The sequence below is a fragment of the Lontra canadensis genome, unplaced genomic scaffold (genome assembly GCF_010015895.1).
Source record: "Lontra canadensis isolate GAN:19392208 unplaced genomic scaffold, GSC_riverotter_1.0 scaffold51, whole genome shotgun sequence".
Taxonomy (NCBI): Eukaryota; Metazoa; Chordata; class Mammalia; order Carnivora; family Mustelidae; genus Lontra; species Lontra canadensis.
Window position 1 is genome coordinate 11,098,378 of NW_022631045.1, and position 72,089 is coordinate 11,170,466.

A 72,089-nucleotide genomic window follows, 5' to 3' on the forward strand; every position below is an offset into this window, starting at 1 on the left:
ACCTTTTTATCCCCTTTATCCCCCCTCATGATTTGGGATCTCTTCTGATTTGGCTAAAGCATATTTTCCTGGGGTTGTTGCCACCCTTTTAGTATTTTACTTGCTCCTTCATATACTCTTATCTGGACAAAATGACAAGGCGGAAAAATTCACCACAAAAAAAGAACAAGAGGCAGTACCAAAGGCTAGGGACCTAATCAATACAGACATTGGTAATATGTCAGATCTAGAGTTCAGAATGATGATTCTCAAGGTTCTAGCCAGGCTCGAAAAAGGCATGGAAGATATTAGAGAAACCCTCTTGGGAGATATAAAAGCCCTTTCTGGAGAAATAAAAGAACTAAAATCTAACCAAGTTGAAATAAAAAAAGCTATTAATGAGGTGCAATCAAAAATGGAGGCTCTCACTGCTAGGATAAATGAGTCAGAAGAAAGAATTAGCGATATAGAAGACCAAATGACAGAGAATAAAGAAGCTGAGCAAAAGAGGGACAAACAGCTACTGGACCACGAGGGGAGAACTCGAGAGATAAGTGACACCATAAGACGAAACAACATTAGAATAATTGGGATCCCAGAAGAAGAAGAAAGAGAGAGGGGAACAGAAGGTGTATTGGAGAGAATTATTGGAGAGAATTTCCCCAATATGGCAAAGGGAACAAGCATCAAAATCCAGGAGGTTCAGAGAACCCCCCTCAAAATCAATAAGAATAGGTCCACACCCCGTCACCTAATAGTAAAATTTACAAGTCTTAGTGACAAAGAGAAAATCCTGAAAGCAGCCCGGGAAAAGAAGTCAGTAACATACAATGGTAAAAATATTAGATTGGCAGCAGACTTATCCACAGAGACCTGGCAGGCCAGAAAGAGTTGGCATGATATATTCAGAGCACTAAACGAGAAAAACATGCAGCCAAGAATACTATATCCAGCTAGGCTGTCATTGAAAATAGAAGGAGAGATAAAAAGCTTCCAAGGACAAACAAAAACTGAAAGAATTTGCAAACACCAAACCAGTTCTACAGGAAATATTGAAAGGGGTCCTCTAAGCAAAGAGAGACCCTAAAAGTAGTAGATCAGAAAGGAACAGAGACAATATACAATAACAGTCACCTTACAGGCAATACAATGGCACTAAATTCATATCTCTCAATAGTTACCCTGAATGTTAATGGGCTAAATGCCCCAATCAAAAGACACAGGGTATCAGAATGGATAAAAAAAAAAAAAAAATCTATATGTTGCCTACAAGAAACTCATTTTAAACCTGAAGACACCTCCAGATTTAAAGTGAGGGGGTGGAAAAGAATTTACCATGCTAATGGACAACAGAAGAAAGCAGGAGTGGCAATCCTTACATCAGATCAATTAGATTTTAAGCCAAAGACTAATAAGAGATGAGGAAGGACACTATATCATACTCAAAGGATCTGTCCAACAAGAAGATCTAACAATTTTAAATATCGATGCCCCTAACGTGGGAGCAGCCAACTATATAAACCAATTAACAAAATCAAAGAAACACATCAACAATAATACAATAATAGTAGGGGACTTTAACACTCCCCTCACTGAAATGGACAGATCATTCAAGCAAAAGATCAACAAGGAAATAAAGGCCTTAAATGACACACTGGACCAGATGGACATCACAGACATATTCAGAACATTTTATCCCAAAGCAACAGAATACACATTCTTCTCTAGTGCACATGGAACATTCTCCAGAATAGATCACATCCTCGGTCCTAAATCAGGTCTCAACAGGTATCAAAAGATTGGGATCATTCCCTGCATATTTTCATACCACAATGCTCTGAAGCTAGAACTCAATCACAAGAGGAAATTTGGAAAGAACCCAAATGCATGGAGACTAAACAGCATCCTTCTAAAGCATGAATGGGTCAACCAGGAAATTAAAGAAGAATTGAAAAAATTGATGGAAACAAATGATAATGAAAACACAATGGTTCAAAATCTGTGGGACACAACAAAGGCAGTCCTGAGAGGAAAATATATAGCGGTACAAGCCTTTCTCAAGAAACAAGAAAGGTCCCAGGTACACAACCTAACCCTACACCTAAAGGAGCTGGAGAAAGAACAAGAAAGAAACCCTAAATCCAGCAGGAGAAGAGAAATCATAAAGATCAGAGCAGAAATCAATGAAATAGAAACCAAAAAAAAACAATAGAAAAAATCAACGAAACTAGAGCTGGTTCTTTGAAAGAATTAATAAGATTGATAAACCCCTGGCCAGACTTATCAAAAAGAAAAGAGAAAGGACCCAAATAAATAAAATCATGAATGAAAGAGGAGAGATCACAACTAACACCAAAGAAATACAGACAATTATAAGAACATACTATGAGCAACTCTACGCCAACAAATTTGACAAAATGGAAGAAACGGATGCATTCCTAGAAACATATAAACTACCACACTGGACCAGGAAGAAATAGAAAGCCTGAACATACCCATAACCAGTAAGGAGATTGAAACAGTCATCAAAAATCTCCAAACAAACAAAAGCCCAGGGCCAGACGGCTTCCCTGGGGAATTCTACCAAACATTTAAAGAAGAACTAATTCCTATTCTCCTGAAACTGTTCCAAAAAATAGAAATGGAAGGAAAACTTCCAAACTCATTTTATGAGGCCAGCATCACCTTGATCCCCAAACCAGACAAGGATCCCATCAAAAAAGAGAACTACAGACCAATATCCTTGATGAACACAGATGCAAAAATTCTCACCAAAATACTAGCCAATAGGATTCAACAGTACATTAAAAGGATTATTCACCACAACCAAGTGGGATTTATTCCAGGGCTGCAAGCTTGGTTCAACATCCACAAATGAATCAATGTGATACAACACATTAATAAAAGAAAGAACAAGAACCATATGATACTCTCCATAGATGCTGAAAAAGCATTGACAAAGTACAGTATCCCTTCCTGATCAAAACTCTTCAAAGTGTAGGGATAGAGGGCACATACCTCAATATTATCAAAGCCATCTATGAAAAACCCATCGCAAATATCATTCTCAATGGAGAAAAACTGAAAGCTTTTCCGCTAAGGTCAGGAACATGGCAGGGATGTCCGTTATCACCACTGCTATTCAACATAGTACTAGAAGTCCTAGCCTCAGCAATCAGACAACAAAAAGAAATTAAAGGCATCCAAATCGGCAAAGAAGAAGTCAAACTATCACTCTTCGCAGATGATATGATACTATATGTGGAAACCCAAAAGACTCCACTCCAAAACTGCTAGAACTTGTACAGGAATTCAGTAAAGTGTCAGGATATAAAATCAATGCACAGAAATCAGTTGCATTTCTCTACACCAACAACAAGACAGAAGAAAGAGAAATTAAGGAGTCAATCCCATTTGCGATTGCACCCAAAACTATAAGATACCTAGGAATAAACCTAACCAAAGAGACGAAGAATCTATACACAGAAAACTATAAAGTACTCATGAAAGAAATTGAGGAAGACACAAAGAAATGGAAAAGTGTTCCATGCTCCTGGATTGGAAGAATAAATATTGTGAAAATGTCTATGCTACCTAAAGCAATCTACACATTTAATGCAATTCCTATCAAAGTACCATCCATTTTTTTCAAAGAAATGGAACAAATAATCCTAAAATTTATATGGAACCAGAAAAGACCTCGAATAGCCAAAGGAATATTGAAAAAGAAAGCCAAAGTTGGTGCCATCACAATTCCGGACTTCAAGCTCTATTACAAAGCTGTCATCATCAAGACAGCATGGTACTGGCACAAAAACAGACACATAGATCAATGGAACAGAATAGCGAGCCCAGAAATAGACCCTCAACTCTATGGTCAACTAATCTTCGACAAAGCAGGAAAGAATGTCCAGTGGAAAAAAGACAGCCTCTTCAATAAATGGTGTTGGGAAAATTGGACAGCCACATGCAGAAAAATGAAATTGAGTTCTTTCCTTACACCACACACGAAAATAGACTCAAAATGGATGAAGGACCTCAATGTGAGAAAGGAATCCATCAGAATCCTTGAGGAGAACACAGGCAGCAACCTCTTCGACCTCAGCTGCAGCAACATCTTCCTAGGAACATCGCCAAAGGCAAGGGAAGCAAGGGCAAAGATGAACTATTGGGATTTTATCAAGATCAAAAGCTTTTGCACAGCAAAGGAAACAGTTAACAAAACCAAAAGACAACTGACAGAATGGGAGAAGATATTTGCAAACGACATATCAGATAAAGGGCTAGTGTCCAAAATCTATAAAGAACTTAGCAAACTCAACACCCAAAGAACAAAAAATCCAATCAAGAAATGGGCAGAAGACATGAACAGACATTTCTGCAAAGAAGACATCCAGATGGCCAACAGACACATGAAAAAGTGCTCCATATCACTCGGCATCAGGGAAATACAACTCAAAACCACAATGAGATACCACCTCACACCAGTCAGAATGGCTAAAATTAACAAGTCACGAAATGACAGATGCTGGCGAGGATGCGGAGAAAGGGGAACCCTCCTACCCTGTTGGTGGGAATGCAAGCTGGTGCAACCACTCTGGAAGACAGCATGGAGGTTCCTCAAAATGTTGAAAATAGAACTACCCTATGACCCAGCAATTGCACTGCTGGGTATTTACCCTAAAGATACAAATGTAGTGATCTGAAGGGGCACGTGCACCCGAATGTTTATAGCAGCAATGTCTACAATAGCCAAACTATGGAAGGAATCTAGATGTCCATCAACAGATGAATGGATAAAGAAGATGTAGTATATATACACAATGGAATACTATGCAGCCATCAAAAGAAATGAAATCTTGCCATTTGCGACGACGTGGATGGAACTAGAGGGTATCATGCTTAGCGAAATAAGCCAATCGGAGAAAGACAACTATCATATGATCTCTCCCTGATATGAGGGAGAGGAGATGCAACATGGGGGGTTAAGGGGGTAGGAGAAGAGTAAATGAAACAAGATGGGATTGGGAGGGAGACAAACCATAAGTGACTCTTAATCTCACAAAACAAACTGAGGGTTGATGGGGGGAGGGGGTTTGGGAGAGGGGGGCTGGGGTTATGGACATTGGGGAGGGTATGTGCTATGGTGAGTGCTGAGAAATGTGTAAACCTGGCAATTCACAGACCTGTACCCCTGGGGATAAAAATATATGTTTATAAAAAATAAAATTTATAAAAAAAAGAATATGAGAGTATTTTTTTTTTCATTTTGATGGTGCAAAACACAAATGCTGACTTGATATCCATTCACATATCACTTTTTCTGTCACATTTATGACCCAGCACATTGGTGGATCCAAAGGAAATGGTATAATCACCTTTTGGAGCATACCACATCAGTATTTCAATAGTTTATTCCAACCATTTCTTCTCTGATAAACTAAAACATCTTCATCATGTTGTTTAATGAGAGACACCCACAAGAAGATGGAGGTGGCCAAGATCAGTTCAACTCTCAGCCATTCAGGTCTATCATGTGGTGGCTTTTGAATGTAGAATTTTGATCAGGCTGGAGAGCCTCTTGGGAGCCCAGCCAGAGCCAGCAGCTTGCAGAACAGGAGCAATAATGCAGTTGGTGCCATCTTGCTGAGCCAGGCTCTCAAATTTGACTACTTTAGATACCTCATCTAAGTACAATCGTACAGTTTTTGTCTTTTTGTGATTTGTTTCTCTTAGCATAATGTCTTCAAGGTTCATCTGTGTTCCACCTTTTGGTTATTGTGAATAATGCTACTATGAACATGAGTGTACAAATAGCTCTTCAAATGTTCCTGGGTATGCGGTAGATACCTTCAATTCTTTGAGGGTATATACTCAGAAGTAGAATTGCCTGACCATATGGGGTGTACTTCTATTTTAAAATTTTTTTGAGAAACCACACACATCCTACCAGCAATGCACAAGAGTCCAATTTCTTCACATCCTTGTCACATTCTTTTTCTTTTTTGGTAATGGTCATCTTAATGGGTAGGAGGTGGTAACTTACTGTGGTTTTGACTTGCATTTCTGTAATGATTAGTGATCTGTATCTTTTCATGTGCTTTTTGGCCATTTGTATATTTTCTTTGGAGAACTATTCAAGTCCTTTGCCCATTTTTAAATTGGGTTGTTAGTTTTTGTTGTTGTTGAGTTTTGGGAGTTCTGTTTTTACTCTGGATATTAATCCCTTATCAGATATGTGTTTTGCAAATATTCTCTACCATTTTGTGGATTGCCTTTTTACTCTGTTTATGTGTCCTTTGACACCAAAAGTTTATAGTTTTGATAAAGTCAAATTTGCCTATTTTTTTCTTTTAAAGGCTTTGTCATATTCAAGAAATCGTCACAAAATCCATGAAGCTTTCCCCTATATTTTCTTTTTTTAATAGTTTTAGCTCTTATGTTCAAATCCATTTTGTAATTTTTTTTGTATGGTAATAGGTAAGGGTCCAGCTTCAATCATTTGCATGTGGATATCCAGTTTTCCCAGAACTATTTGTTCAAAACGTTCCTTTTCCCATAAATGGTCTTGGCACCCTCATCAAAAGTTATTAGAACATATATGTGAGAGTTCATTTCTGGGTTCTCTATTCTACTTTATTAGGCTATCTATCTAACTCTATGCCAAGATTATATTGTTTTGATTACTGTGTGTTGTAGTAAGTTTTGAAATTAGGAAGTAACGTTCCTCTAACTTTGTTCTTTTTCAAGACTGCTTTGGCTATTTGGGAGTACCTTTAGATTCCATATGAATTTTAAGATTAGACTTTTCTATGTCTGAGAAAAACATCATTAGGATTTTGAAAGAGATTGTATTGCATTTGTAGATTGATTTGGGTAGTATTGATGTCTTAATAATATTAAGTCTTCCAAACCGTGAACATGGGATGTCTTTCCATTTTTTTATGTCTTCTTTAATTACTTTCAGCAATGTTTTGTTGTTTTCAGTGTATAAGTCTTTCATCTCCTTAGCTAATTCCTAAGTGTTGTTTTTACTTGTTCTTCTTGATGTTATTGTAATTAGAATTTTTTAAAAATTTCCTTTCGAATTGTCCATTGTTAGTATATAGAGATGCAACTGATTTTTGTGTGTTAATTTTGTATCCTGCAACTGATGAATTTGTTTATTAGTTCCAATAGTTTTTTTGTATGTGGAATCTTTAGGGTTTTCTACATAAAAGATTACATCATCTGTAAACAGACATAGTTTTCCTTCTTTCTTTCCAATTTGGATGTCTTTTAGTTCTTGCTTAATGTTACTGCAACATTCTATCCAAGACATGATGAAGAAGATTTTAATGGGGATAGGGGAAGTAAGAAATGGTTGGATTTAGGACACATTTTGCAGGTAGAACAAATAGAATTGGTTGGTTTGGATATTGGTTGTGGGAGAAAGAGAGGAGTTAAGAATGACTTCTAGGCTTACAGATAGAATGACTGGCTGAATCACTGTGGTGCCATTTGATTAGATGGGGTAGATGGGGGAGTGTATGCTTGGGAGGGGCCATGTTAAATGTATCCATGGAAGCGGACAATATAAATAAAAGCAAGAGAATATGGTAGGAAGAGGTCAGAAGACAGACTTCCGGGGCAAACTCACCTTTAGAAAAGGAGTAGAAGAAAAACATCAGGAAGGTAAGAAGAAGCAGCTCAAGGGGTACAAAAAGAACGAGAAGAGTCAGAGAAACAAAACGGAGAAAGTTTCAAGAAAGTGGCCGTAATTGCACAATGAGTTTGGGAAGGAAGAGGAGGACTGAGCAAGGACCTTTTATGTGAGCAGTGAGGAGGTTATGGGTGACCTCCAACAGAGCATTTGCAGCAGAATGGGGGAAGGCCGCTGCCCAGGAGCAAGTAAGCTGGAAAAGCAAGAGGGGGTGGGAAGTGCTCTAAACAGCTCTGTAGAGCTGTATCTATAAGGTGCATAAGGCAGCATTGCTGTTACTATTGTCATGGAAACAAAAAACATTTAGGAGATCAAATAGCTATTTAACGGCCCTGAGTCTATCCCATCACATTCCCTTGATCTGTTGTGAACGATGCTAATAAAAACAGGCGTTAGAGTGACAGGGTTAATCCAGGCTTCTTCCTTTTAGATGTGTAGTCTCTAATTGGAAGAATTCCCCTTCTTAAGAAGGAAGCCAGACCAACCCCCACACCAAGTTCTATAAAACTCTGAGAGACCAGCTGACCAAAGTTCCTTATTCTCTAGCTGTTAGCTGAAATTTTCATAAAATAAATTTGCTGTTTTCACTTTTAAGTCAGCAAGCTGAATTACTTGGAGGAGGAAAGCAGGAGGAGTAGAGGAGACAGAGAGAAGACAGCTGGAACACAGGAACCTTCGGGTGAGCATTTTTAATCTTTGTTTTGTTAATTCGTTACTGAGTATTGGAAGTTGCTGATAGCATGCTTCCTGAAAAGTAAGTTAATTTTGTTCCATTATAAATTTATTTTCCTACCATATACATAGCCGATTAAAAGATACTGGGAAAGTACAAAAAAGGAGAAGAAAGTAAAACCACCACTGAGCTAGTCTTTATTGACATTTGGGCGGTATTTCTTTCCATTCTTTTTTGCATGTCTGCATATAATTTTAGTTTGATTTCCACAGTTGTGTCCATACCGCATGGATTACTTGATGCTCATTTTTCCCCCCTTATAGCATGAACTGTTTCTGCATTGCTGTAAATTCTTCATAATCATAATTTTAAATTGCCGGGTACTGTTGCATTGAGATTTGCCACACCTCACTCCAGCATTCCCCTGATTTGGACCAGATAGCATCTTTCCTGTCTTTCATAGACTGGGTTATTTTATTATCTAAAAATGTATTTTTTCCCATTCGGGGGATAGGAGCTTTTTTTTGGCCGGTGGGGAGAGGAGGTTAAATTTGAGAATGTGTCAGTGGTTTTGCTCGGGGGTTAAATGAGAGGTAAAGCATGTGTGAGAGTGTATGTGTTTATCTGTTTATCACCCCTTTGGGCCCTGAATCTGGTTTAGCTACACATTCAGCCAGAATCACCTGATTCTGAGGAAATTAAAAAGTATCCCTAGAATAATTGAAACTTGGCTTTTGGAGATAAGCCAATCATCTGTAGTAGTTTTTGTTCTGTTCTGGTTTTGTTTGTTTTTTTTGTTTTTTAAAAATTTCCGAGGTCATTCTAATGGGTGGCCGGCATAATGACACCTGTCATTTATACCTAGGTCATTTGAAATATTTTCCTGTCTCTGACACATACCTGAGATCAATACCTATTAAGGGAAGGAGAGGTACAATTTCAGGCACACCACCCAAGTCTCTCTTGGAATACTGTATTAATAATGCAGAAGTAATTCGTGGGAAACCTAAAATGAACGAAACCTCTAGAAATATTTTTAAAGATCTTGTTTATTTATTTGAGAGAGAGAAAGTGAGAGAGTGAGAGCACATGTGCGCACAGGAGGCAGGGGAGGGGCATAGGGAGAGGCAGGGGAGGGGCATAGGGAGAGGCAGGGGAGGGGCATAGGGAGAGGCAGGGGAGGAGCAGAGGGAGAGGCAGACTCCTGGCTGGGCAGGGAGTACAACACAGGGCTCTATCCCAGGACCCCAAGGCTCCATCCCGGGACGCCAGGGTCATGACCTGAGCTGAAGGGAGACAGATGCTTAATTGATTGAGCCACCCAAGCACCCCCAAATCTCTAGAAATTTCTATCATCCACCTTAACCACATAAACCCTTGCGATGAGAATCTACTTATGAATTCCAATTTACTAATGCTTTAAAGAGATGGATTTGTTTCCAGTCCATTGGTTAAAGTTAGAGAGGCTGGGGCTCCAGAATGCTCCAAATGAATCAAAATTATGCCCAGCATCTGTTAGTATTCCACCTTCCTACCGGCCTGGGATCGTAAGGGGTACAACACAACATAAACAACACCTGTTCTAGAAGAAAAATAACATCTTTTTGCAACGTGCTCATTGCAATGTGTCAGGATCACCTTGGGCATTTTTAGTATCTCATGTGTATTCCAGACTCAGGGACTCCCATTTTCCAAGTTTGTCTTACACACCAGACATCTGAGGCACACTAATCCTCCCAGGATTAAGCCTGGAAGATAAAAGCCAAGCAAGGGCTCATACTGTTACCCAGGGGGCTCTCCTTAACACAAGTGGGATGCTGCAGAGAAAGGCAAGCATTCTGGGTTGCTCAGCTTTGTCATAGTGCCTTATCAAATGATCAGAACCTCCAGCCCTTGTCTGTGATTTTCTCGGGGCACTGACCACTGCCTTCCTTGTCCCGGAGTTCCTTATGTGCAGGTCTCGGTCCCTCTGCTGACCAAGAATGCTTGAGGATGGAGTCCTTGCAGACAACCTAGCACATGGGCTCCACTCAGAATAGATGGAAAGGGGGTGCCTGAGTGGCTCAGTCGGTTAAGCGTCTGCCTTCAGCTCAGGTCATGATCCCGGAGTCCTGGGATCGAGCCCCGCATTGGGCTCCCTGCTTTGAAGGGACCCCAATTCTCCCTCTGCCTGCTGCTCCCTGTGTTTGTGCCCTCTCTCACTCTCAGTCTTTCTCAAAAGAATAAATACAAATTTTAAAGAAGAAATATTTTAAGAAAGAATAGATGGACAGGGCGCCTGGGTGGCTCAGTGGGTTAAAAGCCTCTGCCTTCGGCTCAGGTCATGATCCTAGGGTCCTGGGATCGAGCCCCGCATCAGGCTCTCTGCTCAGCAGGGAGCCTGCCTCTTTGCCTACTTGTGATCTCTCTGTCAAATAAATAAATAAAATCTTTAAAAAAAAAGAAAGAATAGATGAAAGGTATAAATAAACTGTCACCAATAAATGTGCAAGTTAGATAACAGCTTATGTTTATCTCTGTTGAACCTATTAACTTTTTTATATTAACTCCTCTGTGGAGAAGATGGTGCAATGTCTGGCAATATTTGAAGGAAAACTTCTGTTGGACTGATGACTTGGTGGTGGTGTGGGCTGATGCCTCTGACAAAGAAAGTAATGGAACCTGGAGTAGTGAATTGGAACCAAAGAATCCCAAAGGTGGAAGCGTCCTTAGGAAGAGCCAGGGTCAGGAAAGGAAGCTTTTTGAATCTCTAGTGTTTTGAAGAGAGGTTTTGAGGAAAGGGGGGGGAGCTGATTTGAAGAAGAACAAGAAGGAAGAAAAGAGGAGAAGGGAGGGAGGACAGGCCAGGGGAGGGACAGAGAGAAGAAGGGAGTGGAGGAAAAGCGGGGAAGAGTGGGGAGTGGAGCTCTTTGCTCTAGAGGTTTCAAGATTAAGCTGGAAGAATTTAAAAGGATCCAGTCCACATACCTTTATTGTACATTATAGAAATAAGAATTTTTTTAATCAGTGAAGAAAAACTGAGTCCTACCTAAGGGTCCTCCTATGAGGCCGTGGAGATAGCATTTTACTTTGTTTGCGAATCCAGTACAGAAGATGGGATTATCTGCAGGGTACTTGGGGGCATCACAGATTCTTTAAAGGAAGTTGGTTTCTTTTTATTTTGTGTTTTACTGTGACAATAATTTTGTTCTCTTATAAATTCTCTGAGAGAATTGAAGGCAGTTTTCCTTGTTAGCTGGTAGCAGACAAATCCCTACCAGGAACTCATTTGGCACAGAGTGAGAAAAACAACTGTCAACCTTCAGATATATAAATAGTGTCCCTTTCTACAGTGTTCAGCGCAGAGTACCGCTTGGGTCCCTTCTGTCGACACCCCATTATCCTCAATGCCATTGATTCTGTATTCTTGTCCCTAGAACCTATATTTGAATTTTAGAAACAGTAAGTGTGTGAGGGAAAATATGCAAACATCATTTTGCTGCAAAAGACTACTGGGCATTTTTTTCCCCCTTGGAAGATATTTATTGTGAGACATAAAATGGGGGAGGTGAATAATACCATCTGTAGCTCCCTCAGGGATCTTTCACTGGAGCACATTTATGGGCCACAAGCTGTGCCAGGGCCTGAGGATACAGTGGTAGACAGGTGAGACCCCATGCCTGCCATCAGTGGTGAACAGTCTGGGGGGTGAAGATACACAGGAACTACGGCGGCCCTGAGGAGGAAGTGCTGGGACAGGAAGCCCATGGCACTGCGGGGCCAGGTGGGGCAGCAGCCAGCCAAGACTTGGAGGGGTCAGAGAAGTCTTTTTCTGGAAGAAGTGATGTCTAGAAAGAAACCTGAGGTTGGGTCAGAGATGGCCAGAGGAGCTGGAGCTCAGAGGGAATAGGCAAGAGAGAGTCAGGTGTGTTTAGGGCATTGAAACAAGTTCCATGAGGCTAGAATGGGTTTTAGTGAGGAAAGTTGTGGGGAGAGAATATGCTGGTTGACAAGTCCACATTGTGATATTCTTGGAGTTGAATTTCATTCTGATGTGATAGTGGGTTTTAAGCAGAAGTCATATGGTCGGGTATGCATTTTGGAAAGGTCACTCTAGCCACTGTGTAGAGAATGGGCTGAGCATAGCCGGAGTGAAACAGGAGACTGTGTGTCCTTTGTGCAGGTGGAAGATGACAACCTGTACTGGGCCCACCATCATCTGGTCCCTGGGACAGAAAAGAGAGGTGCGGGTGGAGATGGTTGGGTAATGAGGCCAGGTCTGCCCTGGGGAAGGAGGAAAGCCCTTGGTTTGCTTTTGTTCCATACTCTCTCCTCTTTAGGTTACAGATGCTCACAGCCCCATGCTACTGGCAGCTTCCTAGGGCACCATTCAGGACAATACCCCTGGCTTTCCATTTTTCCAGAGATACTGAAACATTCTCTCCTTCTCCTTTTGTTTCTTACTCTCCTAGGCAGGTGTCCTAGAGCTGGCATACCCAGAAGTTCTCAGGCTCTGCTTCCCTCGGCAACAGACAGGGTGGCATCTAGCATGCTAACGCATGGACCGTGTGTGAGTGCCAGGCTCAGTGCGGCTGTGCTGGAGCCTTCCGCCTGGGTCGCCTCCTTTGTCTTCTGGAGAAGTCCAAGAAGTTGAGTACTTGCTAATGCCCATGCAGTTAGCAAGGGGGTAGAGCTAGGATTTGGCTCCTGTTATGATGTACAGCTTTTCTATGATATCACGATGCCTCTGTATCATGTCAGGAAACAAAGGATGCTTAACAAGCGACCTCTGTAAATAATTTCTTGGCTCTTCGATGTGAACTTAATGGCAGAATATGAAGTGCCTTGGTAGGAGGGAAGAGAGAGAGAGAGACAGTTTTAATTTGATTAAACTTTGTCACTTTGATTGTGAGCAAGGATAGTCCTAATGCTGGCAGTTCCTAGAACTTATTGGACTGTGTTGGGTGATGGCTTCTGAGATGATACTTGCTGACCTTCTGTCTTCCTTCTGTCTTTGCAATGGGAAGACTGGAGAGGATCGGAGGCAGACGCAGAGTGGCCCTGTGGCCTTCCTGAGGTCAGAGACTGGGTTAGTCCCAGATACGGTCGGTCTTCCCAAATACACCGGTGAAGAGCACTAGGGGACAAAAAAAATCACTGAGATGGTTTTATAAAATTAAATCCATAATCAATGTCATGGGTTCATATGCTTTATTAACAAACAAGAGCTGAAAAGTGATAAGAGCCAGAGAAGAGACAGCATTTAGTCAAAATAATGCCTGAAGAAAATGAAGTCATATCTTTAAGGAGCTCAGAGCAGTCTTTACTCTCTCAGTTCCTTGCATTCAGCTTGTCTTTGTTTGTTGTAGTGGCTGAGTGTTGCTGGTTAGGAAGAAATTGGAAGAAAAGCTAGCTTTGGAGAACATTAGAGAATGAAACAAGGAGATTGAGAAGACAGAAGTGGGAAGTAGGATGTCAGAGATAATGCTGTGCATCTCACCCTTGGGATCAGAAAAGAGACCCCTCACGTGCTTGGATGCCGACCTTCTGCTAGGGTTCAGCTCCGGCTTCTTCCCCTGGGGATAAATTGTTCTTTGGAAGCGTTTGTACCCTCAAAATACACCAGAAAGGATGAAATTGTGAAGAAAAGAGCCCAATTTTAAGGGGCATTTATCCCCAAATGTGCCCTAAATCCATCAGCACCTTTTTTGCACAGGAAAATTATCCAGAAAGAAGCTTCACAGGGAGAATGAACAAACAAGAGGAGAAAAGCAAACAAGCAAACAGTGGAGAAAAACTTGTTAGCAAAGGGTAGAAAAAAGGCAAATATTGCTAACCCATAAATCTGATGCTGATATCTGACCTCTGATGCTTTTGAAAAGCCACTTTTCATCCCGGCAGATCTTTGCCCTAATGGCGGCTCTGGCAATAAACATGTTCTCAAGGTGCCTCTTCCTTCCATCTGTACATGTGCATTTGTGGTGGTGGATGTCATTTTACTACGCATTCTGGGAGCTGAGCTAAGTTCTCCTTTTGGGGGAGAAGTGGGTGCTGCGTGTCCAGTGTCATCCCCGAACTGGGCCCAACTGTCAATATTTCAAGAAGGCCCAGCTTTAGGCAGAGCCCAGGCCAGGAAGGCTCTGGTGGCTTCCTTGAGCTCCCAGGAGTCGGGAAAAGTACTAGAAGGCGAGAAAGGCAGATGCAAACTGAGGGGCACATGGGGATCGGCAGCTGGGCGAAATCACCAGAAAGCTGACAACCCAACTGCTGTGACTTTAAGAAAATGTTCTAATTAGCAAACTTAATGCAATAAGGTATCTGGTCTTTAGAAATAAAATAAGAAACCAAATTAATGAAATGCAGAATTTATTCTGGGGGTTTCTGAACTTTCTCGGGACATCCTGGAATTTAGTCAGCAGGTGGGTCAGGGAGATGGACCAATGGGCTGTCTCCTCCTTGCCGATCCTGGCGGTTGGCTGAAGGATCTCAGGAGAGATGGCGATGGGGGCTGGAAAGTCTGGTTACAAAAGAAACCACTTGTGTCAGATGATTACGGTGGAGAAAGTGCTCAGCGCACTTGGGAGCCCACAGAGATCCTCTTTGGCCCTATTGCGACGAAAGCTGGTGAAAGCCTTCCCACCCTCGCGGTAAGGGCTTGCTCAGGTCTTCCCCCAGATGGGAAATGGGCCAGATCCGGGGTTTCAAGCTCAGGGGTTTCAAGCTACTCCAGAAACCCGCAGCAATGCTATGAACAACTACACGTTGAATTTTTGGGCTGCCGAGCTCCGGGGCGAGCCAGGCACAGGTTGGTGGGATCTGGGACGACGGGGCTCTGTGAGCTTTGCGACTTCCAAACGTGGAGTCCTAACTAGAGGATGGAAACTAGACAGTGAAACTCTGCATTGGCCACGAAGCAGAAACTCCGATTATCCCTCAGGGTGAGTTACCAAGTCCTAGGACTCTGGCTGAAAAATCCCTCTGGCCCCAGAGCTTTGAAGGAGACTTTCTGCAGTAGAGAGAAAATGAGTTATTAGAGAATTTCCTCTCCAGGGAATTGCAGAGCCATAAATACTATTCAGCATTTACTGCTCTACAGCAGATCGGGGCCAAAGTGTTGACTTCTGGGCTATGAGGCCTGGGGAAGCGAGTGGCATTTGGAAGGCAAAGCGGCATTAGCCTGGTGCTTCGTGAAGTGACTTGCACTGTGGGGCACTTTGAGGCACTTCGGGAGAGACAGGGCAAAAGAAGGATGGGAGCAGCAGAATGCTCCAGCGTGCTGACTCCATGGAAACGGGGCCCTGTGTGGTTCACTCCTTCTCCCCGTCCCCCATTTATTCTGGAGGTCTGGGGACCAGCTCAGCACCTCATTCAAAAGATGTCGTAATCTCAGTTCTTTTTGTTCTCAGTTCTGTTTCGGTCTCTAAAACTTAATTTACTTGATCCCTTTGGAAAAAAATTGGAAAGTACAAGACAGTTCTGAGGAGGCAAGAAAGTGTACGAAGCTTTACGTGTCTGACGTGGCATGTGGGGCCAGTTTCAAGAAAGGGCTAGGCTAGCAGTCTTGCATTCCCAGAATCGGGCACTCGATGATACGTCCCTGTTTGCGGGGGTGTGTCAGTTCAGCATTCTGGGGCCTCTGGGGTTTCTAGGGACGAACATGTAGAATCTTCTGATCCAGAGGATTGCATCCTCTCCGCCTAATTTCAGGGGCTCTCAGTCTGTGATCCTTCGCAGCAACGACGACTCCCACATGGCACTGTCTGTCGTCCCAGCCCTGGTCTGCGTGCCATTTATGTGTCATCGCCCGTCATCCTCACAGCAGCCCTGTGAGGGAGCAACTAGTATCATCCCTGCCCCCGTTTTACTAAGGAGGAGTGGAGGCACAAGGGCATGAAGTGACTTGCCCAAGGTCACAACACCTATGAGTGAAAGAGCCGGCGCTCACACCTGGGATCTCTGCCCACACCTGCCGCTCTCTGCTGTTTTCCCGCAGCACAGACACCATATTTATTTATTTTTGCAATCAAATTATCTCTCAGCCTTGCTTTTATATTTTTACTAATGCCTCAAAAGCCTCGTCACCTTTTAAATCATTTCTATAGACCCCAATTTTGAAGTTTAATCATAAGAGTTAACATCGTGGAGGGCTCAGACGGTGTGAAATGCCTCACACTCATTGTGCCATTTACAGACAAGGAAAGAGAGGCGCAGACAAGTTACATCGCTTGCAAACAATCCCCAAGCTGGTAAATGGCAGATCTGGCTCCATGACCTTAGCCCAACTCCATCCTCTGAATATTTCCGTGAGGTATAAAAAGAATGTCCTATTTGCCATTCCACAGTATGCAGTAGCTCTTAGGGCTCAAATCTCAGTTATAATCTAAAGTTGTCAGAGAAAACGAAGAGCATTATTGTTAGGGGAGAGTAGTGAACTGCAGCGTGGTTATTAAAGCAGAAGCCTCACACTGTGGAGAACTTCAAACCCATGGTGACTTAGGGGGAGGATGTAGACATCAGTAGGGAGGAGAGGGAGAGGTCTGATGGGGCCGAGAATTCACCTGGACCATCAAATCCCACGGGTCTGCGATGTTTTGACTTGTTTAATCTCGCAGTGGTTTACAGGTCAGGAGAGGCTAATGGTTTCTAGGCATCAGCTAACAAAACTCAGGGTTACAGTGGTGACTTTGTAACGTGGAGAGGAGGGATAGAATTCAAGGCATGTCATATAAAAATGATGGTGATAACTCTGTCAACTGATGTGATGTGAGATATTAAAGAAAGAGAAAAATGAAAGAAAACATCCCCCAAATGGTCACCAGCCATCTGGCTCCACTCCAGCTGCCATAACGAAATACCACAGACTGAGTGGTTTAAAGAACAGAAATTTATTTCTCGCAGTTCTAGAGGCTGGAAGTCCAAGATCAAGATGCTGACAAGATGGGTTTTATTCTGAGACCTTTCCTCGTGGCTGCCATCTGGCTATGTCCTCTCACATGGCAGAATGTGTTTCTTCTCCTAGGACACTAGTCCTATTGGATCAGAACTCTACCATATCACCTCATTTAACCTTAATCACCCCCATGAAATCCCTATCTCCAAATACAGTCCCATTGGAGGTTGGAGCTTCAACATGTAAATGTCAGGGGTTCACGTTCAACACCAGCTGAGTGGGATTGATTTGAGAGGAAGGATAGACCCAAGTAAGATCTGAGGTAGAGACAGAATCTCCAAATAAGGCTATCCTCTAGACAACTAGAAATATAGGAGCATGGCTTAGGTTAGAATTCAGGAAAAAAAACACTTAAATTTTCTAGATCTCAGAGCTCTTTTTCTTTATTTGTAAAACTGAGATAAAAATGCCAACTCAGCCTATCTCAAAAGATAGCCAAGTGGAGCAAATGAGGTAACGGAGAAAAAAAAAGTCTTTGTAAATTATAAGATGAAAATATGGTATTTTCATATGTAAGCAACATCTGGGAGTCGGAGGCAGAGAGATGGGGTAAGTTCTCCATGGTGGGTGAGTTCTTGGGGGGTTATAGAGAGACATGAACTGAGGACCATGGTGGGGCTCCAGTGGGGTCCACAATTGGGTAAAGAAGAACTAACAGTGGATTCGGAAGGGCTGAACAATCACAAAATGGAAAACCACAAGGACTCAGGACCACAGAAGAGAGAGAAGGAATGGAGGTTTCACTGATAAGACCTGAGGACCAAATTCTAGAGTAGCTGAGAAGGAAGTTTAAGAAAGGGCAATAGAACCAACTGTTGAACAGAAACAGATGACCTCATCCTAGTCCCCTATGATGCACAGGTGGCTCTCATGAGGTGGTGGGGATGGGGCAGGGCAGCTACTGCTGTAAGTTAAAAAGGGGGCGATGAGAAAGAAATGACAACAGTGAGCCCGGAGTTCAGGGAATTTAAGAGTGAGAGGACAAGCAAAAACAAAAATTCCAGTAGGTCGCAGAACAGAAGAGAACACTGGCGCTGGGTTGACCACTCGCTGCGTGGAGTGAACATATTCTTTTCTTTACAACTCAGAACAATCCTACAGGCTCTCTTGTTTAGCCTCACTTGGAGGGTGAGGAAGCCAAAGGGTAGAGAGTAAGAGTTATGCAGCTGGAAAAGCAGGCAGCTTGGGAGTCAGACAGGCCCGCTAGCCTTCAGGTACAGAGTACATTCAGCCTAGAGGTTCGGGTGGATGAAGTTGGAAGAGAGAAGGAGAAACGAAGAGAGGAGGAGACCCAAGTCACAGGAGGGAGTGTGGCTAAGGGTCACAATCAAGGTGTCTCCAGAGAAGAGAATACTTGCAGCTTCCCTCCCAGACTCAGAATGCTCCTCCAGCAACATGCCCTTCACAGCCGCAGAACAGGAAAGGATCCTCTCCCAGCTCAGCAGTCACTGCTGCCCCGTCCTTGGGTTTTCACCTGACCCCTCTGGTCACTGATAAACTTCTTATTGCAGAGTCCCCTGAGACTTTTATCCTGCTTCTTCCACCAGTCTTTCTCCTGGTCTCCTTGACACTGCATTCTTGATTCATCTCTTTTGGTTTGGGTTTGGCCAGCCTTTCTCATCCATCTTTCCAGGCTCCTGTTCTCTGCCTGGCTCTTAACTGGTGATTCCCCCACCCCCACTCCTCACCCCCAAGGTCTTATCTCTGGCGCTCTTTCCTTCTCTGTTTTCATGTCCCTGTGGGAGGTCATTCAACTTCTCTGGCTTTAGTCACCATCAAGTGCTGATGAACCACAAACTCAGCAAGCTCCCTTAACCCCTCCACCCCAGCTCTAGACTGCAAGGGGACAGTTTATTTACATGTGTCACAAAAGCCTCATATTCAAAATGTCCCTAGTTGAACTCATCCTCTCCACCCCTCCCCCGCCCCAACCCGAAAACAGCATCTTCTTATGTCCTTTTTATTAGTGGAAGGCACCATTCTCCCAGCAAAGACCTGAGAAGATTCCCCCCCTGCCCCCACTTCCCTTGACATTCCATAAGTGGTCCAGCCACAACTCTGGCCACCTCTCATTTTTCTTTATGTCTCTCAGTCCCACCCAGATGTCCACCCCCTCTGCCCTGGACAATTCCTTGCAGTCTCTCTGAACCTAGGCTTGCCTCCTTCCCAACTGTCCTCCACCTGCTGCCAGTATCACCCTTCTAAAAATACGCATCTGCTTTCTGCAATTCAAGGGCTCTTATGGCCCCCAGAATAAAACCCAAACTCCTTTGTGTGGATGTAGGTCACTCTCAAACCACCCTTTGCCCAACTCATCCTTCCTTTCATGCTTCCCCTAGGTTGTTATCACTTGCCGTTCCCCAGACTTGCCCTGTGCTCACAGCAACCAGTCTTCACACAGCCTGGTCCTCTGTCTGGAACCCCTGGCCCCTCTCCTTAGCCAGCCTTTCCCCTTAGTACCTTAAAAACACTCTTGTTCCCCAAGGCTGTTCCCTACAGCATTTCATTCTGATGGCCCTTCTCACCTGGCTTTGTCTACTACGTTTCTGGTTTATTTACCACTCTGGGGGTTCCTTCAGCTCTAAGGTTGTATTTTCTTCCTTGTCAGGTACACAGGACCCAGTATTTGCAGTGCAGAAAGAGGCAGAAGAGCTTTGTGACAGAGAGCAAGTAGCGGCGTTTAAGCCCCATCCTACCACTAAGCGACAAGAGAACTTGGGCACACAAGCTACTCCATATCTTTGCACTTTTAATTTTCCTCATCTATAAAATAGCCAATTCAGACTATCTAGGGATATCTGGGGACTAACTGAGTTAACACGCAGAAGGAGCTTTGCAGAGTGCGGACCACAGAGTAAACACAGTACGGGCTGGCTGCTGCTTATTTTGAATGAGCAAACATTTGTGACTGGTGGAGGACGTGAGCTTTTTCAGAACCCTCAGGCAGGTCTGGCAAAGGCGGGTATCTCGAAGTGAGGGCAGTGAGGGTAGCTGACGAAATCAGACAACCAAGGGCCTGATGTTAACTTGATGAAAGGATTTTCACTGTGGGAGTTAGAAGTCCAGGAGAGAGTGGCCAAACAGAGGACCCAGAACATCACCTAGTGGTAACCTGGGAGGCTGCTGGCAGGCAGGTCTATAGCTCTCCTGTCTTGGTGCTGATGGCTTAGAAAAATCCCATCATGAATTCTTCATAAAGATGATGCCTAGGGCACTGACCTTTATTCTCCAGAAGATTCTTGATTCTTCACCGGTTTATCTCAATCTCACAGCCTCCGGTTGCGTAATGCTTATCACTCTCTGCTTCCTGAGGCTCACGTGTCTGTCGGTGTGTCTGAGTGCCTCAGTCTTCAGGTTCTGAGACAAGTCCCAGGCCCAGATCTCAGCACTGAAGTCGAGTACACCTGTGGGCACACAGTCCCGTTTGGATCTGATGGGGGCGGTGGAGGAGTGGGGGGCGAAGGGGGAGGTACTCTGTGACAGCGGATCCTTAGGCCCTGTCAAAAAATGGATTATTCTTTAAAAAAAAAAAAAAAGGTATTTTTTCTAAGTACAGTTTAAAATATCTCTGTGACGTTTTGGACAGTTGCGGCTTTGCTCTGACCATGAAGACATCCCAAACATCAATGGAAGCTATTCATCTACAGCAGATTCTTACCACGCAACACATGTGGTTTTCTTCCTAACTGAAATACGGAATCCCTGTCTCCTGCGGCTTCTCACTGTTTCCTCTGTCTTGTTGCGGGAGACAAAGCCTTAATTCTTTCTTTGTTCCCGGCTCCTTTTCAGTCTAGGAAGCTGCGTACTCCTCTCCCACCAAGGCAGTGGGAATTAGGCTGTCAGTTTATTTCCTAATTTTCCTTGAATTTACCTCTTCATGTATTTCTCATCTTCCTGTCACGTACTTAATTGGTCTGGCTGATTTTTATAGCCACATACAGCAAGCGATTTCTTTTTCTTTTTTAAAAACAGTCCAAAAGGTTGAAGTGTGATGTGGTCAGTTGTATTTGATATGGGCAGGAAAGAACAGCCAAAATGTTTTAAAGGATTCTCAAGAGAAAGTGTTGAGCTAAATGGAATTTTGGAACTGAGCTGACCTGCTTTTAGCCTGTGGCTGGTAGCTGGATGAGGCTTCTAGGAAGGGTATCCATGTATTTTCTTTCTTAAGCTTTCCAGGGATTAAGATGCTCTTGGAATCAAAGCTCCAGCTTTTCTAGGGTATCCTCTCCCTGCAACTGAGGCTGTTCGTCAGCCATCGACCACTCCCACTCCCCTCCGGTCCCCTCCAGGGCCCAGAACCAATCCCAATCTCAGGTAGAGGAACAGAAACAGCTCTAGAACTCAGTTACCCTGGGGGATGATCTGATCCTGAGTTTGTGCCTTGGCTTTAAAGTTGGGGATCTCTCTTTGTTCTGAGATTTGGTCTCCACCTCATTAGGGAAAATGGACCCCAGTCTTGGCATCCCTGGCCTGAGTCTCTGTGCCCAAGCCCTTGGGCTCTCCAAGACTTGGGGCCTCTGGGACTCGGAGCCTCCAAAACCCAGGGCCTCTAAGACTCGGGTCTCCAAATCACAGGGCCTCTAGGACTCAGGGCCTCTAGATTTCAGGGCTTCCAGGATTCAGAACTTCCAGGACTCAGGGATCTCAGGACTCAGGGCCTCTAGGACCAGGACTCAGGGCCTCTAGGACCAGGGCCTCCAGGACTCAGGGTCTCTAGGATCAGGCCTCGAGATTCAGGGCCTCCAGAACTCAGGGCCTCCAGGAATCGAAGATGTCAGGACTCAGGACCTCCAGAACTCAGGGCCTCCAGGATTCAGGGCTTGCCTATACTGACCCTCTCCTTGCACCATGGCATGGCTCTAAATGGTCTTGAAGCTTACAGACAAACTTCCCCCTGAGTTCTGCCTTGCTCTCCAGTTGCTCAAGGAGTCCCTGTTGCTAGGGTCTGGTTTTGGTTCCCTCACACCCCTCAACTTCCTGGTGGGAACACCTGTTACCATCTTTTTTGATGACCTCTTGTCTGTGGTCACACCTGCTAGATTCCATGCCCTGCATATGATGAGGGACTTTCCTCAGCATCCATAGCTGACAGTGTCTCTGAATGCTTGCCACACCCTAGTCAGGGAGGAGGGCAGGCTGCTTCCCAACCTACCCCAGCTGCCATTCTTTTTTTTTTTTTAAGATTTTATTTATTTATTTGACAGAGATCACAAGTGGGCAGAGAGGCAGGCAGAGAGAGGGAAGCAGGCTCCCCGCTGAGCAGAGAGCCCAATGCAGGGTTCGATCCCAGGACCCCAGTATCATGACCCAAGCCAAAGGCAGAAGCTTTAACCCACTGAGCCACCCAGGCACAACCCCCCACCCCCGCGGCCATTCTCATTGCAATTCACAAGTCCTGTTGGTCCTGAGATAGGAGCTGTGGTCTTCATGGTCAAAAAGTCTAAAGATTGATTATTTTTAGGTCCATTTCTACTTTTTTCAGATTCTTCTCTGGTCTGTTAGATACGAGCTTTCCCTAAGATTCTATCAGAATCCTGGCTCCAAAGTTAGAGTCTTTAAGACTAGAATAGATTCTGTATGGTCATATGGATAAGACTCCATCCTTCCCCCAGCCCCCACCAAAAAAAAAAGCCATTTGTAATAAAACCCCTGGGAACATGGGAATTCCTCTGGCTGGGCATATACCAGTCTTATTTATCATGGCTTGTCTCTTTGTCCCCAAGGCTCTGTTTGTTGACCCTGGTTCTAGTGCTCCGCCCTTCCAGACACATAACTGTGACATTGAATCCAGCTCCAGGCTTGCTTCATGGACTTGGGTTGTGCTGCCTGTACCACCTCTAGCATTTTGGGATTTGGGGTGTGATCCTTCTGTCCTAGCCCTGCCAACCAATAGAAATTTTAATTCCCTATAAGATGAGTTCAAACACTGTCTCCAAGTTCCTCATTTTGCTGTATTACCTTTCCTCAATTAGGCTTACAGAATTCCAGCCTCTGTGTGACCATCTTTCTGAACTGCTTCTCTACCATGAGCTGTCTCCTAAGCTCTAGAGCATACTTTCCTCATCCCAGCTGATGGCCTCACCATTCTCCCTATAACCCAAGCAAGAAACCTCAGACTTGCTGCTGAGACAGATCAAAAACAGAGAGCCATGATTCATGTCATCACAATGAAGGCCCTATGGTCCTCTCTGAAATAAGAGGTGGCCCTCAGCTCTGCATATGAGAATTCTCATCTTGTCAGTCTACTCCTAGGCCTAAAGAAATCAATTTATACAAGTCCAACTCACAGGGAAATAATTTTTAACCCAGAATTCTTGTTATTCTGGTTTGAATGTTTATAAAGGGAAGTTCTATGTTCCCTTTATTATAACCTTCCAGCTCACGATTCAAAGTCCACCCTTCCAGAGAGGCCTGATGAAGCAGATGGGTTATTAGAAGGCTGCCTGATAGAAATGGACTGAAAGCAAAAGAGTGGAATTGTTTTGAGAGATTTTCATCATAAACTTGTCAGAAAAATCCGAGTTGTCAGTATTTCTGTACAGTATGCCCTTCTAGCAAACACGAAGAGGAGTCTACTTTTTACACTTCATACTAACATGAGAACTGAGGTCATCACCCTCATGGTCAGTAGAATGACAGATGTCGAAGCGAGATCATTCCTACATACATTCCTGAGGGTGGAAGAGCAAGGGGACATTTATCCAGTACCAAGTACTGTGTGAAGTGCTCTCTCTCTCTCTCTCTCATTTAATGGTTACAACAACCCCATGAAATCAATGTTATATATCCTTGTTGTGGGTTGAATTATATCTCCCCAAAAAGACAGATCCAAGTCCTAATCTCAGGTACCTGTGAATGTGACCTTATTTGGAAATAGGATCTTTGTAGATGGACTTAATTAAGATGAGGTCCTACTGGAGTAAGATGGGCCCTAAGCCAAAAGACCTGGGTTCTTGTAAGAAGAGGAGAAGACACAGAAACATAGAATATGTAGTAGGAAGATGATGTGAAGACACAGAAGAAAATACCATGGGAAAGTCAAGAGATTGGAGTGACACATCCACAAGCCAAGGAAAGCCTAAGATTGCTGGTAGCCACTAGAAGCTAGAAAAGGCAAGGAAGATGTCTTCCCTAGAGGCTTCTAAGGGAATATGGCCCAACTGACACCTGGATTTCAGATGTCTAGCCTCCAGAACTGTGAGAGAATACATTTCTGTTGTTTAAGCCTCTAGGTTTGTGGTACTTTGTTAAGGCAGCCTTAGGAAATTAATACAATCTCCATTTTACAAATGAAGTAATGAATACTCAGAAATGCTGGTTTGCCCAGAAGTAAGTGCTTAGAACTCCCCAACTCCAAACACTTGAACACTTGCTGGTTGGACTGGTCCATTGGGTGGGGGTTCTCTTTCTCTTCTATCAAAAATTCTTGTTCCAGAAAAATTATATACTAACATCAGCATTTCCCTGTAAGTAAGATTATTTAGAACATTAGTTCTGTGGAGTATTAAAATATGTTAATGTGCACAAGAGTTCTTAGGATCAAAAAAAGGGAAGGTTTCTGTGTATAAATCAAGCTGTCTTTTTTCTGTCTTTCTGCAGGACCCCCATAGAGCCTTTAACGTGCATTATGAATCTCTAAGAGAAGAATACTAGAGTTTACAATATTTCTCAAGCTGATTTAAACATGGAAGGCTTGTCTTTTACAGAGTATCCTATGGAATTCATATTCTGTGAAAGATACTTTGGGAAATGCTGAATTAAAGAAAAAAGCTTTTTTTTTTTTTTTTTTTTGTACAGCATTTACATGTCAACCATGTTTTCTGAGTTACACCTTCACATAAGTGTCTGAAGGAGAATTGAAAAACATCCTTGCTGCATTAAAATATATTAACAAACCATCTCTTTGGATAGGTTAATTTAACTAATGTTTTACCATAACTTTTTTATTCTTTAGATCTTTATGTGGATTCTCAGAGTCAATGTCTTCTAGCCAAGGCCATTGGGAACATACCTGTTGTTGAACAAAGGTGGGTCTATTGACTTGTGTCAAGGCAGAATGCACATGAAGGGAAAGTGGGGCATTTCAGAAAGAGGATGTTAGGAATTATAATAGGACTTATGCTTGCATTGGATACTTTGGGGGTAATATTCAAGGAAGCAGGACTTTTCAGGAACAAGGATGGTTAGTTCGTATAACAGACTCTGAAAAATAGGGACCCATACTGTCATACTCCGATAATGAAAACATGTCCCCTGATCCTCCTGTTCTTTTCTAGACATCCAGCAAGGTTCCCTATTCCCATACCTTAAGTCTTAAGCTGTTATGTAATATTTATACAGGTTCAGTAGTAAGTGTTTACTCTAGTAGAAAATTCTCTTTGGCTAGTTAAGGAGAAAGTAAGGACTATGTTATTATCTATGACAACTCTGCCTAACGAATTTACATTTAAACCTGGGCCTTGTCAAAGATAAACAAAGCCAGACGTTAGTTAAAGGAAGGACAGATTTTAATCAGTAATACACTCTTACAGTAGAGAAAAGAGCCCAACATTAGCTGAACTCAACTTCATTTTTTACAGAGGTGAGTGGATGTTTTTAAGGAAGAATGAAGGAATAGAGAGGGGGTAAACAGGCGTTCAGCAGAATCAGGGAAGTGAAAAATTACAAAAAATGGGAAGGGGAGGTTGGCGCATGTGAACTGCATCTGGGTTTGCTAACTGACACTTCTGAAGCTTAGGATGCTACCCTCCCTAAGGGAGGGAGACAGGAGGCCTATCTTCAGGCGTTGGCTGGAACAAACAGTAAGTTTTTTCGATTGCCTTGAGTTTTTTCAGGCTCTATAAGAAGGGGAGGTTATGGCCATCCTAGAGATGTAGCCCTAAACTGTTAAAAAAAACTCTTAGTCCTTCATTTTTTAAAAAGATTTTATTTATTTATTTGACAGAGAAATAGAGAGAGAGCACAAGTAGGCAGAGAGGCAGGCAGAGGGAAAGGGAGAAGCAGGCTCTCTACCGAGCAGAGAGCCCAATGCAGGGGTCGATCCCAGGACTCTGAGATGGTGACCTGAGCCAAAGGCAGCCACTTAACTGACTGAGCCACCCAGGTGCCCCTCTTAGTCCTTCATTAAGGAGGGCATGTGATGTAATGAGCGCTGGGTATAAGACTGAAGAATCACAGGTCTGTACCTCTGAAATCAATAATATATTGTATGTTAATTGAATTTAAATAAAAAATACTTTTTAAAAAAGAAAGAGTGTGGCAAACATAGGTTGAGAAATCCTCATAAACTGTATGAACAGTTGTTGCATATTTATGTGGTTAGGCTAGGCTGTCTACCCCTTCAGAAATACTTTCTCCTCCGTCCTACCACTAATTCTTATGTGTTTGGACATGAGGCAAAGTTTTCTGGCTTAGAGTCATGTTACATCTTTACTGTTTACACAAGCAAATATTTTTTCGTGTTGTAGTAGAAAATCTATCAAATGGGAAAACGATTGTGACATTTTGTTTATAGGAAAATTATTTACAGACGACAAAACAGCATTTACAACCTACTGTCGTTTTTGTAATTTAAAAAAATGTTAACACAGAAAAAAACAAAACCAAAAAACTGTTAGTCCTTTATTCAAGTGGGAAGCCTAGCAAGAAGAGGGCTCCGAGGAGCCTGGCTAGCATTTGATCAAGAAGCGAGTCTTTGTCAGGTTCCAGAGCAGAAGTTGTATACTTTAAATACATAATGCTCTCGCCAGGGTCAGAAACAAGTTATGAGTGATTCTTTCCGATTGCATTATTCCAACTCTGGTGGTTGGTTGCTCATTATGCACACCGGGCAGTCTGTTATCTCTGCTGAGAGAGACTTCTCTCAATTAGCGTGTGCCTGACTCTCTCAGATGTCTCTATGTAACTTTTTAGGGAAACGTAATTTCTGGAGGGGTGGTAATTTTAAACATCTGATGTCCTCTAACGATGATAGTGAATACACAGGGTGAGTTAGTGTGTGGCAGGTGGGTATAAGCTCGATGTCTCCCTAAGAAGTAGACAAGCGGTAACCGGGAATTTAAGATTCATTTCTCACAATAGGAATGAGACTTTTTTCTTTATTTGAGTATCTGTGGTGGAGAGTCATTGGAGGTGGACAGATGCCTTCAGTGGAGTCAAACAGGTCCTGCAAAGCAGGCTGGAAGGTTGTTGAAGAAAATAAAGTAATGTTTTCTACCCAGGTTAGACTCAATCTTTGTTCCCACTCCCAAAGGGTTAGGTTTTGCTGATAGGGTTGTAAGGACTTCGGCAGAAGCATTTTGTAGATATGGGGTCAATATATAATTTTGATAAGACTGAAATTAGGGTTAATTATGTGAGGAGAAACTTAACTATCAGAAGGGATAGAGAGAAGAAAATTTATATCTTGAAGTATTTTTCATTTGTTTTTTGGTTGGTTTTATTTATTAAGTTTTGTCAGTAATCTGTTAAATTCAGAACAGTAGCTATGATCTAAGAAAAAAACAACCCAGAGGGGAGCCTGGGTGGCTTAGTTAGTTAAGTGTCCCTAACTCTTGAACTCAGGTCCTGGTCTCAGGGTTGTGAGTTCAAGCCCCACATTGGACTCCATGCTGGATGTGAAGTCTACTTAAAAAAAAAAAAAAAAAAAAAAGAAGTGGAGGGGGAGGAGGAGAGGGAAGGGTTTACAAATTAAGTAAATAAATTAAGCAATTACAAACAAATTAGGAGGAGTTTGTAATCTGAGTTTGTAAACTCAGGTAATTTGTGGGTTCTAGGGGGGCTGATCTCATTGCTTGCAATCAAAGCCAGTGGAAATACTTCAATCACGAGAAGGTTGAGGGTGTTAGAATGCCATTTGTTCTTGTTACTTTCCCTGTTGTCTATGGATAAGTACAGTGACGTTACTAAGTAAAAGTTAAAGCTTTGTGGTTCTTTGATGACTCTATCAGTGAAATGTATGTCTCTTACAGAAGAGACAAGTTGGGATTCCCAAATCAAGCAATTTTTTTTTTCTACAGAGCTCTGTAGCAAAGAAAAGCCTTGACACACTCTGAGAATGAGCAATAACCGGAACACATTCATAGACTTTCTGGAGATGTTCAAAGGAGCCTTGGGACTGTGGATGTCCATGTTCTACCTTTACAGACTTGCTAGAATTGTGTTGATGGCAGATGGGGCATACATGGGAGCATCCTTAGCGATAGCCTTCAAATTACCCTGCCAGTGTTGGTTTAATACCATCACCAGTTTATCTCTGCTATTACAGGTAATATCATGAAGCAGCCTTGTTAAACTCTACTTTTATTATGGCTGTATCTTTGGGTAATAGCAAAGAATCTCAGGGTTCTTTGATCCATTGTTTACTTTTGATCCATTGTTTACTTTGATCCTTTTTTTTTTTTTGCATTTTCTAAAACTTTCGACTCTTAAAGATGGCTGAATTTTAGAGCAGTAATTAAGAAAACAATTAAGAACCTATGGGGTATTATGCTAAGTAAAATAATTCAGACAGAGAAAAAACAAATACTGTGTGATTTCACTTATATATGGAATCTGAGAAACAAATGAACAAATAAAATAAAACTCATAGAGAGACTGGATTGGGGGCTGCCAGAGGAAGGGGGTGGGAGTAGGAGACATGGGTGAAGGACATGCAGAGGTACAAACTTCTGATTATTAAAATAAGTCAGGGAGATGTACAGTGTGGTACCTATAGTCAATAATATTTCCTGCATATTTGAAAGTTGCTAAGAAAGTAGATCTTGGAAGTTCTCATCACAAGAGAAAAAAATCTGTTAATTATGTGTGGTGGTGGATGGTAACTAGACTCATTTTGGTGATCCTTTCCCAAAGTCATGTTGTACATTTGAAATTAACATAATGTTATATGTCAGTTATGCTTTAATAATCTTTAATAGAAATCTCTATTTCTAAGGTATTTTGAATTCATGAATGAATGCAAAATCATATTCTATGTATCAGTATAAATATTTGTTCTTTTATCCATTTGTCAGCAAGTGTGGGTAAAGGCAATTAACTTAACCATCTGAATATTTTAGTTCAAGGTAAAGCTTATATTTCAAGGATAAAGTCACGTCACCAACAGCATAGCCTGTTTGACAATTTTATTTTTCTTTCTAAGTATGAGCCAACCAACCAACAAAATTAAATCAGGGATATGCAAGGGAGAATCTAGAAAGTCCATGCAATGTATGGACACCTTGGTTACTAAGATAACCAATCATGGGATTTTATATACATATATATACATATATATGTATATATATATGTGTGTGTGTGTGTGTGTGTGTGTGTGTGTGTGTGTATATATACACATACATATATAGATGAGGAAAGGAGGGTAGCTTGGTTTAATGTTACAGCAATGGATGGTGATGTTTTAAGGGAAACCAACAAAATTGTGTAGGAGGTTATGTGATTGGCTGAAGAGTCCCAAGTCATTTCTATCAATAGGAAGTTCTGTACAACAAGGAAACTATTTATTTATTTTAAGTAATCCCTACACCCAATGTGGGGCTTGAACTCAGGACCCAGAGATCAAGAGTTCCATTCCCAGCCTACTGAGCCAACCAGGTGCCCCCAACAGGGAGATTATTAAGTTTAGTGGAGATCATAAAACTAAGTGGCAAAGTGGACTTAAGGCCTCTAGAAGCCTTGCTGGAGCTCCTGGAGCTCTTAAACAATATGGTTACATAGTGGCTGCTAGTTAAAACATTAAATTCTTGTGATTTGTCCCAAAGTAAGATTGTCATAAAATAAGTTTTTAAAAAGGATTTGTGGTCACTACCCCTTTTAGTTAAATACAAATTTATATGTTTAATCTTAAATTTTAAACAACTTAATGAAAATGGTGGAATATTGCTTAATTCATAAATCCCATGGAGGAAATTCAGTTTAGCCAATGGAAAAATCAACCCTGGCCTTGTTCAAATCAAAATATTGTGCTGACACTAGTTGTCATATACTAAATTAATTTTTTAAAGACTCTGAAACATACCAAAATTGGTATCTTCTTTTAACTTGTATATAATGCCCTTTCTTTTTTTCCTTACAACTGTAATAATAAAAGCTATTAATGTAAATACACGTTTAGTGTCCGCAAAATGAAATACATCTTAATAAATTTGTCTTCTTTTATTTCAGACATTTTGCCTGTTTATCTACACCGTATGTTCCTAGAAATGTGCACAAAAAGAGTGAGGGGCTCGTGATCAGGTAATCATTCATTTCCTAAGAGAGGAAAAAAAGAGAGAGAGGAATTGAAAGAAGAAAAAAAAGGCAATGAATCATGGAACACTTCATCAAAAACTAATGATGTACTGTATGGTGACTAACATAACAATTAAAAAAAAAAGAAGAGGAACACTTTAGATGAATATGACATTAACACTAAAAAAATACAATTTTTACATGAATTACATTGAATTTTTTTTTAAAGATTTTATTTATTTGACAGACAGAGATCACAAGTAGGCAGAGAGGCAGACAGAGAGAGAGAGAGAGGAGGAAGCAGGCTCCCTGCTGAGCAGAGAGCCTGATGCGGGGCTCGATCCCAGGACCCTGGGATCATGACCTGAGCTGAAGGCAGAGGCTTTAACCCACTGAGCCACCCAGGTGCCCCAATTATATTGAATATTGAATGAGACTTGAATGCATGAAATAAATCCTGCTAGGTTATGGTGCATAATTCTTTTTGTAATATTGCTAAAATTTTTTTTGCTAATATTTTGGTAAGAGATATTGTGTTGGTATTCATAAGAAATATTGATTTGTAGTTTTTTGTTTTATACTGTGTCTGGTTTTGATATCAAGGTAATAGTAGCTTCATAAAATAAATTGAGAAGTGTATCCTCCTCTCCCATTTTCTGGAAGAGATTTTATGGAATTGGTGTTAATTCTTATTTAAATAAGGTAGAATTTGGTAGAATTCTCCAGTGATACCACCTGGACTTGGAGATTCCTTTTGAGAGTTTAAATTGTAATTTTCTCAGTAGGTCTGAAGTAGGTTGTTTTTTTTTTAAGGAATTAGTCCATTTCACCTAAGTTATCAAATTTACGCATGTAGAGGTATTCATAGTATTCCCTTATACTTCTGATGTTTGTAGTGTCTATAATTATGTCCCCTGTTTCATTCTTGATAATGGCAATTTATGTCTGCTCTATTATTACCTTTGTCTATCTTGCTATAAGTTTGTTGATTGTAATTATCTTTTCAAAGAACAAGTTGTTTCTTTCATTGATTTTTCTCTATATTTTTCTGTTTTTAATTTCCTTGATTTCTGCTTTTACCTTTATTATTTCCCTCATTTTGCTTGCTTTGGGCTTATTTCACTTTTTTTTTTTTTTTTTTTTTTTTTTTTTAAAGTAGGCTCCATGCTCGGCTTGGAGCCCCATGCAGGGCTTGAATTCATGACCCTGAGATTAAGACCTGAGCTGAGATTAAGAGTTGGACACCTAAACTACCGAGCCACCCAGGTTCCCTGAGTTTATTCCACTTTTAAAGGGGTTTGGTTTCTTTTTACCTTCTTGAGATGGTAGCCTAGATGACTGATTTAAAACTTTTTCTTTGGTCCTGTATGCATTTAGTGTTATACAGTTTTCTGTCAGCTTTGCTTTGGCTATACTCCACAAATTTTGATATGGTGCATTTTCATTTTTATTTAGTTCAGTAGATTATTGGTTTCCCTTGAGACTTCCTCTTTGACCCATGGAGTATTTAGAAGTGTGTTGTTAGTTTCCAAAAATTTGGGGATTTTCTATATTTCTGCTATTGATTTCTAGTTTGATTCCATAGTAGTTATAGAGCACACTCTGTATGATTTCAATTCTTTTAAATCTGTTGAGGTTTGTTTTATGGCCCAGGATGTGGTTTATTTGGGTATATGTTCTGTGGGCACTTGAAAAAATGTGTTTTCTGCAGTTGCTGAATAGAGTATTTTATAAATGACAGTTGGTTCCTGTTGGTTGATGTTGTATTTGAGGTGTTCCATATTCTTGCTGAGTTTTTGCCTATTTGCTCTATCTGTTATTGAGACAGGGTTTTGAAATTACCAACTATAACAGTGGACTTGTGTATTTCTCCTTTCAATTCTATCAGTTTTCCTTCACATAGTTTGCAACTCTGTTGTTTGGTGCATACACATTTTGAACTGGTATGTCTTTTTGGCAGATAAACTCTTTTATCATAATATAAATGTCCCTCTCCCAGAATTTTCTCTGTTCTGAAGTTTACATTATCTGATATTAAGAGCCAACCCTTATTTCCTTTGATTAATGTTTGCATGACACTTGTTTTTCATCCTTTTACTTTCAACCTGCCAATACTATAATTTGAAGTGAATTTATTATATAAGCATATATTTATATACATATATAATCTGTACTTTAATTGGCATCTTTAGACTATTTATGTTTAATGTAATTATTTTTTTATTAGAGATAAGTCTGCCATTTTATTGTATTTTTCTATTTGCATTATTTATTTTCTTTTTCCTATCTTCCTGGTGATTATTTGAACACTTTTCAGAATTCCGTTTTGATTTAGCTCTTGTGTATTTGAGCATATCTCTTTGTATAGCTTTTATTATTATTTTTTTTAAATTTCTTTTCAGCGTAACAGTATTCATTGTTTTTGCACCACACCCAGTGCTCCCTGCAATACGTGCCCTCCCCAATACCCACCACCTGTTCCCCCAACCTCCCACCCCCCACCCCTTCAAAACCTTCAGGTTGTTTTTCAGAGTCCATAGTCTCTCATGGTTCATCTTCCCCTCCAATTTCCCTCAGCTCCCTTCTCCTCTCCATTTCCCCATGTCCTCCATGCTATTTGTTATGCTCCACAAATAAGTGAAACCATATGATAATTGACTCTCTCTGCTTGACTTATTTCACTCAGGATAATCTCTTCCAGTCCCGTCCATGTTGCTACAAAAGTTGGATATTCATCCTTTCTGATGGAGGCATAATACTCCTTAGTGTATATGGACCACATCTTCCTTATCCATTCATCCGTTGAAGGGCATCTTGGTTCTTTCCACAGTTTGGCGACCGTGGCCATTGGTGCTATAAACATTGGAGTACAGATGGCCCTTCTTTTCGCTACATCTGTATCTTTGGGGTAAATAGCCAGTAGTGCAATTGCAGGGTCATAGGGAAGCTCTATTTTTAATTTCTTGAGGAATCTCCACACTGTTCTCCAAAGTGGCTGCATCAACTTGCATTCCCACCAACAGTGTAAGAGGGTTCCCCTTTCTCCACATCCTCTCCAACACATGTTGTCTCCTGTCTTGCTAATTTTGGCCATTCTAAGTGGTGTAAGTTGGTATCTCAATGTGGTTTTAATTTGAATCTCCCTGATGGCTAGTGATGATGAACATTTTTTCATGTGTCTGATAGCCATTTGTATGTCTTCACTGGAGAAGTGTCTGTTCATATCTTCTGCCCATTTTTTTATATGATTGTCTGTTTTGTGTGTGTTGAGTTTGAGGAGTTCTTTATAGATCCTGGATATCAACCTTTTGTCTGTACTGTCATTTGCAAATATCTTCTCCCATTCCGTGGGTTGCCTCTTTGTTTTGTTGATTGTTTCCTTTGCTGTGCAGAAGCTTTTGATTTTGATGAAGTCCCAAAAGTTTTTGCTTTTGTTTCCTTTGTCTTTGGAGACGTATATTGAAAGAAGTTGCTGTGGCTGATATCGAAGAGGTTACTGCCTATATTCTCCTCTAGGATTCTGATGGATTCCTATCTCACGTTGAGGTTTTTTATCCATTTTGAGTTTATCTTTGTGTATGGTGTAAGAGAATGGTCGAGTTTCATTCTTCTATATATAGCTGTCCAGTTTTCCCAGCACCATTTATTGAAGAGACTGTCTTTTTTTCCACTGTATATTTTTTCCTGTTTTGTCAAAGATTATTTGACCATAGAGTTGAGGGTCCATATCTGGGCTCTCTACTCTGTTCCACTGGTCTATGTGTCTGTTTTTATGCCAGTACCATGCTTTCTTGGTGGTGATCACAGTGTTGTAGTAAAGCTTGAAATCAGGTAACGTGATGCCGCCAGTTTTATTTTTGTTTTCAACACTTCCTTAGCAATTCGGAGTCTCTTTTGATAATGGCTGCTCTAGGTGTTACATTATACATATGTCACTAACCACAGTCTATTGACATCATCATTTTACCAACTCAAGCAAAGTGTGGAAAACTTACCTCTTTTGTGTCCCTTTACCCTCCCCCAATTACAATAAATTATCTTTAAAAATTCCCCTACATCATATCAAATCCCATCAATGTTAGAGTTTTTGTTTCAATCATTAAACATAACTTAGACTCAAAAAGAGAAGAAAATCCTCTTGTACTTATATATTTTTGCTTTTCATGTCTTACCTTTTTTTTTTGCTGTCCTCAGGTTCTTTCTTTTATTGATTCCTTTCTGTCTAGAGGACTTCTTTTAGCCATTCATTTAGGGTAGGTCTGCTGGCAACAAATTCTCTTAGTTTTTCATCATCTGAGAATGTCTTGACTTCTCCTTGAAGGGTATTTTTGCAGCATATAGAACTCTGGGGTTGGTAGAGTTTTCTTTTAGCACTTGAAAATTTGTGCCATTTCCCTTTGTCTTCCATACATTCTGATGAGCCATCTGCTCTCTGGTAGATTTAGTTGCAGTATTAGCCTAGGCACTGAGCCAAAGTTCTCCTAAGTTTGAAGCTTCAGCTTTAACAAAATAAATTAATGTTTATTTTGCATTCTAGAAATTTATTGTGACAAATAATGGAGCATACAGTAAAGACTTTTCAGATATTTTTTGACTCAAGTAGCAAAGAAAAGCTAGTATTTCTCTGTTTCATTAAAATCTGAAAAGCTGTAAGTAGTGAGCAAGAAGTAACTTTTTGTATGTGTTTTTTTTTAATCTAGGATGAAGAGAAACCTTATGTCCTTGCCTCCATCCACCTCCATACCAGAAATGGAATCCAATGGCACCTTCACCAGTAACAACAGCAATGAGAACTGTACAATTGAAAACTTCAAAAAGGATTTTTACCCTACCGTGTACCTGATAATATTTATCTGGGGAACCTTGGGAAATGGCTTTTCCATATATGTTTTCCTACAGTCTTATAAGAAGTCCACGTCTGTGAATGTTTTCATGCTAAACCTGGCCATTTCAGATTTCTTATTCACAAGTACACTACCTTTCAGAGCTGACTATTACCTCAGAGGCTCCAATTGGATATTTGGGGACCTGGCCTGCAGGATTATGTCTTATTCTATGTATGTCAACATGTACAGCAGCATTTATTTCCTGACTGTGCTAAGCATCGTGCGTTTCCTGGCAACTGTTCACCCCTTCCGGCGCCTCCATGTCACCAGCACCAGGAGTGCCTGGACTCTGTGTGGGATCATATGGTTCCTTATCATGGCTTCCTCAGCAGTGCTTCTGAACAATGGCTCTGAGCGGAATGGCAGTGTCACATTATGCTTAGAGCTGAATATGCGTAAAATCTTTAAACTGCAGACCATGAACTACATTGCCTTGGTGATGGGCTTCCTGCTGCCATTCTGCATGCTCAACATTTGTTACCTGCTGATCATTCGAGCTCTGTTAAAGGTGAAGATCCCAGAACTGGGTGTGCGGGTTTCTCACAAGAAGGCTCTTCTCACCATCATCATTGCCTTGATCATCTTCCTCCTGTGTTTCCTGCCCTATCATGTACTGAGAACCCTCCACCTGCTTGCGTGGGAAGTGGATGTATGCAGAGACAAGCTGCATAAAGCTGTGGTCATCACACTGGCCTTGGCAGCAGCCAATCCCTGCCTCAATCCTTTGCTCTATTACTTTGCTGGGGAAAATTTTAAGGACAGGCTAAGGGCTACACTCAGAAAAGATCACCTACAGAAGACAAAGTGCAGCATTCCTGTCTGCATCTGGTTGAAAAAGGAAACACAAGTTTAAGGGTTTTGTAGGTAAGGCCTGTTCTTGTATCCTCGTGCTCACCTTCATTCACACATAGTCCCAAATAACCATATATTTACACCATTTCCAACAAAGGTCAATCAAGTCCTACTTCAAACATTTTATTAGGTGTGTTTTCAGTGGTGGAGTCTAGATGAGAAATGAAGCAGGCAAAATCTCTACTAGTCTAGCAACCTAAAATGTCAGACTGGGAAAGAAGTGCTTAGCATATTGTGTGCTTCTTTTCGTCAGATTCTGTACCAGATCTTGGTCCCATCAGGCATTCTAGATTAAGGTTAAGACAATCTCAACTTCTGCAGCTTCTCCAGCCCCTCTTATATCTTCAATCCTTTAAGATATAGCCAGTTAACAAAACTAGAGGAGGTTCCAGAGCAGATAAGAAAAGCGTCCTAGGAATTCACTGAAAAGACTTTGTGAAGAAAGTTGCCCTTTAACAGGTCCCAAATAAGAACAGTGAGAGAGAAAGGGAGAGGAGGACTGGGGCAAGAAAGGGCTGGTGAAAAGTAGGGAGAAGGAGATATTTCATTTTGTACTGAGATAGAGGCTCTAGCACACTGAAGGCAAGAAAGTTCTCTTTGCTTCTCTCTTGCCAGGAGGCTAGAAAGGATAGGAAGAGTAAGAGGAAGAACGAGGCCATTGCCTAGGATTAGAGGGATTATGGGTGAAAATACAGAGAAGAGGGAGTCAGTTTTACTCTTGGGATTTGGGTTTGGACTGACTTCACTTCAGTTCTCAGTCTTGCACATTAATCCAATGGGATGGGAGCCAGAACAGAGGAGTTTGCTCTAAGTGTTTGCGTGGGCACTGAGAGAGAGTGTGGGGTAGAGGATAAGTTGCAAAGGTTGTTGTACCCCTGAAATTCTACTAAGATTTTGGCAAAACATGAATAAGGTGGCTTTCCTTTTGAGGGAGTATAGAAAAGAACTGGATATTGGGAAGGGGTTCTTTTGTCCACTGAAACAAACCTAGGGAGACTACCAACTGCTAACTCCCAGACCACTGTACCATGAACAACTGAATGCCCTCTCCATGCTGGGCAGACTGTGCCAGACATTTCACATTCAGCAACCCCATTTAACCCTCACACCAAAGCCTTGTGTTTCTACTTCACAAATGAAAAAAACTGAAGCTCAGAGAAATTAAGAAGATTGTTCAAGTTCACACAGCTTGTAAGTGTTTAAAAAATATCTGTAGAGAAGAGATAGCTGGGTGTTTACTCCACTGCTTTCCCTACAAAACTCCAGGAAGATTGGTTGAAGGTCTGAATAAAAGTTCCCTTTCCCCATCAGGCACCTACCCCTTCTCATTTTCACAAGATACTCTCTTTGGAGTTACTGACCTCAGGTAGAGTAGAGTGTGGGAGGGAGGTGGTGGGCTCAAGCTTGGGAGAAAGGAAATGTCTTCATAGTAAACAGGAGCCCCAGGGGGGCTATCAGAATGCTGACAGACTCATATCCCATCAAAACAGGTGCCTGTAGGATCCCACTGTGGGGAAACTGTCCAACCCAAGAAAAAGTCTAACAAATACAGACTGTTGAGGATTTCCTAACACAAAAGCCAGAATCTCCCTTATTACCTACCCGACAGGGAAGCCCACACTGCAAATAATCCCTCACATTCAGAGAGCACCTAGTCAGCCTCTTAGAGCCTCACTCTTAATTATGAATAGTCAATGACCACTGCACTTGGGGGCCAGCGAGGCCAGGGGGTGGGGGCATGGGGCACAAAGGCCCAAACATGAAAAACACCTACAAATAAATGAGAGGGTAGATAGAGACATTTTGAGTATGGAAGGTCTCAACACTCTTTATCACCCTTGCACTTTTTATTAGAAACCCGCTGGAGGATGTGTTCCTCCAAAATAAGTGATTAAGCCAAGATAGGGGAAAACATGGGATCTAGGAAACAAAGAATCCAACACAGGAGAAAGGTGAAGAAAATAAGATGTTGGGGATAGCAGAAAAGAAAAAAGAAACTAATTGATTTGCACGCATTGGAGGGATTTATATTTTTCTTGAAGAACTTGGGATGAACTAGTGAAAATACATAGAAAAATAAACAAGGGAAAAGACACTGTGATCCTTGAATGCTAGCAGAAAGAAACAGTTGTTTAAGAACAGAAATATAATCATAATACACTATGTGGCTCAGCTGTAAATAATGTTTACACAGAGAATAATGTAAATAACAAAATACTGTGATACAACTTTTTTAAGAAATGAGAGGGTATGTATGCGGGGGAGAGGTGTAAGATGTCTAGATCTCCATCTTCTGTCACAGAAAATGCATAATAACTAAAGCTAGGGAATGACAAAAGCTGTAGAAAAATGTTATTTAGCAACAGGAGCTATAGTCCAGAAGAAGCAATGAAAAGGAGAGACAGGGATGGCCTCTAGGGAGTTTGGGGTAGAACAATAGGGTGGAGATTTCTATTTTTCTGTTAAGAACTTTTCAGCCATCTAACTTGTAAATATGTATTGTTGAAATAAAAATTAAGTTTAAATTAAACTTTAAAAGTCAAATGGATTCTGTGGGTTTTGTTTGTTCGTTTTCAAAGAAATGAGACAGAAAAGAAAGGTCGCCAGAAATGGGCACTGAACACTGACAGGAGAAAGGAAAGCAGGAAATGGCTAGACTTGGACTTGGGCCTCTGAAGGAGACCCACCCAGCCCTGCCATGGGAGGGGAGACCCCTCTTGGGATGGCTGGAATCACTTCCTAGGATCAGAGATTATTTAGTATATCCGGATATTTTTTAGAGACAAGCAGCAGAAAACCCAACTCCGAGTGGCTTAAACAATCACTATCTCACATAACTTAACATCCAGAGAGAAGTTGGACTTCAGGCACTATAGAGCAGAGGCTTCTGTGAGCCTTATTCTCCAAGCATCGGCCCTGTCTGATGGCTGAATCCCCTCATGGGAACAAGCTGATTGCAAGCAGCCTGAGGCTACATGCTTCCTTTCTTATATCCAGGAGAAGAAACAGGGTATCTCCTGTTCCAAACATTTAACCAAAGTCATTAGGCTTCCTTTTGATCAGAACACTCAGATTACACCCCAGCTCCTAAACTAGACCAAGGAAGGATTTCTCAGATGCAGCAAGGATGGTCAACGTCTACACCTGCAGGAGGGTTAAACCCACAGAAATCTCAGCTGGGAGAAGGGTGAAATGGGACTGCAGAGGCCACATAGTGAGTCACCTGCACCACAAGTGAGGTGGAGAAGAGCTGCCAGCCAGCCAGGCATCCAAGCCCAACACGGCTGGTACCTATGTAGTGGCCCCAGCAGCTCAGGAGTGTGAAGGAATGATGTGTTAGAAGAAAGACAAAAGCTAAAGTAGGAGTTTATATTGTAAACTCATAAGGATTTTCAAAAGGTGATTAGAAATCTCAACAACTCTCCACGGGTAAGACAGCCCAGGTAAAGTTGGGATACCTGAGAGCGACCGACATCCTTGGAATCAACAGTAATGGAGGGGTTGTGAGTCATTGTGTCTTTAAATCTATGGTGCCTGGGCATGTGTGTATGTGGGTGTGTGAGAGAATACATGCTTAATGACTTATTTTTCCTTTTTCCAAGACTTTGCCTTTCTCCAGTCAGGGTGAAGCATCTCATCTGGTAAAGAATGTTGTCCTTGAGGAAGAAAACAAAATGGAATTCTTTATTTACCAAAGTGAAAGCCAAGAGTGTCCCAAAGTTTTAGATACAGTTCTTTTTGTTTGAAAGATTAGATAGCCCCTCAAGCAAGTACACAAATTGTTCAGCTGGGAGAACGGATGTTTGTTGTGTCAGCTTTAGACGAATTATGATACTGCAACTCTGTTTTTTCAGTGGGGACCTAAGAAGCAAATGCCATTAAGTTTTGTAACTATTTTGAATGACCAGTTCTCTGCGTTGGATTTAATTAAGATGACTTACAATTTATTCTGCAGCAAAAATGTTGTTAAACTGACCAAAAACAGGTTTACAAGGAGAGATGGACAAGAGAGATGGCTTTCTACAGAGCTTTCATTTTTCTTCCTGGAAAAGGGCTTGAAAATAGAGACCCTGTTGGGGAGAATGGAGGTAGGTGGGAGGGGGTAATCCAGAGAATATGGTGATAGGAGATCCTTCCTCTAAGATATTTTTGTCCACAAGTAGATAGGGGCAGCTACTCATGGCTAATAAAAGCCACAAGGAGAGTCTTAACAATAGAGAACTTGTTAAAAAGTTAGTGTGTATTTGAAAGCTCTAATAAGCAGAGTATAGCAGTGATGTGAAAATCCACAGAGAGTTCAAAGATACATATATAGGAATGGAGGTTAATTTACATGGGGAGTTGGAAAGGTTTCAGAAGTTTCAGCTGCATGAAAATTCTAAGCGCAGGGACTCATGGTCCTTCCCCTGCTTCGTTGTCCCCAAAGATCCTTGCATGCCAAGCGTGGGACAGACATAGCAGGGCCTGTGGGACATGGAAGGAAGCTACTACAGCCTGTGTTGGCTCATGTGGAACATCAGGACCTTTGCATAACCCTCAAGTCAGGGAAAAACAAACTCTTGTATAACTCTCAAGTTGGGGAACCCGTATAACGGCCAAGATGGAATTTCCTATTAGCCTTGTGGGATAGATGCTTCAAGTCTGCTGTAAATTAATTTTCTTAAAATGAAGCATGATGCTTTCTTTATTCACAAGATCTTTCAAACAAACAAAAATGTTTGAATTAAGGAAGACTAAAACTGTTACTTCTGTTCTTACTCCCTACTCTAAGAATTAGAATCTTCTTTTTTTTAGGTTTTATTTCTTTTTTTTAAAGATTTTATTTATTTATTTAACAGACAGAGATTACAAGTAGGCAGAGAGGCAGACAGAGAGAGAGAGAGAGGAGGAAGCAAGCTCCCTGCTGAGCAGAGAGCCCGATGTGGGGCTTGATCCCAGGACTCTGGGATCATGACCTGAGCCCAAGGCAGAGGCTTTAACTCACTGAGCCACCCAGGCACCCCTAGATTTTATTTCTAAGTAATCTCTATACCCAACGTGGGGCTCAAGCTCACAACCCCAAGATCAAGAGTCACCCAGGCACCCCAGAAATAGAATCTTATTAGTCCCACCACACTTATTTATGTACCCCTGATCCTGGAGGTAACCGTTATTCTGAATTTTGTGTTAAAAATTCCTTTACCATATAAATGCATCTCCGAGCACCCCCTAAACGACATAGGTTTTAACCATGTGGGTCCACTTTTTTGTGGAGTTTTTTCTATAAATACAGCGCTGCTGTATTTATAAATGTATTTTTCCCTTGTACTGTAAATGTATTTTTCCCTTCCTTATGATTTTCTTAATAAGATTTTCTTTTCTCTTGCTTATTTTATTGTAAGAATTCAGTATGTAATCCCTATAATATACAAAATATGTATTACATACCATTTATATTTCATCAGTAAGACTTCTGGTCAAGAGTAGGCTATTAGTTAAATTTTGGGGGAGCCAGAACTTATACGTGGATTTTCAGTTGTACGAGAGGTCAGCACCCCCAATACTCACATTGTTCAAGGGGCAACTGAATTTAGTTTGAATGTTTTTGCTCTTTCTAGAAATAGTTTCTATGGTAACAGTTTTTTCCATTCAGCTTTATCTTCTTGAGGTTCAATCATGATACTACTGCTGGTACGAGCATAACATTTAATTATCCATACTTCTGTTAATGGAGACAGATTATTGTCAGTTTTTTTCTTTTGGAAACAATGGCTCTACGAATATTCCCATACATGTCTTTCAGTGTGCACATGTAAAAACTTGTCTAGATTATATATTTAGGAATGTGTTCATGATCAACAATTCTATGTAATACTCAACTCTTTTCCAAACTGGCTTTACCAATTCAAACCCCTGATAGCAGTGTACGAGAACTTCCACATATCTGTCTCTTTGGAAGCATTTGAGATGGTTAGACTTTTAACCTGTTGAAACCTGGGGAGTTTCAAGTGACTTTCAATGTGGTGTTCATGTTTCACTGTGATTTTCATATATTATTTACACTTAGGGAGTTAACCAATAAACTCTCACAAAAGGAAATTTAAAGATTGTACTTTTGGCAAAAGAAGAATGGTAACAGATGGGCATTCTGAAATGCAAGAAGGAGCAGTGAACAAAGATATAGATAAATATATGGGTAAATCAAGAGTTCTAGACTGATAGCTAGAGTGACTGTCTTCTGCTTTTCGTCGTTGCCAATGAGAAGTCAGCTGTCCAGTTCCTTTAATAGTGATAGCTACCATTTATTAATCCCAGATACTCTTCTAGGAAATATGTGTGCATTTTCGTATAGTACAAGAAATTGAAAATGGTATTAATCATATTTTATAGATGGAAAAACTAAAGTCATAGAGAGGTAAAGTAACTTGCTAAGATGTACTTGCAAAGGATAGAAGTGGCATTGAAACCCAGTCAGTGAATTCCGGAGCTCATGCCCTTAGCCACCACACTTGCCACTTAGACCTTATTTGCTTCTATACCACACTAAACTATAGTGTGATACTGCTTCATAAGTGAGTTGACTTTCTTGCTGGTTGGTCTTGAGATCTTCTCTTTATCTCTTGTATTCTGAAATATTACTTTGATGCATATCATTTTTGCTGCTTCTCATCCATGGTGATTTGGTGTGTTTTGTGATTTTTGACTCCAGGCCCCTGTTCTTTGGAGCCTGATGAGTGGGAATCTTTTGAGGCTTATGTGGCTTTCCTCCAGAGAAGTTTTATGTTTATTTCTGCTAAGTTCCTGGATGCATTCCAATCCTGGGACCACATTAAATTAAATTCACTACTCGATCTTTTTTATACCATGTAACACCGAGCATAAGTCCGAAACTGATGGGTGTTTATAAGCTAGGAACAGACAGACAAACCACCAACAGAACACAAAGAAAAAAGAATTCTAGTTTAAATGATGTTTTTTTTTTTTTTTTTTTTTGGGAAAATGAGCTGTTTATCTTAACCCTTAAATAAAAGGCAGAGTTTAATGGGCAGACACTGAGGAAGAGTAAAAGGGAAGGGCATTTTAGTTGAAGGACGTGGGTAAAGACCCAACCCAACAAAATCTAGTGCTTTTTGGAAATTGTAAGCAATCTGATGTGAACTGGTGGGCATATAGCCTCCTGGTGGAGCGGGTTGGGGAAGGCAATGGTTGTGCTTCAAGTCTGTAAAAGCAGGTTGGGTAGGATCATGGGTGATTGTGGGCATGATTCAAGAGACACTGGGGAGTCATGGAACACTTCTGAGGAAGACTGTATGATGACTAGAGTCATCTGCATACAAGGAACGTTGCTCTTTAAGGAACATGTAGACTAGATCTTCAGTGTAAATATAGTACAATGCCCCACAGCCGGTTGGAATTCATTCTTCATTATGTTCAATTGAATGTGATTCATTCTGTCTTCTCTGTTGGAGGAGCTATGTACAAATTAATTTTATTAAGTTTGCCTGCAAGGAAATGTCACGTCTTTTTTTTTTTTAAGATTTTATTTATTTATTTGAGAAAGAGTGTGTGAGCAGGGGGAGGCACAGAGGGAGAGGGAGAAGCAGACTACCGCACCCCTCTCCCCCAGCAAGGAGCCTAACATAGGACTTGATCCCAGAACCCCGGAATCATGACCCAAGTGTCTGAGTTCACAGACACTTAACCCACTGAGTCACCCAGACACTCCCACGAAATGGTGAAAGCCTTTGAGCACAGGAGCCACTCACTTTGCAAATCAGTGACTCTCCTCACCAGTTCTAAGATTGCCTAATGTTGGCCACATTTAAACTAGTACTTCTTAGTTTGGGCTGAATCAACTCTTCAGCTTTTAAAACAAACAGACAAACAAACACACTAACCCACACCTGGAAATTCTTATTGAATATATTTGTAGTCATGTTAGATTATCTGTGTTTTTTAAAAGCTTCACTAGTGCTCCTCATGGTGTATAAATTCAGATACTCTTTTCAGAATGTTGCCGACCTCCAACTGCCTTCTTTGGAAAAAGCTGAATTATTTTTTTAGAAATGGTTCTCCGTTTCAGATTTGAATATATGCCAAAGTAGCTCCTGAGTCTGTGAGTTCTACTTCAAAGGAAAATAAATCTGAAAAAGAAACATGCTTATAAAGGATAAAGCGTTTTAACACTGAGTCAAATGAGCTGAGACCCAGCCTCAGTTCTGATACTTTCCATCCACGTGACCTTGGGCAAAGGACTTTGATGTTTTGCCTTAGTTTTCTCATCTGTAACATGGAAGTGACATACTTGCCCCATTTGCAAAGTAGTGGTGAGAACAAAATAAAATATGAAAACGCATGTCAGTCCTCTCAGAATCTACAAAACCCTGCAGAAATGCAAGTTGTCATGACTACTAGATGCTTTGTGTAAGCTGATCTTTTATTAATTATTTACTTTTCATTAATTATGAGTCGGTCTCTAATTTGTTCTTCGTAGTTGAGTTTTGTTATTTTGAGGGTTCTGAAAACACATACTCATGTTCCTACTTAAAAGAATGCAGTGATTATGCTGGGCGTAATGCAGCTCTGGACAAAAGGGAGTCCAGAAGACAGCGCTGGCCCTTGTGATGAGGGAGAAGCGAGCCTCCTGGACCTGCTCTAGGCGGTTCCCCCAGATCCTGTAAGAAAAAAGAACTTTTGTCCTCTGCGTAAGAAGTGAGGTCATGGAAGCCAAATTCATTGTGACTCAGAGCAACTCTGGGTCTCCCTCACCTCTCAAATGTAGACACCTATAAACAGCTTCTTACGTAAATATACTTTGTTACTTCCAGAAATATGGGAACAAAGCCAGAATCTCGAAAGATAAAGGTTAGATGATCAAAGATGTGTGCTAGAAATAAAAAATTACCCCAAACCTGGTTGAACTCAGTCCTGACCGCCTGTTCTTTAGGGAGGGTTGACATTCACAAGCTTAAACTGAAGGTTAGGGGTCTTACCTAACCTTTGTGGTGGTTTGTTCCATTTTGCCACAAGGCTGCAAGAAATGCAGCCCTCACAGCATGGTGGGGACTAGGCTGTGGGTCACAAACAAGACTCAAGGCTATGGTTTGGGGAAGCAGTTTGGAGCAACAGGTAGGCTGGGGGCTCGCAGTCTGGAAGGCCTGTGTCTGAACTCTCGGTCTGGAGTCCTCAGGCACGGAAGGCACTCCTTCGAAGTTTTCATTTGCTAGTCGGTAAGCCTGAAAATATTGAGCTCTGTCTCGTGGGGCTGTGAAGATGACATAGGACAACGTATGTAAAAGCACCTAGCAAAGTACTCGTATAGGGTAGGCCTCCCTGAGATGCTCTCCCCTAAACACCACCATCCTCCATCTGCAAGTTACTTTGGACAACTTGGACTTGGACAAGTCACTTTGCAGACATCTTAAGTTTAGTCGGTTTGTACTTCCCTGAAGGGAAGCCTTTGGGCTATTTGGATAATACTCCAGAGAAAACTGCTTCATTTGAATAATTCCGTGCATTTCCCGTGCACATTCATTCCTGTAACCTGTGTGAAGTCAGGGGCTTGTGTGGTCCGGCTACAGCAGGGAAGGCACACTCACATAAACACCGGCAGGAGTAATTAAGCAATTAGAATCTTTATTACATCCCTTCAAGAAAGTGCCCAAGAGGATTTATTTTCTTTGGCTACAGCAAGGCTCCCCCCATCCTTCTCTCTGTCATTATCTCTCAAATGTCTGGCAGCTGCTTTGGGGTATCTCTGCACACCCCCTACTCCACACTGTTAACAGCCCCCCCACTTCTTCCCATTGTTTTGTTACCTTGGGGCAGTGCATATGTTGTAATCTTACATATACATTTATTAAGCTTATTAGCATTGCCTTGAACATCAAATAATCAACAGCCTCCCAAATAGTCCTAGACTATGTACATAACTAATAAATCAAAATATATAAATATAATAATATATAATAAGGTATAATAAATATATAAGTATAGTAAGTAATATATATACTAAGGTATTTTTTTTGAAATACTTAAACATTGCAAACCTATTTCAATACTTTTAAATGTTTAATTAAATTTACAAATGTATTAGAGTCTTGTAAATATTTTACCACTTTAAGAGACAATACTTAGAAGGCAATAATGATTACAAAAATCAGTGCATTTACATTCAACAAATAACAAGATTATTAACTTTATAGGAAAAAAAGCCTCCTCATCTAAAAATCTGACACTCCCAAAATGCTTTCACAACTATTTTCTACACATACATTATTACTGAGAAAAATTTCCTGTAATAGATCGCACATGTGTATCCTTATATTCTTGTCAATACAACACTTTGCATGAATAATGTCAGCAACTATTTATTCAGTTGAATTTTGTACCTACGATTTCCTCCACAGCATTGGTAGGATCATCTCCATTTTACAGATGAAGATACAAAACCACAAACAAGTTAGGGCATCTTGGATTCCGAATTATCCCCTCCTCAGCCCTTCTGCAAGCAAAACTGCCTTTCCCGGGAGTCAGAGGGAATGCCCTTCTCCAATCTGATGGTGAGGTAGGCCATGGCCTGGCTTGCTTGAGGTCCAGTGATGCGAAGGAAAACAGAACTCATCGGAGTGTATATTAGTCTGCTCAGACTCCCATAACAAAATACTACAGACTGTGTAGCTTCAAATGTAGACATTTATTTTTTCTGTTTTGGAGGCTAGAAGTCCAAGATCAAGGTGCCCTTGGGGTTGGTTACTGAGGAGGCCTCTCTTCCAGACTTGCAGAGAACTACCACCTCCCTGTGTCCTGCAATGGCCTTTCCTCTGTACACACAAACAGAAAGACAGTGAGACAAAGACAGAGAGAGAACTCTATCTGGTGCCTCTTCTTCTTCTTGTGAGGATACCAGTCCTATCAGATTAAGGCCCTACCCTTATGACCTTAATCCCCTCCCGAAAGGCCCCATCTCCAAAGTCCCACCTGGGGATTAGGGCCTCAGCATAAATTTGGAGGGTGACACAGTTCATTCTGCAGAAGAATGCAGCAATACATCTGAGGCGAACTACTCCTCCTTGGCCCAATGGTTCTGGGCTCTCCTTATGGCAGATTCCTCTCTCCTTGTGGGCTATGTGAACTCAAAACCTGGGAAAACTCTACGGGAAGAATAAGGGAGATGTCAGGACATTTGTCCTTTGTATTCTTGATCTTGTACATGACCTTCCCTCTGATTGTTGCCAGTGAACTGAAGGAAAGCAAACATCAAGACAGTCCAAATGATCACTTTTTCTGACCTTCAACTGGACTATCTCTTAGGAAAACTCTTCAAGAAGCAGTGTGGTACAACGTAAAGAGCTCTATATCTGGAATCAGAAGTCCTGGGTTCGAATCCCAACAGCTTATCATGGCCTATGAGCTCTCTCATGACTGAAGCTCTGGCTGTCTCCACCTCACCCCTTACACTCTTCCTCTCTTACTCCCTCCACCAATGCTGGCTTCCTGCTTCTGCTCAAAACCCACAAGCACACGCCCACCTTAGGGCCTTTGCAAAGCTGTTTCCTCTGTCTGGAAATCTGTCCCTCAGGTATTGGCTTGGACCATTCTCTTACTTCATTTATTACTTTACTTAAATGCTGCCCCTCCCAGAAAGCTCTTCTTTGACTATACTATCTAAAATGGCACCCACTCCTCTCTTCCATCAGGCCCATCCCCTGACACTGCTTGATTCCTCTTTCTAATACTTATCACCATGTGATGTTATCATACATATTTATTTGTGTGTGGCTTGTCTTTCCCGATATATTGCCGACTCCACTAGGGCAAGTTCAGTAGTTTCATTCAGGGCTGCGGCCCATGCCAAGAAGAGCCCCGGAAGCAAAGAAGCCACTCAAAACATTTTGAATGAATGACTGGGAATGAATGAGGCACCTAATCTTCGTTACGGCTTCTCTAACTTGGCTCGTCCTTACTCAGGACTAGTCCTCGGGGGGCCTCTGGCCTGTCCTTGGCCTCACGGGCGAGGGCATCTCAGTGGACTCTAGCGTGCCATCACCCTGCAGCTCCTAGAGCCATCCCCTCTGTGGCAGCTTTCAGCTTGCTGCAGACAGTGGGAAGCCAGGCTTCCATGAGCACAGGGGAGGTTCCAGAAAGGACAGGTGCCCCGAAATGGTAGAGAGGGTAGGAGTGAGGAAAAGCAAAGTTGTTGAGGGATAGCCAACATCTTAAAGGCTGGAAACTAAATAGTGCACTGCATGCAGAGTGATCTTTGCAAGAAGAAAGCCCGGGAGGGGTTTGCTAAACTTTGTGCCTAAGATAAAAGTGTTTCTGGGCTAAAGGCAGAAGCAAAGGAGCCTGACCAAGACCTACTGTCAGTGCAGAAAGGAGAGAGTGACAGCTCCATGAGACAGCGCTTGCTCACTTTCCTCTCCCTGGGGACGAGAGAGGTCCCTGTTGCATCACTGGTACCTGGTGAATTTGTAGTCTCCTTGAAGATGTGTCCTGAAGGCACCTCATAGGGGGTGTGTGTGCTGAGACCTAGCAAAAGTGGTGCATGGGAAAGAGTGAACATGGACGGCATCAAATGAAGAAGCTTCTTAGAAGAGACATCAGTGATGTGATGGAAAGCTGGGCAGCCACAAGGAGACTCCCTGGTCCCAGCAGTAACTGGCCATAGGAATCTGGGCAAGCTGCTTACTTCTTCTCTGCCTTATTTTTCTCATCAGGAAAGTGAGTCCAAATGCCACTGACTTTGTAGATTGTTTCTGAATCATATGCTGAGAATCCAGCATGGCCCTGGCATGGGAAGCTGCAATTTGCAATGCATGAAGGAGAGAGGAGGGAAGCAGGGTCTAGATGGAGAGGTGCAACTGGATGGGGAGAGAGCAGTGGGTCAGTATGGAGGATTCGGGTTAGGGCAGACAGAGGAAACTCCGGAGAAATGAAGGCCACAAAGAGGGCTGAGCCTCTAAAGGTTCAAGAAGAGGGGGTTTTTTAATGGATGGCCAGGAGGGAGCAGCTGAAGAGGAGGAGAGTGGAAGGGGAGGAAGAAGGAATCTGACAGAGACCCATGGACACTGTCGCAGCTCTGGCCCTGCTGGCTGGTAGCGCGCCCACCCCCACCCCCACCCCCCGGAAGACAACGGGGGAAGCCTAATGAAATGAATATCCAACCTGAACAGATGTGGGGAAATTAAGGCCCAGGGAAGTCTCATAGGTCTCTGCAGGAGGCAGCAGTTCGTTAACAGGAACTCATCAGGCTTGGATGCCTGCTGGGGAGGAGATGGAAACACAGTTAATGCGTCTCATCATCAAAAGCAAGAAGGAAACAAAACAGTTTGGAAGTCACTGCAAGATAGACTTTATGTAAATTTGAAATAAAGGGTTTGGTTAACCAGGTGCTCTCAGAGGGACTTCTTGATTTTGTATGTTCAAGACAGATAATCACCTTGGCTTGCATTAGAAGGCCAGTGAGCTCAGGTTTGTCCAACGGGCCATCATCCAACTCATCTCATGGATTAGTCCACCTCTTGTTGGGTTCTTTGCGTGCTGAGTGATAAGCCTCGTAGCCTCTTGTCAGATCCTTTCTCCAAGGACCAAGTCACCTCCTAGAGCATCCCATGTTACAGGCTGGTGTGGCTGGCCAGAAATTTGGAATGAACTCACTCAGATAACAATGTAATCACTACCACTTACTGAGTTCGAGATCAAAAGGATTTTCATAGAACACTAAGATGTTATTTGCATTTTTCAGTCTCGTTCTTTCATGATTGTACGGAAGAGCTTTCTAGAAGCTACATGAGGTGTGATGGCACAACAATCTGAATGAGGACACATAAGTAAATGCCAGATATTAAAGAGATTTGCAAAAATGGGAAACAATGTCACTCTTCTAGGCTTTTTTAAATTTTTAAATATAGCTTTTTTCATTAAAACATGGTTTTTAAAATTTATTTTTTAAACATGTTTTTAAAGTGTGTGATGGGCTTATTTCCTAATGAAATGAATATTTTAATGAGAAATTTAATTGAAAAGTAAATTTTAGTTTTTAATGTGGTAAGTATTGATTGATAGAATCTGCATAAACAAAGCTTTTTGAGTCTTCAATAACTTGTAAGAGTGTAAAGGGTATAAAGAGTGTAAGACCAAAATGAATGCAAAGGGCATAAGATCGTGGACTTACCTTTTCTGTACACTATCTTTAGTCTTCAGAACAGACCCCTAAGAGAAAGCCTTTGATTTCCAGCATACAGAAAACAAAAAGGAGCCTCAGAAGAAGCAAAACCTATGCCTCTAATAAGAGACAGATCTGGGATTGCCCATGCTCACTTTTCCGCCCTGCCTCCTGACATCTGCTGTAGCGAAAGGACATTTTAAGTCAGAGCAAGAAAACCACAATTAGTGATTTGCAAGAGGCAAACCTCACTCTCCACTGCTTTCCGAAAAATATTCTCTGCGTTACTTTGTCTCAAGAGAAGGAAACCAGTTGAGTTCAAAAAGACATTTCTCCATCCCTGGCTTCACTCTGAGCACCTGCTCTGGGCATTGCTAGGTCTGTGTGGGCGGGGGGTGGGGGGGGGGGGGGGTGGAGTAGGGTGTTTGTGGGTAGGGGTAGGCCGGGAAAGACCTGGACGACCACATCTGCACAGTGCCCTCTGCTGGCCGCTCGTGGCCCCAGCACTGCTTGGGGGTCACACTGCGAAAGGATTCACGGTCACTGAGGGGGTGGTGGGGCCAGAGGGGAGCGAAGCTTCAGGACTACCGGCTCACCCTCTGGTCCTCATTCATGGGTTTAGCTCCCACCCCGGGCAGGCATTAGTGCTGCTCCCAGGATAGAAAGTCGAATTGTCAGGTTTCCTCTCCCAAGGAGCTAACAGTTAAATGCAAATAAACCCTTACAGGAACATTGCTCAGATCATTCTTCCCTTACAAGACTTAATTCACTTATTTTTATTTATTTAAAGCAGCTTTAGGTTCACAGCAAAATTGAGCAGAAAGTACAGAGATTTCCCATTTATTCCTTTAACTCAGATATGCATGGCTTCCCCCACTACAAACATCCTGCCCCAGGCTGGTACGTTTGTGACCATTGATGACGCTACACGGGCACGTCATAATCACGCACGGCCCGTGCTTTATCCTCGGGTTTGCTCCTACTGTTGTGCTTCCTGTGGGTTTGAGCAGATATGTGTACCCTCGATGTGCGTGGACTAAACTGGAAGCAGGGGTCAGAGTGAGAGAGAGATTTGAAGCTGTTAGCTTGCTGGCTTTGAAAACGGAGGAGGGGGGCCACGAGCCAGAAATGTATATGGCTTCTAGAAGCTGGAAGACACCAGGAAACAATTTTCCCCCAAAGTCTCCAAAAGGAGCACAGCTTTGCATTGATTTTAGCCCAGTGAGGCTCGTATCAGGACTTCTGATCTCAGAAGCAAAAGAGAGCAAAAATCGGTGTGGGTAATAGGTTTATGGTAATTTGTTACTGCCGCAACAGGAACTGACTACTCAGAGAAGTATAAACCTCTGGGGACCCAAACACCTCAGCTGGCTGGGATGTGAGAACAAGCCCGGTGTCCAGAAGAGGGAGTCTCACCCAAGGGGCCTTCAGCGCAGCACTTTACTTTCATGAACGCCATTTGCATCAAAAACTCATTTCAGCCTTCCTCAAAATAAGGCATCTGTAGCACTGAAATGATTCCTTTCCTTATGTAAGGGGTTATTTATCGCATTATCCCATTTGAAGTGATTACTGTCATTCGTCCAATTGAATTTAATTAATTTTCATTTTTCAAGGACCCGATAGCTGCTAACTATATCCACTTGGCCAGTGGCTCGGTAAAACAATCTGGGTTTTCCCCTCTTGCGTTTATTTGCATTCTAAAACACTATATTGACTTCTCTCGGGTGAAACTGTTCTGTATGCCAGGCCATACTGGCAAACTCTCTGGTGCGAAGAGAATCCTCTAGTAAAACATGGATCAAGAATGTGGGGCAAACAGATGACCAGTAAGAACGCCGTGTTAGCTGATGGAAGAGGGTGGAAGGGCGAAGGCATCCTTCGAAGGGAACAGGCTCTGCGAGGTCCCCTCCAGGTGGAGCTGGGCTGCCAGACTGCCCATCAGAGACGGTTGCCACCAGCAGCTGCCAACAACCTCAAAGGTGCTTTCTGCTCTGCGGGGCCTATTCCTGACCTGATTTGTCTGGGGAAATTTGCAAACGGCTTTTTCATATTTGTCTTCCATTTATCTCAGAGGGAGCTCATGTCTGTGAATGCCTTCCTACCAATCGTGGCCATTCGAGGTCTCCTGTTCAGGGGCATGCTGCCTTTGGGGCTAACTGTGACCTCGGGGCTCCATCTGGGTGTCTGGTGACCCAGCTTACAGTGTCATGGTTTATTTTTGTCAATCAGCATAGACAGCAGGACTTACTCCCAGACGAGCCTGAGGGCAGTGCTCGAAAGGGCTTCAAAACAAAAGAACAAGCCTCTTGCTGGATTTACATGATGTATAATTAGACTGATATCATCATAGAATGTATTATTACACTCATCTAGAAAATTTACATGTCTATTTACATATATACAGACGATTAGACGTAGAATTTAAGGCGAAATTTTTTTTTTTTAAAAGATTTTATTTATTTATTTGACAGACAGAGATCACAAGTAGGCAGAGAGGTAGGCAGAGAGAGAGGAGGAAGCAGGCTCCCGGAAGAGCAGAGAGCCCGATGTGGGACTCGATCCCAGGCCTCCTGGGATCATGACCTGAGCCAAAGGCAGAGGCTTTAACCCACTGAGCCACCCAGGCGCCCAAGGCAAAGTTTCTTTACAGCTCCAGCAAGATTCTGCCATGCACCTTCTAGAACCTGTGATTAGTACTCTGATCAATAGTGTTGGAGCTGTGAACTGCTACAAGCTCCGGACTCACCCCACACTTCCAAATATCCCCCACAGCTGCACATCGATGCAGGCTTTCTCACGTGACACGGCACTCTCATGTGCATCAGCTCACTGATCTTCACACAACAGTCTGGTTTTAAAGTGAGGAACCTAAAGGCTAAGCGGGTAAGTAATGTGGCCGAGTTTACAGACCTCCCTAATGCTGGGCTGAAGTCAGCAAATAAGATTTGCTATTTCTTCTGTATGGTTACACCTTTTTTGGGAACTCAAAAATATCAAGAGGTCGTGAAGGTCCTAAAAAGAATGATTATCATTGTTTCAGCATATTACTGTCCCCTGGGCTTTGCATTGGGCCCTTCTGTGCACTTCTCGAGTGATCTTCCTGCTCACTTTATAGATGAGGTATCTCAGGCTCAGAGAGGTGAACCCACAAGCCTGAGGCCACACAGCTCACATCTGGTGGAGCCAAGGTTGAACTCTGTTCTGACTCCAAAGCCCATGCTCTTCCCTTTTGACTGTGTAAGCCATTTGCATGATGTCTAGCGACATCACACTCAGAACACCTGAGCCTGAGTGGCCCTGCTCTTTAGGAGCTGTGTGGCTTTGATGCCTCTCGGGGACTGTGCAGAAAATAGGGATTAAACTAGATAATGTTGGGGCTGGTGGGGAGGGGGAGAGTTGCAAGGCAAAAATGGAGACTATTCTTAAGACTCCCTTCTGGTGAGTCAAGGCACCCTTGGCCGTCTCTGAGGGAGCACTCATAGCTGCTTTCTCACGTGGCCACCTGGAGGGCTTGTGCTCTGCTGGGACGTGTCCTTTCCCACAGGAGTTTCCAAACCTCTTCACCAAGAAGCTACCTTATAGGAAATAGCTGCTGTTTGTGTTAAGAAACAACTTGGCTAATCTCGGGAGCAGATCCAGTTCTATAGGCCCCAAGGGCACAGAGAAGGAAGGCTGCATGTGGATTTTCAGGACCTGAGGGACCGGAGGCCACGCAGTGTGAGCTTCCAAGGTGGGTGGAGCTCAGCTCTGTAGTTTCCCAGCTGGAATACCAGCCCTCCTGGCCTTGCCTCTCTAAGCTTCGGTGTCGTTCTTTACGTAATGAACTAACAGTTGACCACCCTTCAGGACACCTGTAGGAACCGCAGATAATGTGAATGAACTGCCTAACAAAAAGTCCAGAATATAGTAGGTGGTTAGTGAGAGTTGTCTGGGGGCCCCTGGCTGGCTCAGTCAGTCAAGCACGCGACTCTTGATTTGGGCTCAGGTCACGATCTCAGGGTTGTGAGATGGAGCCCTGCATCCGTGTGAGGGAGGGCTCCACGCCCAGTGGGGAGTCGGCTTAGGATTCTCTTTCCCCCTCCTTCTCCCCCCCCAACCCACACCCCTGCGTGCTCTCTTTCTAACGCCCACGTTTAGAGATAGGCAACTACAACAGACACAAAGGCAAAAGTGCAGCCATTAAAGAATGGCTATGTGAGAGGCTCCTTACTGGGCTCTGTCCACTCTGGAAGAGTTGCCTGGGTCCACCCTGTTCAGATATTCCACCCAGACTGGAAATTTATGAAGGTCACAAAGGGATTGGCCGAAGATAGCCAAACTTACCTGTATTAATGAGAACAATATTCAGACTCCGCTGTGTGGCAATCCCTACTGGGTTCTGGCATCAAACCCCCTTTATCTTCAGGACTGGGGGACTGCCCTGGTGTGTCAGAGACCATCAAGGGGCCCTCATCCTAGTGTTTCTCTGCCACATCCTAGGGACGCTCCTGTGTGTGATGTCGGATTTTCCCTCATTGCCTCTGCTGAAGTGTCTACTTCCTGCTTCGGAGCTGGTAATGTTGACTTCTTAGCATTTGTTTACTCAGCCACTGAAGTGCAATTTTTTAAGCCCTACGTCTTCATCGAACTGATTTCCTGTAAAAGGCTTTGCTTTCCTTGCCAATGTTGTGCCAACACTGGTTGCCACTGCTCGGGCTGGACAGATGTAGACCCCATTTGGCCGAACCGTGGCACTTCTTGAGAAGCAGAGTTTAAATAATTGCTGGGAAGCAGCCTCATCAACATCAGTGTTCATCACTTCCAATCTGGTTTTCTGTGGTTTCATTAGACTCTATGAATTTGGCCTCAAGTTTAAGGAAAAAAATGAAACAGGAGATAGGCATATGCCCCAGGCACACAAGGGAGCGAGAGCTATGTCCTGAGTCCTGGTTACATGCAGAGAACTCTGCTAGGCAGGTTGGGGACTATGTATCTGTACGGTGTGGTCCCTGAGCTCAGGAACCTGTGACAGGGTGTGGATGCAGATGTGACATGCTGACGTGGAGAAGACAAACCTGCTCAGTGTTTGCAGTGTGCGAACCGAGAGATAACTTGACACACTTGCAGGTTCGGGGACAGTATCTGGAAACTAAGAATTAAGTGAGGGGGTGTTCAAAGACCTACAGGAATCAAAGAAACCAACGTCAACATGGGGAAGCATTCTGGGTGGAAGAAACAGCTCAAGTGAAGGCACCCAAGTGAGAACTTGCCCATTGTGTTTAGGGCATGGAGAGTGTGCCTGCATATTTACTTCATTTCTTCTAGAATAGTGGGAATCAAGTTGGTAAAGTTTTTGTTTCCTAAACACTAATGGTTCAGAGATGCTGCAGAGGATCCAAGCTCCCCAACCCCAGTTACCCAATAACCCAATAAAACAGGTCTTTCTGTTTTACTTATCGAGTTTTGTGGTAAGATTTAATCTGAAAAGAAATTTCCACTACTAAAATAAAGTTTGAAAATCACTGGTGGGGGATCCGGCCTTCCTGAAATAAAAGCAGAGGCATTACAATTGCTAGAGACAAAAAACTCGAGACAACCTCAAAGTCAATCAATAAAAGAACAATCGAATAAACAGTGGCAAAGCTATGGTGCCCAAAACACTGCAGCCATTAAGCATCATCAGCCAGACCTATGTTTACAAGTTGACCTAACATCAGAGCGATGTCCAGGGAATATTCCTAAGGGCTAGAAACAAGTTTCAGAATAATGCATGCGGTATGTATACTTGTAAACAAATAAACAAAAAGCAACAAGATAGCTTCCCCCTTCAGTCCGAAGAAACAGAAACCCATATGTTTTTGTTTGTGTTGATAGAAAAGATAAGGAAGCTTTACACAGTAGACTTGGGCTCCTTCAGAAACTGGAACTGAAAGGACATAAGGAATTACCAGTTTTAAGAGATACTTTTATAGTTCCTCTGAGAACTATGGTTCCTCTGAACTAGTATTTTTATTTTTATACTTATTTGAAAATAACTCTAGATTCACCAGAAGTTGCAAAAATAGTACAGAGAATCCTGTGTTCCCTTCATCTACTTTCCCCCAATAGTAACATCTTACATAATGATGGTACAATATCAGAGCCAGGAAATTTACATTGGCACATTCCATAGACAATATTCAGTTCTCATGAGTTGTTGGGTTTTTTTAAGATTTTATTTATTTATTTGACAAAGAGGGATCACAAGCAGGCAGAGAGGCAAACAGAGAGAGAGAGAGAGAGAGAGAGAGAGGAGGAAGCAGGCTCCCTGCCAAGCAGAGAGCCCGATGCATGACTCCATCCTAAGAGTGAGATCATGACCTGAGCTGAAGGCAGAGGCTTAACCCACTGAGCCACCCAGGCACCCCAGTTCTCATGAGTTTTATATGCACTTGTGTATGCGTGCGTGCATGTATATAGTTCTATATAATTTTATCACATGTGTAGATTTGTGTAATCATCATCATAATCAAGATACACCATGGTTCCTTCACCACAAAGATCCCTCATGCTACCCTTCTCTAGCCATACCCATTTCCTGCCCTTCCTCCCACTGCCTGATACCAGGCAACTAGTAATCTGTTCTATAATTTTGTCATTTCAAGAATGTTACATAAATGGAACCACATAATATGTAACCTCTTCAGACTGGCTTTTTTGGTTATTGTTTGGCATAACTTCCTTGAGATTCATTCAAGTTGCTGCATGTACCACTAGTTAATTCTTTTTTATTGCTGAGTAGTGGTCCTAAGTATGAATGAACCATCGTTCGCCCACCAAAGGATATATGGGTTGTTTCCAATGTGAAATTATTACAAATAAAATTTTTATGAACATCTGTGTACACATTTTTGTGTGGACATAATTTTTCATTTCTCTGGGATAAATGTCCAGGTTTGTCATTGCTGTGTTATTAGGTAAGTATATATGTAGCTTTATAAGAAACTGTCAAACTATTTTCCAGAGTGACTGTATCATTTGCATTCCTACCAGCAATGTTCAAGTAATCCAGCTGTTAGGTATCCTTGCAAACATTTGATATCACTATTTTTTTTCTTTTTAGCTATTCTAATAGGTGTGTAGCGATATTTAGTTTGTATTTCCCTAATGGTTAATTATAGTGAACAGATTTTCATGTTCTTATCTGCCATCTGTATATCTTCTTTGGTGAAATGTCTGTTCATGTCTTTTGCTCATTTTCTAATTGGATTTTTTGTATTTTTTAAATTCTCCAGTTTTGAGATTATTTATTCTAGATGTAAATCTTTTGTCAGATATGTGGTTTGCAAATATTTCCTTCTAGAAGGGATCTTTGGTTTTCATCATTTTTTTTATTTTAAAGATTTTATTTATTAATTTGACAGACAGCGATCACAAGTAGGCAGAGAGAGAGGAAGGGAAGCAGGCTCCCCGCCGAGCAGAGATCCCGATGTTGGGCTCGATCCCAGGACCCTGGGATCACAACCCGAGCCGAACACAGAAGCTTTCACCCACTGAGCCACCCAGGCACCCCGGTTTTCATCATTTCAATGGAGTCTTTTGCAGAGAAAAAGTTTTTCACATCGATGAAGTTTAATTTATCGATTTTTTTTTCTTTTATGAATTGTGCTTTTTGGTATCACATCTAAGAATTTCACATCTAGCCCTAGGTCCCAACGATGTTTTTCCTATGTTTTCCTCTAAATATTTTATGCTTTTATGTTTCATATTTAAATCTCTGATCTATTTTAAGCTTATTTTCTTTTAAAGCATGGGGTTTGGGTCAAGTTTCCTCCCTCGCTCCCTTCCTCCCTCTCTTCCTTCCTTCCTTCCTGTCTTTCTTCTTTTTTTGCTTATAGGTGTCTGGTTGTTTCTACTCGTACTATTTGTTGAAAAGACTATCCTTCCTCCATTGAGTTGCTTTTGCATCTTCGTAAAAAAAGTCAGATGAGCACGTGTCTAGGTCTTTTTCTTGATTCTCTGTTCCATTCCGTTGTTCTGTTTCTGCCTTTTCACCAATACTACGCAGTCTCAACTACCACAGTCTGTAGGAAGTCCTGAACTGAGTAGAGTGACTCCCACCTTATTCTTCTGCAAAATTATTCTAGCTATTCTAACTTTCTTGTCTTTCCATATAAACTTTAGGACAAACTTATCTATATCAAAAAAAAAAATTCTTGCTGTGATTTTGATAGCAATTGTGTTAATAAATCAGTTTGGGCAGAACTAACATCTTTATTATGGTGAGTCTTCAATTCCATGAACATGATGTGTCTTTCCACTTGTTTAAATATTCTTTGATTTCATTCGTCACTATTTTGTAGTTGTCAGCTACAAGTCCTGTACGTATTTTATTTTATTGGAAAAATCCAATAAGTACTTTGAAAATCATTGACAGAGATGGTAAGTCCTGTGACAAAGGGTTTTGAAATGGAACTGGGTGTCAAAAGCAAATATTCCATATTTCTCTTTTCTCCCCAAGGTAGCAAGAAGGAAAGGAAAGAAGAAAAAGCTGCCAAGGGTGAGGCCTAACAACAAAAGGCTCTGGGCACCCCCCAGCTCCACAGGAGTAGGGAGCCCAGAGTGGTGCGAAGGCCCCTGAGAGGGATGTAGAGGAGTACGGCCTCTACCTACTGCATAGTGTTGTCAAGGAGCACCCACGGCCACCACCAGCTCAGGGCGAGGCACAGAGCCCTTTTGCCAACGTGGCCCTATTTGAGATTCCCTAGTTTCCATCCAATGATGGGAAGCTAGTGTTACGAATTTGAAACCACCCAATGACAAGGGGACTCAACCCTAGAAAGTGCACCCATGGCAACCTGCTCAGACATCACATCCACTGTGCTAATGGGTTCCTCTTCACAGCTCAGAGAATTTCTCCTTGTTGCCAAACAGCTGTGACAGTGAACAAAGATGCCATTACTTACTCGTACCATATCTTAGCTGCAAAGTCACCAGGACATGGACTCCAGTTAAGTCTATAGTGGTCCCCTCTACAGGGTGGGGGAGCTAGTAACAGGAAAAGCCATTTTTTCTCTCACACTTTTGCAAAGATAAAAGTAAAGCTGAACTCCAGTATTGAGAGTTTTTGCCTTCAATTCTCATCTCCTCCATGATAAGCAGAGAGAATCAGAATTAGAATTCAGAAAAACAAAGATGAAAATGCAATATCCATAAAGAAAATGACAAATCAAACTGTATTATATCTGAAAGAAATAGAATTTTGTTTTTAAAGGCAAATATTATCTTTCTACAGCAGGATATAATTTTTGGCTCTTTTGTCACAAATAAATCACTAAAAAACAATAGCATTTTATTATTGCAACAGCCACTCCTGAAGAGAAGGAAATGATGGGTGTACAGTGCTATGTCGGGTTTTTGTTTAGGTTCATGGAAATATATGGAAAACACCAACAGAGACATCTATCCCAATTCTATTCAGAAACCCACAAATGAATGCAGCAGACCTCAAGACCAAAGAGTGGAAAATGGCGCACCCAAATATTGGTCTCCATGAGCATAAATTACAAATTTTAATTAATTTAAATTTAAAGAAAGCTTTCTAATATAAACTGGTTACACCTACTATTTGAGTGTACTCGAGAGAGCTCAGAACACTAAAGATGAAATGGTCACAATAACTAAAACATTCTTCAGCTGGGCCTTTGGAAGGCAGCCCTGGAGAAACTAGAGTGTAATTTTGTCAAGTATGGGGAATGAGTGAGGAGTGGACACACTGTCCTATGGGCTTTCTTGAGTCTGGGGGAAGTCACTGCGAAGGAATGTGAAGGAATGCCATTTCCCAAATGAAAACCACCAACCCCTTGGCAACGTACTTCTGTACGCAAATGTTATCTAAGTAAGACACGGGGGAAATAACTGATGATTTGTTCATGTTTGGAGGAAGCACAGGAAGGAGTCAGACAAGAGCGCAGGAGCTGGGGCCAGAACCAAGCCAACACTCCACAGCACTGACTCGGGGCCTGGCGCTGTCCCTGTGCTGTGCAGCTGTAGCTCGCTAGTTTTCAGGACAACCCTTCATGGAGGGGAAGGACTTAGACTTGGAAGGTCCCAAGTGCTGTTAGGACAACAGTTCACAGATAAAGAAAACGAGGCACAGAGAGGTTAAGGAGCTAAGATTATTCAAGTAAGACAGTGGCAGAGCTAGGTTCCATGTTGTTACCCAGCACACTAGGAACGTGGTTTAGCAGGATGCTAAATATGAGTCAGAAATAAAAAAAAATTGTGTCACGTCCTCCCACATTCCATTGCCAGATGCCACAGCCAGGTCCCCTGTTTTGGACCTATGACATGTCCTCTGCCACTAACGGGAGACTCCTGGGCTACTACAATGACTTAAATAAAGGAATGTGATCTCTGAGAGAGAATTTCCTTATGAGGAAAGAAAGGGCGTGGGAGGGGAGATTGTGTTAAGAGACAGAGATAAGTGCTAACGAAACACCAGGTTGGGATTCAGGAAGCTATGTAACTACCATTCATCCTGAACCAGACCAAAGTCTGGAATGTCTAACGTGAAAGTCCAAAGTGTCTCCCCAGGCCCATGGGAAGTGACCTAATGAGGCAGGTAACAAACAGAAGAGACCAAAATGTCCAGGCAACAGCCCAATCATTGAGCTGATTTGACCAAATACATTGCGTACCCGTAAGTTATCTTCCTCATGGTTTACTAATATTTTGGTAAAATGGCTTTGCCTAATAAGCACCCAACTAACATAGTTGTTCTGGAGACCATGAGGAGGGCGGTCCCATGGAGAAACAAAGGGAAAAGTGGCTTCCCCAAAGTTTCACCCTTTAGAGAAGGGCCCTTTGCCTCTTCCACACCATCTGGGGAAGGTACTAGCAGCGAACAGCTGGGAGCGTTCTCTTCTGTTGTTCAGTTGCAGTGATTTCCTTCTTCTCTGCAGTCATGTTTAATAGGAAAACAAGGTTCATCTTCCCCAATTTTGGCGTTGAGATTGCATCAGGGTGTATGTAATGTTGGGACCACATGACATTGGCCAGCCCACCGGGTCTTCCACAGCTGAGCCTCGAGCTTTGCCACAGAACATCACTGTCAGGCTTCTCAGAACTTCCCAGAGAGCCCAGGATAGCATTTATGTGACCATTTTAGGACACAGAGTAGGAGCTGGGGAGGGGAGCTTTCTTCTTACCTCTCACAGAGCTCCTTTGCAAGGCGGTGTTCTTTTCAGAACGAGGTAGCCAGCACATTGCTGGACACAGAAGACAAAAGTCACCCCCCCAAATGAGCCAACTCCTTGGTTTGTCCCTGAAACTCTCCAGTCATGATAGCGTTTCCCCCTCTCAGCACCCACCCAGGACATCTGGTTCCTCACCTCTTGCTTATTCTGCCTGAAATGTCCTTCTCTAATCCCCTCCTTCCTTAGCACCTGCCTAATTCGCACCCATTTTATAGGAATTACCTTGGTCACCTTCTCCAGGAATTCCACCCTGACTGTCCATCCCAAGGCTACACCATAAACCACTTTTATTTATGGCCCCCTAAACCCTGTGCTCACAATAGCATTTATCAAGCTATATTGAAATTTCTTATTTACTTTTCCTTTTCCTCCCAATAGACTATAATCTCTATGAAGGAAGGGTCTGTCTGGATCATGACTCAACCAGTACTTAACAGAGTGCACATTCTGGGCCCTGACAGACATTTGCAGGATGAGCAAATGGAATGGATCCAGCAGGTGTAGAAAAGTGAAGCCATTATTCCAGGGTAGAGTGGACAAAACACAGTTAATGATGTCAGACAAGCCTGGGTTAGAATACCAGTTACCAGAAGCTAAGTGATACTAGAACTCCCTGAACCTTAATTCCCTCATGTATAAAACAACAACCACAACAATGGCAATAAATCACAATTATTGCTCTTGTTTTTATTACAGTACCTACCTCAGTTTAAGGGAGATAGATGTTCCTAGTGCCTTCAACAGAACTTGACATATTCTAAAGTCAAATATTAGCAGCACATAATGGCAAATATTAGCAGCACACCCTCGCCTCCCCCTGACAAGAGCCAGCCCTTTCTCTCCCAGGGTGGGTTTTGGGGAAAAAAAAAAAAAAAAAAAGTCATTAATATGTTTAGACAACCCTGAAATTTATACTTGAAGAAAACAAAATGGAATTGTTTTCCAAAGACAGCCTCCAATCGGTCAGAAACACTTAGTCATCTCTTACAAAGACGAGTAAATATCACACTGTCATCCGGGATGACTCATACCAGCTGAGGGTCTCATCTCCCTGGACACATTTCCAGGGTTTCTCAAGAGCTGTTTTTTACTCACAAAATTCACCATTAGGTGGCATCTGAGCCAGGGTCGCTCAGCAAGAAGAACGGCCTGACCCTTAAAGGCAGGGCTGTCTGCAGAGGCCACGCTTAGAAGCGTCTCTGACTCATCCAGAGTGTTAGCCCAGAAAATGACAAGGGCTTATTTCAACAGCGTGTAAAACAGAACATCTTTGGGCCCAGAGTAGTACGACAGACATGGTAAGCCTGAATGTAATCTCTCCGGAAATAAAAAATTAAAATGTTTGACAAATGAAGACGTCAGAGCTCACAAACTATCTCAGACCCATGTTGTAAGTTTGATCCCAAGATAATGAAATCATATTGCAAACGGCCTCATCTAGTCCTGTGTCTCCTCTGTTTAAAACCCTGCAATGATCCCATGGGGTTTCTCAACCACTGGGGCAGGGCAGGGGTGGGGTGGTGGGGGCAGGAGACCAATATCAGGATTTCCAGGGGGGGCAGACATGGCTTGGGAAAGAACATTTAATAAGTCTACTTTTTTCATAATCCAAACTCAGGAAGGCTAGCTTGATAAAATCTAACTGGTAGCTGAACACAGAAGATAGAACGAAAAAGCATTGCAAGGGCATGAATGTTTTAAAAAGCTATCCAGTGTAAATATAATGACAACGAGTATCTATTACTTGATGGGCACAGTGTGATCTGCCTTAATGCTTTATTTCATTTAGCTCTTACAAGCACCCCACGAGCTAGGAATGACTAATATTCCCACGTGACAAATAAGAAAATTTGAAGGAAAGAGAATTTACCTCATTTGTCTCAGGGCACACAGCTAGAATCCAGAAACAGGGTGCACATCACAGCATTTTGAATCCATCAGGTACAGAAAATCTGAGGTGGTACGCAGGTCTGGGAGTTTTCTTTCCTGCCTTCCCTCCTCCCAAGTGCACCCAGACCTCTTAGGGAACTACGCCTCCTGGGCTGGCTGAACGTTCCAGGATCTGAGGTGTCTCTTAAGGTTACACTGAGGTTGGGGAGGGACTAAGGGATAAACAGCTCCTTCAAATAGGTGTTTGTTGTTGGGCCGCCATGGCTGGGTGCAAATCAAGGTATTCACTGGTCCGAGATGGAAGCCTCCAAATTTAAAAATCTCCAGCCCAAACAGTCTTCAACTCATGGTTGTTAAAATACAGTACTGCTTGCCTTGAAAGTGTTAGGAATCTCTCTTTCCCATCTTTCTTGGTTTAAGGGCAGAACCTTGAGCTCACCGTGCTCTCTCACATGCCAGGCTTCACATATGTGCTCTCGGCCACTTGTCATCTGCTCAGACCCTGCTTCCTGGGCAGACGCACACTCATCTCCACCACGTTCCATGAGCCCACCTCTCTGCTCCTGCTCCAGGCCGGGGAGGAGGGTTGTGTAACCATCAGCACCAGAACACTTCTCTTACTGGGTCCTACCCATTTGTCTGCCTCCCACACCAGACTACGAGCTTCCATAGAGCCCAGACTTGCCCTCAGTCATCCTCAGCTGCCCAATCCAGCCCACTGCCTGCCACAAAAAAGACACTCTCCATTCTGAGTGTTTACCGAGTGAATGAACTCTTAAATACCCTGTTTGTTCACAGGCTAGAGAGTGGGACATCTTAAATCGTGAAACTGGTTCCTATTTAAAATCAGGAACAAGTTGTATGCACCCACAGTTCTTGGCTCCAAGATCCATTCTAAGATAGGACACACTGGATATTGCTGAGGCTTTTGGTTTATTTTATTATTATTTTAAATTTTAATTTAAATTCTAGTTAGTTAACATAACAGTGCAATATTGGTTTCAGGGGAATTCAGTGATTCATCTTTTACATACAACACCCAGTGCTCAGCACAGGTGCCCTCCTTAATGCCCATCACCCATCTAGCCCATTCCCCACCCACATCTCTCCATCACCCTTCAGTTTGTTCTCTCTCCTTAGGAGTCCCTTATAGTTTGTTTTCCTCTCTCTTTTCCCCCATCTTCCATATATCCATGTTTTGTTTTTTAAATTCCACATGTGAGTGAAATCATATGGTATTTGCCTTCCTCTGACTGATTTATCTTGCTTAGCATAATACCCTCTAGCTCCATCCACGTCACTGCAAATGGCAAGATTTCATTTTTTTTGATGGCTGAGTAATATTCCATTGTATATAGATACCACATCTTCTTTATCCATTTGTCGGTTGATGGATATTTGGGCTCTTTCCACAGTTTGGCTGTTGTTGATAATGCTCTATAAACATCAGGGTGCCTGTACCCCTTCGAATCTGTATTTTTGTATCCTTTGAGTAAATATCTAGTATAGTGCAATTGCTGGGTCATAGGGTGGTTCTATTTTTAACATTTTGAGGAGCCTCCATACTGTTCTCCAGAGTGGCTACACCAGTTTGCATTCACACCACAGTGCATGAGGGTTCCCTTTCTTCATGTCCTTGCCAACACCTGTTGTTTCTTGGGTTGTTAATTTTAGCCATTCTGACAAGTATGATTTGTATTTCGATTTTTATTTGTATTTCCCTGATGATGAGTGATGTTGAACATCTTTTCATGTGTCCATTAGCCATCTGGATGTTTTCCTTGGATAAGCGTTTATTCATGTCTTCTGCTCATTTCTTAACTGGGTTAATTTGTTTCGGGAATGTTGAGTTTGATAAGTTCTTCATAGATATTGGACACCAAGCCTTCATCAGATATGTCATTTACAAATATCTCCCCCCATTCTGTAGGCTGTCTTTTCATTTTGTTGTTTCCTTCCTAAGCAGAAGCTTTTTATCTTGATGAAGTCCCAAGAGTTCATGTTTGCTTTTGTTTCCCTTGTCTCCGGCAACATGTCTAGTAGGAAGTTGCTACAGCTGAGGTCAAAGAGGTTGCTGCCTGTGTTCTCCTTTAGGATTTTGATGGTTTCCTGTCTCACATTTAGGTCTTGCTGAGGTTTTTTTAAGGGAAATCTGGTACGTCACCCACAGGGCTTCCTCAAGAGCCTGTGGGTGCTTAACTAGAGCGCCTTGATTGTAGCAAGGTGTGGGGGAGGGGTAGTCCCACTGGCCCCCATCTTGATGATCTCCCTGATTCTCAGTTATAGCTAGGGGTTCTTCCAGCTGTAAGCAGGTCTGTTTTATTCACAATTAACTTTCAGGCCATTTGTCTTTCTTTAACCATGTGGTTCTACAGGGCTGTAGCTCACACCCACTGTTCTTAGTCTTTGGAAGATACAGATGAACACATTTTTAAACCATACAGATATTAGCATTTTAGTTTCAACTCATTGCTCATAGTTGTCAATTTAGTGCTTTCCATGGGCACAAACCACCCCAGCAATCTTGTTGCCTTGAAAGAAATACCTTCTGAAATTAACCTCTCCTGAGAGCTCCATCTCCTGAGTTTAGAGCAAGTTTCTAGCATGCCTCCTATAGAAGCAAAATAAAATACATATTTTCCAGTCCTATTTTGCCAAAGATTTCAAAAATATATTGTGACTATTTTATGCTTACAGTAAAGAGTAAAATAAAAAAAAAATCTGTTCTCAGATTTGTGATGTGTTAATATTTTGCTATATTACCCCCAAATTATTTTTTCAAGAATTACAGATACAGTGGAAGAGTCTCATTTGGGGAGGGAGGCAGCCACAAGCACATTTCCTCTCTTTCTTTCTCTCTACTATCTTGAATTTCAATGTTTATCATCTAATCCTAATATTTTTAAACACTAACTACATATGTATGGATCCATAAATAAGATTTAGTATTATTTTGAATTATTTTAAACAATATGGAAATGATATACTACTGCACTGATCCTTCCATAAATTTCTTTCTTCATTCAATATTATTTTTGAGATTTTTAAAATATTGATATACATAGGACGAGTTCATTCATGTTTCTTAACACTGAATTGTAGGAATCGATGTTTTCTTTATCCTGTGGTTGGTAAACATCTAATTCTTCTCCACTTTTTTTTCTGTAAAAACAATACCACAGTAAACTGTCTTACACACATCTATTTGTGCAATTTGAGAAAATTATCTTGAGTAGAATTGACGGGTCATAGGATGAGGAATCTTTAACTTTACTAGATTTTGTCAAATTGTTCTTCAAAAGTGACTGTATCAATTTACATGACCATAACAAAGACAAAGTTTCCATTTTTTTCATGCCCTTGCCTCCTCTTCATGGGAAAAATTTCAAATTTACAGAAAAGTTGCCAAGATGATACAAAGAACACATGTATGTACTTTATCTTAATTCCACAATTACTAACATTTTTGCTCTCTTTTGTTCTTTCTTTCTCTCACTTCAAAATTTCTCCACCTTTTGTTTTCCATATTTCAACACGTATACATATATTGAATATATACATAGGAGAATGAAGACATTCTCCTATGTAACATACAATAATTATTACAATTAAAAAATCAAAACTTGATACAATTCTATTATATACTCCTGATTCAAATTTCCCATCAATACTCCTCTTTAAAATTTTCCCCCAGTCCAGTTAATCAGGGATTGAATATTGTATTTAATTATCATGAATCTTCAGTCTTCTTTAATCCTCTTTAATTTAGAAAAAATTTTTAACCTTTTTTTTTATCTTGTGAAACTGACATTTTTTATCCTTGCCAACTCTTGATAATGTCAGATTTTTTATTCTTTACCACATTGATGGGGGTGAAATAATATCTCGTTGTGATTTTACTTTGTTTTTCCTTGATTCCTAGCCAAGCTGAGGACTTTTTCATACGCATATTGGCAATTTAAACATCTTTTTTTATTTGCTTCTTAATACTTTACCTATTCCAGTACTATGTTGTTTACCACTTTTTAAAGATTTATAAAAGTTCTAGGTATATTCTGGATACTCAGTGACTGTCAGTTAAAGGCAATGTTAGCTATGAGGCTGGCCTATGTTGTCAGAGGTTTTAAATTTTAATATTTAAATATGTCTATCTTTCCTTTAATGATTTGTGACTTTACAATAAATCATTCTCTATCCCAAAGTCATAAGACATTTTCATAATAGATACAGATTATTTTTGGTATTTCATCCACTTGAAATCTATTTTTGTTTTAATGTATGATGCAGATCTAACTTCAACTTTCTATGTGTAATATTAGTGCCATTTATTGAAGAGTCCTTCCTTTCCCCACTGATCCATAATGTCACCTCATGTATCAGGTTTCCCTATATTGGCATTCTGGTCTTTCCACTCAAGGGTGAAATTGATGGGTCGTAGGTTATGAACAACTTTAACTTCACTAGATATTGCCAAATTGTTCTTTAAAATGGTTGTATTGGTTTATGTGGCGAATAACAATGACAAAGGTTCCATTTCTTCATTCCTCACCAACTATTTTTTGGAAAAAAATTCCATTTGTTTATTTTTCTATCCATAAATCATTATCACACTATCTTAGATTAAATACATCTTGACAGTAAGTGTTCTTATCTGCTTAGGAAGTTCTTTTTCGCCTGCTGGTTGCAAGATGAGAGACATGTGGGACAGAGTCTGACTTCGTCAGTTGTGCCTTAGCTCACCTCTATTCCCCATTCACAGACACACATTGGCTAAATAAAGGCTTATTGGTGAATGCTACTGAGATTTTGTGGTCGTCTGTCTTGTAGCAATATAAGGACATTGTGAAGATTAAATGAGCAAGTCCCTGGAAGTGCTTGGTACAAAGTAAGTGCCTCTATAAATGTAAGCTATTATTACAATTTCAGTTAATGGCATTGAATTAGCTGAGTCATTCAAATTGGAGACCTGGGGCTCATCACTGATTCCTATATTGTCCCTCCACACACAGTTACCAAGTCCACTGATTCTACTTCCGTGATATTTCTCATACCAGTTACTACTCCCCTTCCCTGATGTCTACACTCTGGTTTAGGTCTTCAGAGCTGCTTATCTTAACAACTGACCTCCCTGAAGCCACTCTTATTCTTCTAATCTTTTCTCAATGCTACTGTCAGAATGACATTTCTAAAATAAATTCAATCATAACAGTCCTCACTGCCTTCAGAATAATATACTTATTTACTACCTGTGTGATTTTGAGTAAGCTACTTAACATCTCATGCCTCTGTTTCCTGGTCTATAAAATGGGGATAATTTAGTACCTCTTATAGCTATTGTGAACATAAAATTTAACTTATGCATAGTGCATGGTGCATGATGAATACTCAGGAAATATTACCACCAGTTATTAGTTTCTCATTTTCATTATTTGATAATACCTGTAGTGGTTCTGTGGTGCTGGTTGTGTCTCCAGCATCCTCATCATTTTCTTTTCTTTTTATCTTAAGTCTCAGCCATGTGGTTTGGCTTGGATTGATTCTATCTCAACTCAAAGGTCAGTCTCAACTGACTTAAATCAGTCAGAGTAACCCATTGACTTAAGCCAAGTCAGACCAATGAGAACCAAAAACTTTAATTCTAGGGCTTCAGTTTGCATCATTGAAAAGTGGACTCTCCTTCCCTGAAGATCCTAAGCAAGAATATTTGCAGCACCAGGAGCTACAGGCTAATCCTGTAGGACCACAAGTGAAGTCAGCTTTATGAGGAAACAACTCTATGAAGGGCAAAATGGAGGCTTGGAATGAAACGTGAGTGAGCTACTTGTTCAAGCCTCACCTGGAAGTAGCCCCATATCTTGACTTTCCATGAATCCATTAATTTGCTTTACTGCTTAGGCAAGTTTTAGATGGGTTTTCTGCTATTTTCAATATAGAGTCTAACATATAGTACCCTGAAAATGAATTCTGGAACACCTCCTCTTCTTCAAACCATGCTGTTCTAAGTGAAGCTGACAAGTTCCTTGCCTACTGTAGTGGGTTGAATGGTGGCTTCCCAAAGATATGTCTACCTGGAACCTGTGAATGTGACCTTGTTTGGAAAAAGGGTCTTTGCAGATGCTATTAGGTTAAAGACCTCAAAAGGAGATATAGTGAATTAACTGGGTGGACCCCATATCCGGGGACCACTGTCCTTATAAGAGACAGAAGGGGATAAGACACAGGCAGAAAAGAAGGCCATGTGAAGCAGAAACAAATGTTGGAGTTCTGCATCCATAGGCAAGGAATGCCTGGAGTCAGCAGAAGCTTCAAATGACCAGGAAGGATCCTCCCTTTCAGTCTTCAACACTAGAGCCTAGGGACACTGTGATTTTGGACTTCTAGCCTCCAGAACTGTGACAAAATTCACTTCTATTGTTTTAAGACATCAGGTTTGTGGTGATTTGTTATGGAAGCTCTAGGAAATTAATATACCTGTCTTAGGCAGGCAGTTTGTATATCTAGAACTACCAGAATGAGGGGACCCGCATCTCTAGGAATTTCCACCCTACCTAGGAGAAGTTGCCAGAACATGTTCGTCACAACCCCTTCTTCACTCTGGTGCTTCTGTATGTATCTATAATACATTGTTATTCTCCAGGTCCATATCCTGAAATTCTATCTAGGTCCTTTTATTCTCCTCTTATATCACAATTCAAGCTAAACGAGGATAGCTGTAAGTGAAAACCAAGCTGGTTTACACTTTCTGTGCCAATGTTATTCTTAATAGCACCCTTTCACTCTCAGAAATATCTCATTTGGTCAGTAAATTCTATGATCACCCAAGGTTCAAGCCTTGTTAATGAAATCTGTCAGCCTCTGCTAAACTCGTTGTGTTTAAGATACCAGCTTTAGTGTGTAAACCTGGCGATTCACAGACCTGTACCCCTGGGGATAAAAATATATTATATATTTTTTAAAAAAATTTATTAATTAAAAAAAAAAGATACCAGCTATATTTTTTCTTCAAAAAAGAGAGAAATTATCACCTTCCTACTCGTACTTCCTGAGGAAAGGTGCCTATGCCCATAGCTCTAGTCCAAGGCCGCGTGTTTCCACATCCATGATGGACTGAGGCAGCCACCTGGCTCAGGGGTACCTCATGCATAGACTGGTCAGAAGCAGGTGACTTTTGCCATCTGCCTGAAAAAAATGAGCTGGATATGTTAAATTTCTCTCTCAGGAATTTGAAATTGGGAAATTGAGAGACTTGGGTGACTAGGAACAAAGCTGTAGGGAAAGGACATGGGGCAGCATTCAAAACTTGAGTAACAATCTGTTGGTCCTCCCATGAAAGGGATGGTCAATAGGGCAACAGAATTGCTTGTCTGGAGCTGCGCTCCAGGGGGCGCCATTCACACAGACCGCCTAACCATTGGCGCTCCCTGAAGCTGTGTAGTGAGGGAGCCCTGATTGTTCTACTTCCAGGCACCACTTCCAGTTGTTACATTCTCTATAGTTGGTTCACATACTCTACTGTACATTAGAATTACCTAGGAAGTTGAAAAAAATCCCGATTTCCCAAGTCGCACTCCAGACTGAATAAATGAGAATTTCTGGAGAATCTCTATAGTTTTAAAAACTCTTCAGACATGGTAAATTATGTAGCCAAGTTTGAAAATCACTGATAACTCCCTGGGTCCCCTTTTCTGAGGTCATTTGAGTGGGTCTTTGTTGCGGCCTAAAGACTCCTATACATTACTTCCTCCAGGATTTCTGAGGGGTTTTGACACTTCCCTGATATTTTGGAGGGAAGGTCAGTGTCTATGACAGTTTTCTTATTGCCCAGCTGTCATCATCTTTATCTGGAAAAATCTCATACGCTTTCCCTGACACCCTAAATAGTGAGGTAGTTAAATTGCCGGCTAATTTCATGAGCTGTTTGAATAGCTCTTTGCATGAAAATGAGAATTATGTAAAACAGAATCTTGTTTTTTGTTCATTCCTCTTGGTGCTGCTGTAGACAGGATGAATCATCTCTCGGCTACAACTGGACTGGAATTTCTCTTAAAATACACAGCAAAAGTTGACTGTGCATTTTTTCTTCCGGTATTTCTTCTTACTGGTTTCAGCCCTCTCATTTTCTACCATGTTTCTATCCCTCTGCCTGGATATAAACATTCTTTTCTCAGCGGCAGCAGCTGGGAGATGCCTGTGGTTTATAAAAGAGTATAGAGACAGAAGAACTATATCTGGGAATGGCCCCTTTTAATAACAAACTGATTTATGTTCTAGAATTTTCTTTATTAAATGGACATGGAGGAACAGACTTTTCTGCCCACTAGTGATTTTCTCCTGTATTTGCCAGAAAATCATTGGCAATTTGTTGTTATTAACAACATCCACCCACCCAGCACCTGAGCATGGCTGTTAGGAATGAGATTAAATGATCTGATTCCAGAAAGAAAAATCTTTTATGACCAATGGTAGGTAGGACCTATTTATACTCAGATACCACCACTGTGATTTGCTTAGTTCAGGTAACAGAGAAAAGTAGAAACTAAGCATTTTCCAGGTAGACTTAAAGGCCTACGCTCATATATGCAA

The 72,089-nt window shown here is 41.8% G+C and overlaps 1 protein-coding gene across 7 annotated transcripts; it reads left to right on the forward strand.

The window, feature by feature from the left end:
* Positions 1 to 8,200: 8,200 nt before the first annotated feature.
* Positions 8,201 to 38,789, forward strand: CYSLTR2 (cysteinyl leukotriene receptor 2). 7 transcript variants are annotated; one of them, XM_032874071.1, is made up of 3 exons: positions 8,201 to 8,360; positions 24,883 to 25,190; positions 35,214 to 38,789. In XM_032874071.1, the coding sequence occupies exon 3, from the start codon at positions 35,215 to 35,217 to the stop codon at positions 36,250 to 36,252; it is 1,038 nt and encodes a 345-aa protein (XP_032729962.1). In that variant the 5' UTR covers positions 8,201 to 8,360; positions 24,883 to 25,190; position 35,214; the 3' UTR covers positions 36,253 to 38,789. The 7 variants fall into 7 exon arrangements, 6 of the variants coding, with proteins under 6 accessions (XP_032729962.1, XP_032729963.1, XP_032729966.1 ...); XM_032874072.1 differs by having other exon boundaries at positions 24,990 to 25,190; XR_004384622.1 differs by lacking the exons at positions 24,883 to 25,190; positions 35,214 to 38,789 and adding an exon at positions 12,806 to 13,020.
* Positions 38,790 to 72,089: the final 33,300 nt, after the last annotated feature.

Coding starts and splice junctions, on each gene's coding strand:
- CYSLTR2 (XM_032874071.1), top strand. CDS start 35,215: ATGAAGAGAAACCTTATGTCCTTGCCTCCATCCACCTCCATACCAGAA.